The sequence below is a fragment of the Pyrus communis genome, chromosome 14, assembly GCF_041283825.1.
Source record: "Pyrus communis isolate YQ-2024b chromosome 14, ASM4128382v1, whole genome shotgun sequence".
Taxonomy (NCBI): domain Eukaryota; kingdom Viridiplantae; phylum Streptophyta; class Magnoliopsida; order Rosales; family Rosaceae; genus Pyrus; species Pyrus communis.
In genome coordinates this window covers 12,738,281-12,810,369 of record NC_142578.1, presented here as the reverse complement: position 1 = coordinate 12,810,369, position 72,089 = coordinate 12,738,281, and the positions used below count along the sequence as shown (strand labels likewise).

Here is a 72,089-nt window from a genome sequence, read left to right as displayed (position 1 = left end):
AGAGAGAGAGAGAGAGAGAGAGAGAGAGAGAAGGAGAGAGAGGAAAAGCCTAGACGACCTGCAACTTAGACTTCAACAACAAAACAGCGCCTAGACTGGGAGACAAGGCTGATAAACTAATGTGGAGAGCGCTTAAGGATTGGACGGCTGAGGATTGGGCGTGGTGGCTGAAGCAAAGGGGCAGCCGTCGGATGGATTTGAGAGAGATGGGTAGGTTTGGCGCTTACGCTAATTTGGATCTTCTTTGCGTCTCTACTCAAGCGAATTAGTTGTTCATCAAGTGTGATCTGGCCCTTATTTCACTCCACGTGGCATATTTTACACGTGGCTCAACATGGTCGGTCCAATAATTATAGGAATCATCAATTAATTGATGAAGCTTAAGAGGGTAAATAGCGAAGAAAATGATGGTTTTATAACATTATGAATTTGTTTTCAAGATAGTGCAACATAAATTTCTCGCTTCTAAAATATTTGTATTTGACAATTAGTATTATGGTCCAACAATATTTCTCTTCACTTGTAAGTAAGAGATCTTAGTTTCGATTCTCATCAAAACCAAAATTATTATGGCTAGTCCATTATGAGGCTTAACGACTCCCCACCCCCTATTATACTTCAAAAGATAGTCGCACATGTTATGTTGTTCAATTATCAATTTCTTTAGGCAATATTTAAGCAGGATGCAATGGATGTGATTAAGTTTATGCTTTCCAAATATGGTTTTGATAATTATGATAAGTGATCCAGTAAAAAAATGTGAATAGCAGCTCCTTAGAGAAAAAAATGAAAAGTTCTGGGTTTACTTTCACGTGTCGTCCAGGTTCTTAAAGAACACAACTCTCAAAAAATATATGATATTTTGGAACATGTTATATTGATTTATCTCAGAAGGAAAATGCATGGGTGGAACTAGACTATCATATTAAGATAAACAAAGCCATATTAGGAAATTGCATGGGCGTTGCCAAGTAAATGTAGCCATGGCTTGTTGACTATTTAATAAACAAGATTACATTTTTTTTTATTTTATTTTATCCAATAATAAACAAGATTACACTGCTTACGTTTTGGTTGGTCACGCAAGGCTCTTTAAATGCATAATTTTAGGTAGGATGACACTAGAGAAAGAATTTTTTTTTAAAATCGTCAACTGCTACACCATATATGATTTTCAAATATGATCTAAAAAAATAATTTTCTTAGCATTTTCCTTTTAGGCAAAATGTCATGTCGAAAGAATTTTTTATAATACGTTGATTACACCAAGAATGAGTTATTTCAAGCCTTGTTTATATATTTATTTTTCAAAATATAGTACGATTATAAAGCCGGCATTATTCGAATGGATTCCAGCACTTGAAAAGATAATAAGATGGTCGGTAGGAAATGATTTCTAGTTCCCTTTTTATTATTTTTAATATAAGAGAGGATTTATTTTTTTATTTTTTTATTTTAAAACAAACGATATTATCTACATTAAGGTGTGAGATGAGCCAAGTCTTACAATGAGCTAGTAATATAACGGTTCAAATTTTCCTTTCGCGAGAATCAAACCTAAGACCTCTCACTTACAAGTGAAGAGGAACCACTAAACCGTAGTACTAAGTGGCAAATAGAGGGTTTTTTAATGGGTGGCTTGACTAAGTTAAATTCACAGAGGTAATAAGTTTTATTTTATTTTATTTTTTATTTTTTGGGTTAAACGATAGATTTGTTAGATTAGATGTTATGTTAGAGAGTCAACAAGGTTTGAACCCACGCCATGGTGCAAGGATAATACTCCTCTTCACTACCATGATAGAGGACCATTTACTGGTGGTAACAAGTTCACCTAATCATTGTTTAGAAACTTGTAAAATTAACAAGTTAACCCAATTCAGTCCACAAATACACACTTATTGAAAACATTAGTAATTGTCTATTGAAAACTTTTAAAATGCTAGGAGTTGACCCAATTCATTCACTCGCATTTATCCATGACTATTTCTGTATTCGTTCAGTGGAAGAGCACCAAACGTTTGAATTAATTGTAACAGCAAGTTAAAACCTATCAAGCTCATTGGGACAACACCAATTAGTACAATACCAATTGCATGGGTTTCTTTCCACCCATCTTGAGAAGATTATAAAAACATAAGAAAAGTGATCACTTGAATAGTGTTTTGGGCGCGACTATTTGCTTGTGTTTTTCTTATTTTGCCCAAGAGTATACGGAAAGAGAAGTTGAGTGGGAATAAGAATAATCTGAGATAATCTTGTTTATCAAAACAAATCAGATAACATAATACTTGATTTCAATGATTAAGTAACTAAAACCCTCCAATTTTAGTGTTATTTTAAATTGGTCTTAACTTTTTAAAATATTTCTTCAAGTATCCAGCCTTTTGAAAAAGTTAAGATGCCAAGCATTTGAAAGGAAGAAAACGGTACGTATTCCGACTTACTCTGAAAGACATGGTCTTTGGGTAACTACCCATCCTCAGGGGGAACAAGTCATTTCCAATGCCTAATTAGGAGCAATTGTGGGACTATGGTGTTCCAGGGCTGGAGTAAGATGAATCGAAGTAGAACTACCTCAGAAGTCCGGTCATAGACTCAACAGCCTCCTTTGCAGAACTGACTAAACAGATCAATGATGCCACCATCATCCTATTCCAGAATAAGTGGGCGAACTTCGTCAACTTTGTTGAGATAGACCATTCTTGTTTCAAAAGATTCGGGAAACTAATCCAGCAAGGAATCAGCAGGTTTCCTATAAACTTGGGGTCCTTACGTTCTAAGGATTGACGTGCACTGCAAGTAATCACCTTCAGAAGAGGATGCAATATCTAATTTCTAGATATCCTCATGGATTCTCCCGGTTTAATACGAATTCTACTATCGTAAAAGGTCATCTTCTCGACTGGTATAAATGTGTCATTCTAAGGTTCATCTCTGGTAAAGAAATCTCTGCCTACTTATTCTCTTGCCTACTGCTTGAATCTTAATATTTCTTATTAACTTGACCATCGAAGAGCATTTGACCAGCACGCACACACACACACAACCCCCCTTCCCCCGATCCAAGGCTTACTCATGGTTGTGTGTTCTTTTACAAGTTAATGAGTTTGTGCATCTTTGTCACTCACGGTGGTGTGCGAATGTGATTAATCCAACATATAGCTTTCCATTAATGCTTCTTTTTTTTTTTTTTTTTTTTGGGTCCTTTTGTTTAAGGCTAAAATGAAAAATTTAAGTTTAATTAAAATATGAGTGAACTTAAATTAAAATTGGTTGCCAATAAAGACACCCTTTTTGAATTTCTATCCTAGCTAGTGATCAAACACATTATTAGATTGTTAAGATGTAACGTCTTGATTAGTACTTGCATCACCAGGTGTGTATTGATATATCAATGCCAGACACTACTACATGTAGTAAGTCCTACATATTTAATTTCCTAAGTGTTAGGCGCAGAACAACTAATACACACACACACACACACACACACACACACACACACACATACATACATACATATATATATATACATACATACATACATACATATATATATATATATATATATATATATATATAAAGCCATTAAAGAAGTGATGCCCATTTTTTAATGAAAATGGGGATTAATTGTTGGACCTACATCACATCGAACTTTAATGATCCGAACCGTCTATTTTTTTAAGTTTTACCTTATAGATCATTCTTGCAAAATACTAGCCAAATCGGATATATTTGATGCATCTAATGGAGTTCAAAGAAATTGACGAATATTTTGTTCTTTATGAAACAATGAAATTTCAATGTGATAATTAAATAGTCAAATTGTTTCGGATTAAATTGAATCTTTGCAATGATGATCTATAAATTAAGACTTGCAGAGCAGACAGTTCGGATTGTTTGAATTCGACGTAGAGTGTGCTCTAAAAGTCTACAACTAGTCCCTATTTTTACCCAAAAATGGGATTCATTTGGATAAAGGGCCTGATATACCTGTATATACATACATGCATACATACATACATACATACGAGTCTGTTGAAGTTTGATTTTGTTTAGTTAAATAAGCTCGGCAGTTTATTTCGACAATATATTGATGGGGCTCTACTTGGTTAACATTCTTACTAGGTTTGATTCTGGAAATGTCATTAGCCTTTCACGATGAGAGAAGCAGAGATGATATTTGTAATTCTTCATTAGCTCTCATTAGCTTTTAAGGTTATCGGAGCAGACATTTATGATCACATGTATTTTATATTCATGAAATAGTCCAATATAAAAAATAAAAAAAAGATCAATTACATTTTAACCCCTCAGGTTTGAGATCAATTTCAATTCTTTACAACATCTTTAAAACATTTCAATTTCATACATTTACTTACCATTTTATTTCAATTTCATACATCTGTTAGAAAATGTATTAAGTAAACCGTTAAGTGATGACGTGGCAAATATGTGATCCATATTTGTGTTGATGTGGTTGCCACATTTGTGCCATGTGGTAAAAAAAATAATTTTTATGCATTTAAAATATAATAATATTTACCCTAACGGATGTATGAAATTGAAATAAAATGATAAGTAAATGCATGAAATTGAAATGTTTTAAAGATATTGTTAAGAATTGAAATCGACTCCAAACCTAAGAGGGTAAAATGTAATTTACCCAAAAAAGAAGAATTTTTATTATATATTAAACTTCATCTTATCATTTCCTTTGACAAATTCTCTGTGATATCAAATATAATTAGCTACCGAACATAATATTTAAACATTTATTTAAAAGTGTTGGGAAATAATTATGCGATTAAAAATAACATTGTGGTACCTAAGACATGAGTACTTTATAAGCCACTCATTTGGTCCTAAGATTTATAAAGACTATTAATTCAATAGTTGTCAAATTATCAATAATTTAATACCACTTTCATGATTTTGAAATTGATCACCTTAGATGAAGCTCTTACAATATGGAAATCAGTTGCTTATTATCTCTCGTGATATAGAATTAATAATTTTTTGTACAACTTTCTACAAATCTACTTATATTGTAACTTTTTGTTTTGTTTACAATTTAATAGTGTGTTGTTCTGTATGAACTATAAAAATGATAAATCACAGCTAAATGTGTAATGCATAATGTGTATAAATTGTTGTATGGTAGAAAGAATCATCTCTACACGAGTATAATTTGAGAAAGACACGAGATATAAATCTTGTCAATTTTTGAGTTCCCTCTTGTGAGAATTACACGAGTAAGTACCAGAATATCATGGATATATGATCATCTATTAGATAACGTCCTTTTGTCTTTTTATTAACTTCTTAGCTCTTAAGAAACGTACTATTTCATGTAAAACAATATGAAACTTCTGAGAAAGATAGACAAAGCCCTTTAACCTTCATGAAAAAGCATTTATTTTTGCCCGTGAAAGAAGAAAGGCGATAGGAAAAAGGAAGCTAGCAAGGCATGGACAATGATGTGAAACCGATGCATATTCTGCGGAGAGATGAGACTCAAAAGCTCACTGGATGCCCAACCGAAAGACTAGTAAAGAGGAGAAATCATTCATTGTGTCCTGAACACGAGTGATATATTACGTGTTATTGTATAAGTAGAGAGAAGTTAGGTTTATTATTTAAGTTTTTGTTAATTTTTTAATATAAATATCTCACCACTTGTATAATAACATGTAATGTGTTATGTTGTGTTTCAAAGATACTGAAAAATCTCTCCAAAACTCGTTTTCAAATTTTGCCATCTGTATTAGTAATAATCTATGTATATCTTAGATTCTTTTTTTTTCTCCATCATTAAGTTGCTTTCATTTGTATTGCTTAGGCCGCACCACTTGGGTTCAAAACTTCAAAAAAAAAAAACTTTATAACTTCATGATTGATGAATCAAATTTAAAATTATATACAAAAGCTAGGGATCGGATTAGTTTAAGGAGGCTGCTAACATCCAAGGTAAAATTTGTACTTTGATGGCTGATGTGATAATTTCTCTGTATAGTTCTAAATACTTATTATCTCTCTAAAAGATAAGGCAATTGACTTTAATTCGTGTAGTATTTGTTTAAAGGTGTTCTTATTGACACTTTAAAATTTTTATTGGACACTCTTTCTAACTCTTTATCTTCTTTCCAGAATGCCAATGACAACATCCTTAATTATACTTTACTCATTTTTATAGTTATAAAGTTTAAGGTATGACGGAGGGAGTATGCAACACTTTCTTTTCACTAAAATATTGGTGGAGTTCAACTTGTTTAAGACTAATTTCTAAATCAAATTTTGTGAACCAAATATGTGGATGTTGATGATTAGATTATTACTTACGTGTTGATTAACGTGTTTATTTTTTATTGGTGATACATCATTTTATTTGCCAATATGGTTTAAAAATTTGGTCTCCCAAGCGTTGTCCATTTCAACCAGACAAAAAAACCTTGTCAACATGTAAGGGGTTTTGCATGCGTGGTATAACATGATGTGCCTATCTTTTAGGAGAATGCCTTACATGAAATGAGTTTATCGTCATGTGGCTTTCCTTGTTTAATAATGTATTATCATGTGCAAGTTTTTTCTCCATTTGACAATATATCATTGAATTGGAATGTCACAAGCAGTAAACCCGTGACATATAAGTTGTCATCATCTTTTAGAGATGCTAAACTTCAAAAAAAAAAAAAAAAAAAAAAAAAAGAACGTCATCCGCCACTCGTCCTTACAAAAAAATAAAATAAAAAGCCTCACAGGAGGATGAATAAATAGCTTCTATAACCATTATAATCTTTATTTCATAACAATACAATTATACAGTATGCAGTATATATGGTTCCTTTGTATCGGTCCTTTGTGACAGTTTGGCCCCCTCTTTATGGAACGAAAAAGGCATGCATGTGTCACTTTAACGTAATCTAAATTTCACGTGAAATTTGTTCGTAAAAATAGTTTCACATGAAATTCAAACAACTCGTTCGAAATCATGTGCCAATTACATAGTGTATTTAACACGAGATTTCTTTCCCCTCTTGTTATGTTGTTAACGAATTGGCGGATATGGCTATTCTGAAAAAGAATCATGCTCACCTGATCAATTTGTGGGATCATGGTTTTTTTAGGGTCGGAGTAAGACTGATCCGAATATTGATACCTCAAAAGTCCGGTAATAGACTCACCAGCTCCAAGCAGAGCTAGATTAGATGGGACAACGGTGCCACCATCACCCTGTTCCAGGGCAATAGGGCAAAGTCCGAGCGACTTCGCTGGATAACCATGCTTGTTCCACAAGACACGAGATCTAACCTAGTTATGGACACAATTAGATTTCTTATAAGTCTTGGAGTTCCTACAATCTAGGGATTGGTATGCGCTGCAAGTAATCACAACTCCTAAGAGGATGCAATATCTACTTGTAGATATTCTCTAGGATTCTCCCGGCTTGGAACGAGGATAATATCCTAAAACTCTCCCCATAGTATAAATACTTGCATATAGGGTTCGGCTATGCTAACACAATCTCAATACTCTAATTCTCGTGTCCACTGCTTGAGCCTAAAACTGCTTGCTAACTTGACCGTCAGAGTCTTTGGCCAACACCTTCCCCCCTCCCCCCGATCTTAGGCTTTCTCACAATTGTTTTCTATTTTGCAAGTTGCTCGAATTTGTGCCTCCACCATCTGACGTGGTGCGCTATTTGGTTCTAATAATGGGTGCTTTCAATTAAGAGTGAACTCATATTCCTTTCGACCATATCAGTGTACCAACATGGAAACCTTTCCTAGACGATCACCCAGCAATCGTGCCATCACACCAATTGATGAAGATGCCTACTTCATGGATCTAGTCTGGGATAGTGTCCTAAAGATATGCGCGTCAGTGAAAGACTTTCGGAAAAGTTTGCGAGCTAAAGATGAGTGAGACTCTCTAGATTCAAAACACAGATGAAAGATATCGAAGACACCGTCGTCCGTTTCAAAAAAAAAAAAAAACGACCTTCTAAGTCTCTTGTGCGACGACTTATATTTCTTTGTCGCTCTAACCCTATCTTCACGAGCTTTACGGGACAAGTGTAGGCTTTGTCACCCAATTTGTTATGCAACAAATTATTTCTTTGCACGACGTAGGTTTGTTTGTCGCAAAAGGTGTTAAATGTAGTTGTGATTATAAGAAAATTTACTGACTATGTTAGGGAATTCCTCATCTTCATCCTCATCTTCATATCAAGTAAGTAAATGTGCCATTAAACTTTAAAGAGGATTCCAGGGATCTTTTAATCATGTCTGTTTATCGTACATTGTGCAGTCTGTTTATCATACATTGTACTGTTTGTGTTTAATTTTAAATAAAAATTTAAAATGATTTATGGCCGCACGATGTATGATGAACGGACATGATTAAAGGATCCCCAGGATCCTCACAAAGAGGATTCAAAGAGGGATCCTTATTCCATACAACCAACATTCAATGAGATAAATCATTAATTGACGTGGCATGTACACATCATATTGTAAATCAATGTACTACAAAAATATATTCTCCCTAACATTTTCCTTAAATACTAATTGATATAAAGTTTCAATCTAATTTTATTCCTTTCCTTCCAAAAATTGATTCTTACATGCATGGGCAAATTAAAACGTCGTTTCTTAATCCAAAAAAGTAGTCAGGCATATTTTAACCCTATATGTGTGAGCCTCACATGCAACTTTTGATGAAAGTTGGAACAAAAATTGCAATTTAGACTAAATGATTGTGATTGATTAACACCGCTGCTTTCATTGCATAGGTCATCTTGAGACCACCTTTTTGGTCATCTTGAGGCAATCCGTGTCTACATGCCTGGATGATTTGTCCAATTTGTGATGTGGTAGAAACTAACACACAAATTAAATCCTATAAATTATGCAATCGTAGTACGAGTAAGTAGGAATTGTTCTATTCTGGGGATTAGAAGGGATGCTAATCAGCACAAATTAAACTTATAAAACTAAAAACTAAGTTAAACTAACAACAAAACATTAATGACTGAGGGGATTTTGGACAAATTTAATAAAAACAAGAGTAAATGGCAGAAATTAAATTAAGTTGTGAATGAAATATGGATGAAAGGATAGCTAAATGATTCTTCTCCACACATGAATCATATGCATACAAATCGATTTGCAGTTATTCTTCTTATAAACCATGAATGACGATGCTCCAAATTAACTGTGAACAACACTAATGAACTCTTAGATTTTCCTAAGTTCATTGAATTGGACTTAGCGACGCAACCAAATTATTCTTCTCAAGTTCCTTAACTATGAAAAGCATGATAGAGATGCATCACAAAGATCATTAAGTTCTGTGAAAATCATAAGCATTGAAAAAACATTTGTAACTTTGAAAAGCATGATACTCCTGCCAAGAATTTACTTAACTCAATCATGACTAGTGACTTTTACTACTTGCAAATATAAGTTCATAGCGATTAGGTGAAATTCCCTTATATTCTAGCATCAAATCTCCGCATGCAAACTAAGTGTGCACCCTTAATAAACATACAAGAATAAGTTCTCTATAAAGTAGATAAGTAAATCGCATTCATGTTTTATGAAATAATAGCTGGATGTAATCAATTTATATAAAATATATGATCATGGCTTCAAATTCACCTCTAGCTAAAAAGAAACTTAGCTACACATGTTCATCATAACTGAAAAACAATCTAAAATAAACATTGAAACGTAAAACAAAGAGAGAAAGAACTCTGAAAACTCCAGCAACTTCCATGGATGAATGGCAGGCATGGCACCCCCTAAATCGTTGCAGGAATATCATATATATAGGGGGAAACGGCTGAATCCAAGAAGGAAAGGTTTTTGCGTTTTAAATTATTTTAGAACTCTAAGAATTAGGTAGAAAGTGTTGGAATGTGATAGGATTCCTCTTTGCAGTTGGAGATAAGATAAGATAATGTTGGATAAGATAGGATAAGATAGGATAAGATAGTGTTTCTCTCCAACTAGAAATCTTTTTTCTTGTGTAATTCCTTGTTTTCCTCAGCTTTAATTTCTCCAAAGTTTAGCACATGTCTAACACCATTTAAACACCAAAAACATCTAGCCCATATGCTATCCAATCCTAATCCAAAACTACTCCAAATTGCTCTATTTAGCAACTTATTGTCATCTTTACCAACTGGACCTACAATAATACGAAAATAACTTAAATTACCAAAATAAATGAAAATTAACTAAGTAAATGCAAAGAAATAAGATAACAAAATCGCATAAATATGCTCCTATCAATTTGACAAGGGTTTAAAGTAACATTATGGTCTATTCAACTGCGGCTAGCTTAAGGTATTTCCTAAGAATATTGTACTTGTAGGCTTGTGGCTAGGGTTTAGTAAGATAATATGATGAATGATATACAGTAGCAACATAATAAAGTGGTCCTAGCTTTTCTTTGTTTTCTTCTTTTATTAGTTGTTTGTTGAGCTTAACTGTTTTCTTTAAACTGATAGAGATATATACTGATCAGTATAAGTGGTCGTCTTTGATTTATTTGCATTGATATGCACTTGGATTAGAAAACTTGGATCATATTGTGCAACTTTCCCAGCCCTAAATATTCTTGGATCATGTTCCTACTGCTATGGGGATAATGCATGTTCCAATATATATATCCTTTTAAAACGGGAAAAACAGAATGGTCTGTACTCTTACTTGGAAAGAGAAACAAATGCTAAGTGATTCGTACAATGCAATTTATGGTCCGAGTCTTTCTTTTTGCATCGGTGTCCGAATTTTATTATGTACTTGAATGATGGCTTTTCAAGTATTAAGATTTGGCTTAAATGTAAAAATGGTTAATGTGTTTTACTCTATCGGTCAATTTAGTTCATGTGTTTTCAATTTGACCAAATTGGTCCCTGTGTTTATATTTGCTAGCCAATTCAAGACAATCCGTTAAAAGACAATAAAAATTGACATGTCCTAAATCGCATATTGCTCAAATGAATTGAACAAAGTGTCAATTTCTAAAGATAGGCATTGTATCTGTTTAGTGGGCGTACATAAAATGATGTTTTTGTCCTCTCATTTGCCTGACACATGTCAATTTTGATGGGTTTTTAATGGAGCCTTGAATTGGCAAATGAATGTAAACGCAGGGACCAATTTGGCCAAATTGAAAACACAAAAACTAAATTGGTCGATAGTGTAAAACACAAGGACTATTTTGACATTTAAGCCTTAAGATTTAGAATAAATTAGTGACAAATGCACTATAAAAATATAATAGATATATAGATAGAGAGGTATTAAAAATGAACTACATGAGCATTACAAAACAAATAAATGAAAGGTTTTCAAATGAATAATTTCAAGTAGCTAGCCATTTATAATTTCCTTTAAGTTCTTTTTATTTTTTATTTTTAAAGGGCAACAACTGGTAGCAAGCCACTTTTATCTTCGGGGGCCGGGAAGATTCACGTAAGTATTTCAACTTCTCTCTGACCACAAATCTGACTTCTACACCAACGACAAGTTTTGAACCAAGACCGAATACTTTGATACTTGGTAATTAACTCGGTAATTCCTCATCCAAACACGACATTATGATTTAGAGTCACTGATCGGCAATGATTTTATATTAATGGAGTGAGCCTTTTGTACCTTTAATTTAGGAATCCTCATTCTCCATCTGAATGTATCAACACAACAAAGCAACTAAGACCATTTTGGTCTCTTATCATTCATTCTTGGATTATAATACTCTCTGTTCACCGGCGGAGCTAAGTACAAGGCTTCGGTGGGCTATAGCATAGGGAGAGTTTTAGTTTTTATGTTTAAAAACACTAATCATTTGGATTATTTTATGATTTTAAATTGTCATAGCCCACATAGCAAAGAAAATTTCTGAATCTTATGACAGTTTTTAGGAAAAATAAGAGTTAATAAATGTTAAATAAACTCATTATTTTAACCAATACTAAAATTTAATAGTAATAAATTAAAACTTCCATACCACACATGGTTCTTTTATTTTATTCATTTGAAACTTTTGAAGGCTAGAAGCCTAGAAAATAGACTATAAGTTTCTTGCTTCAAATTTTTACTTTCAAGTTTACTGTTATATTACTGTATGTAGGCAACAAAAAACATTGAACATTTAATTTCGTAGTAATATTTTTAGTTTAGCCCACCCACACAATAATTCCTGGCTCCGGCATTGTCTTTGTTGACATATGTTTCACACTCACATGGACTGTTTCATGTATCCAACCGCTCAATCCATTCAACCGAGATTTATATGGTTTTTTACCTAAAATATCGTCTTTAAATTTTAACTACCAACAAGATTAGCCAACCAAACTCTCCATTGTCGTTAGCCAGTCAAGCATTTTAGGTATAATAATGGAGTTTGCCTTTCAAATCTCATTAATAACTTGAGCCATATTGCATTATTGGTTCTTTACAACCAAAATGAGAATCTCCCTTTCTCAACTGTGTATTGTTTATTTAGCATGATCAAAGTACATACGAAGAAACTTCAAGGATGCATCGTTGTAGAGAGAAAAAAAAAAAAGGACTTCAAATTATTAGGTTCTTTTACATTTCTCTTTTTCTGACTGATGAAAACTTGAAAAGGAGAAACCAATTACGAAGTGTTGATGCTCAAAGATAAAAGATTAGAAGGAGTTCGAGTGCATTCAAGGTCCAATGCATTACATGGCCATGAGGAAAAATTGACCTAAATCATATGAAGGCTTATTAATAAGTAAAAACTCGCACTCGGGGTCAAAATGAAAAGAGAAATTGGCTAAAATAATCATAAATCAATTCTTAATTGTTGAAAGGATTAAAAGTAAGACGACGTAACAAGGAAAAATTGGTGATATAGCCAAAATGTAAACTATATATTGAAAACAGGTCATTTCAGCAATCGAAATTTGAATATTTATCATGCAGCTTGGTGTACAGTAGAAGGAGCATAAATAAAACTTAGCCCAAGTCTTAAAGATAGACAATAATGTAAAAGTTTTACTCCTAATTAATGTGAGTGAGACCAAACTATATTCAATGTATATGTGTTTTGATATTAAGTAATTGGACATAAATTAGTATTAGACTTTATATATTTAATTACTCATTTTGAATTAAAGGGTGGTTAAAACCTCATAGGAAACTGAAAGTGAATTAAAGTGGAGAGATTGCGTTACTAGAGACAAATCCTAGATAGGTGTACGTTCTAAATCGGGAGAATCTTAGAGGATATCTAGAAGTATGTTGTAACCAAACTCGCGTACATTTGCCGACGGAGGCAAAATCCACTCGGACTAGCCTGTGATCTTCGATGAGGAGAGAATGAGTTTGATTGGGGGGGGGGTGTGTGGTTGAATTCGGAAAAGGCTGTCTATATATCTTCGGGAAGGAGAATCAAACCACGGGTAGTCCTATGAAAGAATGGCATGAACCATCCTTGACGAATAGCCTATAACGGGGCATTAGGAGATGAGTTCTCCATGGATGTGTCTATGTGTAGATGATGGTGTAAGGGCCTCTGTTAGCTATCATGAGAGTGTTGTGTGGTAAAGAATATAAAACTTAGAGAGAAGGATGTGATGTCTATAGGTAGACTACTGTATTTATAGGGATCTTGAGAGTTCTTGTAGGGAAAGTAATATTCATCAATTTGGAAAACTATCTAGGAGGAAATCTAGGATAAGGTATCAAGTCTTTCTAGAATCATGATTATATTGCCTAATCCATAAGATATCAAAATTTGACTTTAACTAGGGTTTCTTTTACTTGGGAGTGGGCCCTAAAAAATCATGGTCCCACATGGTGTTGTAGAATGTACTTGGCTTAGTCCGAGATAGAAATAGTCGGAGTTCAAAGCTTTCGACTATTCCCTCCAATGGCATAGAACTAGGTTTGAATGTTATAATCCACAACCTTTTTGGTTGTGTATTCATTCCGGAGGCCGAATGATGTATTGGACTTCCGAGTTAGGACCCATGTGCCCGTGCCTATAGTTTGCCAATCATAATTGTAATTGTTATGGTTTGAGCCTCTCAAGCTGCTAAGCAGGATAGGCTTAACAGAGACTCATCTGACCACTTTGAATTTTTAGACTTGCATTTATGCGAAGTTTCAAAGTTTATTCATAATTTTGGAATTTATGTATTCCATTTATGGCAATGGATGGTGGAAGAAAGAACAAATAATGGTGTGCAAGGATCTGAAAAGATCATCCCCAGCTTTGGGTCTTCTATCATGGATATACATGTAATCATGTATATAATCAAAATAGTACTTGTCTCTTGTAGTGATGCCATGGTTTGGATCAAGGTTGTTCACTTGTCCGATGGGCCTTCAAGTTGTTTTCCTCATTTGTCTTTGATGATGCCTTCGAGAATTCCAGAGGATATCTAGGGATAGATATTGTGTCCTATTCGAAGTGTGATTACTTGCAGCACATGCCAATTCCTAGATTGTAGGAACTCCAATATTTATCTGATTGAGTCCATATTCATATTAAATTGCGTGTTTTGCAGTTAACCTTCGATTTTAGCTCATTGGAATGACTTGAATTGGTTGGAACCCTTGGATTAATTGTTGACTTAATTATAACTGTGTGCAACCTAAACTTGTAGGTCGTTACAACACGTTGTACGTTGTTTGATATGAATCCAGTAGAAAATTCTAGTGTGCTTTATGAGTGGTAAAATGGCAATAACGTTTTCCACGTAACTCGGAATTATGTTCCTCAAAATTGTACAGAAAGTTGACTTCCATATCTTCACAATGATATGTGGTACAAGACCCAGTTTTCTCCAAGTAGGTACAGGTTAATCTAAGAATTTGGTAGTGCTACTGCAGTGTGCTGCTTGAGTTGGCTTGCTGTTTAGTTGCTTTGCGTGCCAGATTTGAGACCGTTCTTTCTTCTGGAAAATTTTGGAAAAATAAGAATATTGTAGCTTGACTTTTTATGTTTCCAGGCATTTATGGCATGTTGTGTAGAAAAATCGGGAAAGCCTTGAGATATTCGTTCTTTCATAGATGCGGAGTTCTAATAGGAATGCAGCTTCGACTGACATCGTACGTAAAACTGAAAATATTGGCTCTGTTGAAAATGTTAAAACTTTGAAACAATGGTCTTGGCTGTTTTGGCTTTTGTCTCTAACCGGTCTTGTGTCGAAGGTCATCCCGGAAGTCAACATTTCGTTGAAAATCATTCGAGTGTGCATACTGGGCTTTAGTTATGATTATATTGCCCCTAGAGCTTTGCGCGAACACTTTTCCCCTATCAGAGTGTTGATGGACTTGAACTGAGTTGCATGTAGACTTCAGCTGAGAGGCCTACGAGTCGAACCTGCAATAAGGTGTTGGTTCGCACGGAGCCAAACCTTCCTTCGCTTCCTGGCTTGGAAGCTCTTTTCTCTAAGTCCTTTTTATAATTCTTTGTGTTGTAGCATAATCATTATGTTGTATTGTAGAACCATCATGATTCATATTTGAGTTCGAAACTTGAGACTTAGTTCCAAAGTTGAACTATTATGATTTTCTAGGGGTGACTTGCCCCAATGTACTTTTCGTCGTCTTGAGACTCTATCATGCTCGTCAAAGAGGTTGGGTCGTTGTCAGAGTTACTAGCTCTACTGAAATAGTGTAAGATTGAGTTAGTCCTACACCACATGATCTAAAAGGGAGAAGGGATGTTGAAACAACACATATCCCCTTCGGAAAAACGATAACAAATAGTTAGGTCAAGCTCTTTGTTTCAAGGTAAAGTGATTTAAACTTTTCGAAGTAATAAGATATTAGAACAAAATAAATTAAGGTATTAAAAACCCTCCCTTTTTGCATTCATTGGGGAAAATTTGGGCCTTGCGATAAAATTCTTCTTCACATCATATGGAGTTGAGGTTTGTGATTATTCAATCCAACATGAAGTGATTGTGACTATCGTCATTGTTTTTATTGCCGCTCATGGATAGAATTTTTACCAATAAATCAATCGTGATTTGGCCCAAATAGATCTATTTTTAAAGCTTAAGACGTCCTCAACAAATCCTTAGAAGGAATCTTCCTTGAAATATGCCATCTTGACCTTCATAATACCCAAAATGCCCAAAAATGTCAATCTAGAAAAGCTGCGCGTTATGCCTTCTTTTCTTCACCAAGGTCAAACAGCTTGGAATTACATTTTGGAATTTTGATACAATTATCTTGAAAGGCACAAAAATCCACTCAAATTGAAATTACTCTAAAGTTCCTCTGTTTGGTCACATTTTGCACAATGTAGATTCGCGTGTCGATAGAGTGGATGGGGAAATATGTGTTTACTTTCAATGAAAGCACTAGCTGTTGGAACCAAATTTGCGCACATCCCCAGACGGAGGCAAAATCTATCCGGACTAGTCCATGATCTACGATGAGGGGATAATGGGTTTGAGGTGTGAATCATCCTTGAAGAATGGCCTATGGTGGGGCGTTGAGAGATAAGTTCTCCATGGACGTGTCTACACATAGACGGCAGCGTAAGGGCTTCTATTATTCATCATGAGAGTATGTGTGCGTTAAAGAATATAAGACTTAGAAAGAGAATGATGTGATGTTTATAGGCCTGAGAAAGAGAGAAAGAGAGAGAGAAAGAGAAAAAAGAGAGATGTGAATGTAGGTGGATATCTATGGTAGTCTCGTAGAGAATAAAGTGGTCGTCCTAGAGAGAGATAGATCTAGAAAAGAGAGATCTTATAGAAATCTTGAGAGTTCTTGTAAGGAAAGTAATATTCATAGATTCGGGAAACTATCTAGGTGGAAATCTAGGATAAAATACCTAATCTTCCTAGAATCAAGATTATATCGCCTAATCACTAAGATTTCCTAATTGACTTTAACTAGGGTTCCCTTTACTTGGGAGACAAGTAATACATTTAATAGGCTTCAGCCTATCCTACCGGATTACGCTTGATTAGCTTTGGGCATTCCAATCATTCTCTTCACGTTTCATTGGCCCAGAAGATTGTAGGAACTCTAAGACTTATCAAGATATAGTTGATTCCATACTGGATCAAATCTCGTGTCTTGCAGGGCAACCATGGTCAATCCAGCAAAGTCTCTTAGACTTCGTCCATTGCTTTAGAACAAAATAATGGTGGCACTGCTACTCCATTTGATTCAGCTCTGCTCAGAGCTGTGAGTCCAATTAAATAACGACACAAAGGTGAAGTTATTGCTTAGTTTCTATCTAGTGAAGTGGTTTAATACTTCAACACTTAATCATTCAAAATCATTATTAGTCCATATGATTCAAAATCCTCATTACTTGATATCGATGGACTATTTTCCCTTAACAACTATCCTGTTCCATAGGCTATCTGACGGTCAAGTTAGTAAGCACCTATAAGATTTAAGTAGTGGGCAAGAGAATTAGAGTAGGATGATTGCTTTACTAGTGATGAACCCTAGAAAGATGTATTTATACCAGTTGGGAGAAAGACCTTTTCAGGGGAGAACCCTAGAGAATGTTTAGAAGTAGACATTTCATCTTCTTAGGAAATTGATTATGTGCGGCACATGCCAATTCCTAGATTGTACGAACTCCAAGATATATAGGGAAACTGGCTAATTCCATGTTGGATCAGGTTCCCATATCTTGTAGAATAAGCATGGTCAATCTCAGCGAAGTCGCTCGGACTTTGCACACTGCTTCACAGGATGATGTCGACATCACTACTCTATTAATCCAGCTTCGCTCAGAGTTGTTAAGTTCATAATTGGACTTTTGAGGTAACTATACTCCGATCTGCCTTACTTCGGCCTTAGAAAACCATGGTCCCACAATTTCCCCTAACTATGTATTTGAAAGGAGCTTGTTCCTCTTGAGGATGGATAGTTATCCAAAGACCATGCCTTTGGGAGTAAGTTTGGAATACGTATCGTTTATTCTTCTGTCTCCATATGGCGATCCAGTTTTGTAGAGTAGACGAGACGTTGCCAATTTAGGCATGCTGTCTTGAGCATCATGCCATAAAAGTCGTAATGATAAAGTTTGCCTTTGTTGTGTGTGCACATAAAACGAGAAACTTCTGCCAATATTATCAACTGATTCTAATTGTCGAATTTGCTAATCCTAAGAGAGGTTAGTCTGCATTCAATAGATGAATGACTTTGCGACATATCACCTACATAACCACAAACTTTTCCCTTCATTTTCTAAAAAAATCTCTAAATCGATCAAAGAAAAAAGGCTTTAACCTATTCACACGTACATTAAAAAACTTTCTAATCCCTTTAGTTTTCTCTCATGGCCGCATCTTCAAGAAGAAATTCAAAATCATCCAAGAATTCTTCATGCAGCCAAGAAAAAATGCCATACCTTTGTTCAAAGCCATCAAGACCTTTTAAACCAATTTAGGGTTTAGTAGGAAATTGGGCACAATGTACGAGCTGAACTTCCTACTTCGTCTGATCATTGACATCCCTGCACTAAAATGCACCCATGGTATTTAGATTAGGCCTGAGATTCCTTCTATCCGATCTTCCAAAAGGCATTTAGGTAAGCTATGACTTGGCCCTAGCCGTTTTCTGGCTCGTTACATTCTTTGAACTACTCAATCATTTGTACGGGGATGATATTGGACTTTAAGTATTCATGATGCTGTATAATGTGCGAAAAAGCTTCGATGGCCATTACTATGTCATGCCAATACCCAACTTTATATGAGCGTTGTATATCTTGGATATTCCTTGGCAAGATAATGATTGGTTCAAGGATATCTTGGTAGTCGATGGCGATTGGGAGGGTGATATCTCAAGGGTTAGAATCCTAAAGAAGATGAATAATTTCACTATCGAGAAGAAAAAGACGTTATGTCGTTCTGACAAACATAAACCTAGAAACACCTACATGATAACCTCTCATAAGATAGTCTCAACCTCCTTTCTTTCTATCTCAAGAATTGACGCAATAGTAACAACATGAATCCAAGCTCAAATCTTTATCTTTGCAACAGGAAGTAGCTTCGCCGCTGTGCCAAAATGAAGTTCAAGTCCCTGAATCTCATTTTATCCCAATTCCGATAACTTTGATAACAAGCCTACCCGAACCTGTTGAGGCACCTTCCTAAGCTAACACCTTTTTGCTGACAACTTCAACTTGAATTGAAAGAAGAATGCAGCTTTCACTTGTGATTAGGCCTTCAATAAATCATATTGAACTTCCAACGGATGTTAGTGGACTTAGAAACAAGAATTTTGCCTGAGCTCTACTTAGTGCCACAATTGCCCCAGTAGACTACAAGGAAATTCATACACCCTTTGAGGATACCATGATGCAATATCTTTGCCCTTACATTAAACTAGATTAGTTTAATATGTGAAATGTTCAGAAAGTATCATGTTACGATTTTCTGTAGGGCACGTTTTTCAAAATACACTCTTAAGCAAAATTGAGTTGCTGAGACAAAGAACAGGACTGTTGTGGCAATGAGAAAGGCAATTTTGCCTAAAGAAGGCATGCTATATCAGGTTTGGGCTAAAGCTACGAAAACAACAGTCTATCTACTAAATAGAAGTCCCATTAAAACATTGGATAAAATGATTCCATTTGAGGCTTACAGTGGCAGAAAACCATGGATAGCTCAACTTAAAATCTTTGGTTCTTTGTGTTATGTACACATTCCCTTAAACTTGAGACGCAAGCTGGAGAGTAACAGCTACAAGTGCATATTTATGGGATATGGCACAAGTGAGAAAGGGTACGTGCTATTCAATCTTGTTACTAAGAAGATTGTACTATCTAAAAATTTAGTATTTGATTAGAATGGCAGCTGGGATTGGAAAGCTAACACTGAGAGGTATTAGTGTGCCACTTTCGACTGAGAATGAAGAAAGTGGAAGAATACAAATTGAAGAAGAACATGAAGTGATAGACACTTTTGTCACAGCCCTACTCAATTCTAAGGTGAAATGACTTAAGATGTTAGTGATTCTACCTCACTAGGAGAATTAAAATTATCATAAAGTTAAAGACTTTATACCACTGAAATGGGAAAATTTGAATGATGTACTGGCTCAATGCAATATACGCATTCTGGAGCTTGACAACTATGAAGATGCTGATCAATATGACTCATGGAAGATTGCTATGCAGGCTGAGATTGACATGATTGAAAAGAATCACACATGGAACTTAGTAAAGTGAACATCCAGCAAACATGTCATTGGTGTAAAAAGAATCTACAAAACGAAACTGAATGTAGATGGCACAATGCAAAGAATAAAGCTAGATTGGTGGCAAATGGCTATTTTCAAAAACTTACAGTTGACTTCAATGAAACATTTGCCCTAGTTGCAAGGCTTGACACAATAAGAACATTGATAGCTTTGGCAGTTTAGAAGAGTTGGAGCCTATATCAAATGGATGTGAAATCTTCTTTTATAAATGGAGTACCCAAAGAGGAAGTCTATGTAGATCAACCTCAAGGGTTTGTAGTTTAGAATGAAGAAGACAAAGTGTACAAGCTCAACAAGGCTTTCTAAGGCCTAAAGCAAGCCCCTAAAGCTTGGTATGATCAAATAAACTCATATTTCACCATGCCTAGATGCAGTGGCTAAGCTAGAAACCTAGCTTAGGAGGGGCCTTAAAGACATAAAACATTTCTAAGGCCTAAAGCAAGCCCCTAAAGCTTGGTATGATCAAATAGACTCATATTTCACCATGCCTGGATTCAGTGGTTGAGCTAGAAACCTAGCTTAGGAGGGGCCTTAAAGATATATAAAAGAAATAAGATAAAATATAGCAATATAATTACTTGGAGAAAATTTAAGGTTTTTTTTAGGGAATTATTAGTGGCACTCCAAAATTCTCATTTGGCACTCCAAACTTTTTATATTTGGAAAGAAAAAAAACACTTATGAGTGCAAATGAGATTTTTTGGAGTGCCAATAAAAGTTTTTTTTTTTTTTTTTTTTTATTTTTTATTGGCATGGAAAATTTAGCAAACAAGAGTAATAAGGCATTAAAATTTTTATGGAAAATTTAGTATTGAAATAATTATGTCATAACAAAACATTGTGAAATGACAGACCTTGGTTTATACTGAGAGTTGTCTATCAATGGTTGAAGAACTCAAGAGTGGCATGATGAAACACTGTGAAATTACAAACCTTGGGCTACCACATCATTTAGGAGTGGGAGTAGTTCAAACTGACAAATGCATTTTCATTCATTAAAATAAATATGCATTGAAGCTACTGGAGAAATTTGGTTTAAACTATTGTAAGTAAGTTGGGACTCGACACCACTCAGTGTGAATCATAGGTTATGCAAAGATGATGGTAGTAAGGCTATAAATGAAGCTGAGTATAGGAAAATTGTGGGAAGGTTGCTCTATTTGGATGCAACAAGGCCTGACATATAGGTACATCCAAGGAAATCTAGATCATGGAATTGAATATGTCAAGGGAAAATCAGCCTTACTCATAGGCTGTGGTGATAGATTGAGCTGGAAGTGAAGATGATATAAAGGGTACTTCTGGATATACATTTAACCTTAGCCCATGTGTGTTTTCTTGGGCATCAATCAAGCAAAACATATGCATTTTCCATCACTAAAGCAAAATATGTTATTATGGCAGATGTTACTTCTCAAACCAAATGGTTGAGATTTGTGCTAGAGGATTTGGGATGAGTAAATTAAGTCAATTCAATTACTCTATGACAATACTTTAGCAATAGCAAGGGCCAAGAACCCTGGTTTCCACTAGAAAAGAAGGCATATAAACAGGATGTTCAACATCATCCAATAAGCAATTCAACAAAATGAGACTGAGATTGTCTAACAGAAGAGCAAATGGTAGATATCCTTACTAAAGCTTTACCAAAGGACAAGCTTTCATATTTCAAGGAGATGCTCGGGGTGAAATCAACAACAAGCTTGTAAGGGAGTGTTGGATTGTAAGCATTGCAGCTGAGATTGATAAAGAACACTTTGAATTTTTACAAGTTTTTTTAGTTTGTTCTTGTTTGTAAATGAACTGCTGAGATTAAAAGTCTTCACACACTCTTCCTTAGCGATTCGTTTGACAGCGAGGCAATGCCAACTGATGATAACATGGTTGATTTTAACAGATTCCAAAATCTTCGTGTAATGGGTTTGGATGACTGCGGGCTAACTGGTCAGATGCCTAGTTGGTTATTAAACCAAAAGAATCTAGATATATTGCAGCTGAATGGTAATCAAATCACAGGGTCAATTCCAAGTTGGTTAGGGACTCTTCCGAAGCTCTTTTATGTGGAATTGTTAGCCAACCAAATTTCAAGTGAATTTTCAGAACAACATTGTAGATTCCATGTTAATGGTGAATGCATCTCCAGTAGACAGTTATGAATTTGAATTTCCTATATTGGGCGGCACAATCGAAAATCCAACATATATGGCACGCATACCATCTAACTTTCCATTCAATAACATTCATGGTAGTATACGTGCTGAGACCGACCAATTGCAACTTCTTCGTGTGTTGTATCTTAACTGCAAAACTTCTCAGAAGAAATTCCAGTTCAAATATCTAAAAGTATTTAGATATTTTGAACCTCTCCATGAATCGTTTGTTCGGAAAAATTCCCTCATCAATGTCGAGCCTTAATTTCTTGAGCGTTTTTAATGTCTTGTACAATAATCTTGAAGGGAAAAATACCAACAAGCATGTAGCTCCAAAGCTTCAACGCTTTTGCATTTGATGGGAACCCTAAACTTCGTGGCTCTCCACTTCTACGTGAGTGCAAAGAAATTGATGCGGATAATGAGAACAACGTTGACCAAGATGCGGCCAATGAACGGTATGAGTTTCCCTGGTTTTATGTTTGTGCAGCCCTAGGTTTCCTTGTCGGATTTTGGGGAGTTTGTGGTTCTTTAATTCTTAAGAAGACATGGAGGTACACGTAATTTTGGTTCTTGGATAATGTACAAGGTTCACTCTATGTGAAGATGGTAGTGTGCATGGCCAGAATGAAGAGAAAGATTAAGGACTAGATTGTACTTTTCATTGTATATTTTTAATTTCAATAAACAATGTGATGCAGTTTTTGTATGAAAACATTAAATGGTTCAATAACACAATATTTGTTTACTGATTCTAAAATAAACGAGGTTGAAAATAAGAACGTGCTCCAACAGATTGAAAAAAAAAAAAAAAAAAAAAATGAAAATGAACTATGGACTTCTTTCAATAAGCAGCACATTACAAAGAGGTTCCTCTTCAATCCAAGCCAGAAAAATAAACACACTGATGTCCATAGTTCTAATAGAAGAAATGTGGCCTCAAATAATATCAAAGAAGTTGGTGTTCCTTTCATGTCAAACTTCTAAACGTTTACTTAGTCAGTGAAACGTTCTGAAATCTCTCTTTGACGTATCGAAGGGTTTTGAAATCTCTCTTTGATGTATTGGAGGGTTCTGAAATTTCCCGTGGTTTATTGAAGGGTTTAGAAATTTCTCTTTGACGTGTTCAAGGGTTTGGAAAAATGTGCATTAATGGGCGGTCGTGGAACTTGTTGAAGGGTTTGGCCCCATCTTGACCAACTGAGGTCTTTGCTTTTTACTATGAGCAATATTGTTTTTTTTTTTTTTTTTTGCATTCTATCTTTTTTGTATTATTCTCTTGCATTATATCTTTTTAGTTTAATAACCATTCATCATGGTTTTTATACGATTGTGTGGAATTTTATGCCTTTGCCTCGGGAGGAGCTCCACCTACTTTCCACGGCTTGTTAGGTAGTTGGCAATGGAAGAAAACAATCTTAAGAGGAAATCTCACTTTGACATATTAAAGTGTTCGGAAAATGTACATTAACGTGTGGTCATGGCATTTCTTAATGATTTTGCAATACAATAATATTTTTTTTTTTTAGAAAACTTCATTTTCTTCCTAAAAAATGATGAGTTTTAGACTATAACCTTGTGTAAAATTAAAATCTAATTTTAGTCCCTGATAGATTTAATCATCTCATTTATGAATTATGTTTTGATGTTTTATTTCTTTCTTTTTTTTCCTATTTTTATTTTATTAATTACATTTAACTTTCATTTTCTTTTCATTCATCATAATATATTTTGATGTCTACATTTAGGTAAACTAATTTTTTTATATATATATAATATAGGAATATACAATTTGTATAATCTTCATTTAGGTACATTAATTCATTTGATATATTTCGGTATATCCATTGACACAAATATATAGGTACATTAATTCAATACGATACATTTCAGTACCTACATTTTGGTACATATATTTCAGTATTGATATTTAGGTACATTAATCAATATAATATGATTCGATATATACATTTAGGTTCATTATAATATATATCAGTACAAACATTTCAGTAGAGTCATTTATGTACACTTATGTATTTACATATTTATGTGTCACTAATTTCTTTTAATATTTTCTCATTTATGTTCATTTATAATTGAAAGAAATAATATGTGCATATTAATAAAATTAAAATTTTAATGTAGAGACATTAAATAAAAAAAATAGAATATAAATTTTAATAAAAGTACATTTTAGTCTTTAAAGGATTAAATTGAATATGTAATCTAACACCAGTTTTTTTTTTTTTTCCTAATAATGTTCAAAACCCCCCCCCCCCCTCTTTTTTTTAATGCTCATTTGGTGCTCAAGATTGAAAATGATGATTTTTCTTAATGAGTAACTTATCTTCTATTTTCATTTTGAACTAGTTACTGCAATTTTCATGCATTTATGTAGAGTCGTATATTTTATTTTCTTGCATGTTGTACACGCCACTAAATATTATTAAAATAAAATCAACATAAAAAATTGGTACAATTTACACGAGTCAAAAGGGAATTGGATTCTAATCAAATGATTATGGAAGAAGTTGGAGCGGTAGTGGTATGGTAGTGGGATTGGAATTGGAGTTGGAAGTGGGAATGGTTGTGGGTGTAGTTGTGGTAGTGGTCCAATTCCAAGTGTGCCGAAAGGTTGGGCGTTTCTTCTACACTAGTGCATTCATTTCAATGAAGAAACTTGCACTCCTCTGTTTGGAAACCCCAATGGGAAATCTGTTTTGTTTAGTAACCATCTTTCATTGCTTTTATACAATTTGCATGCATTCATGTAGGGAAATCTTTTGTTTTATTGCACGTGGTATGTGCCACTAAATAGTGTAAAAATGGGCCAACATAAAAGATTCATTTTGAACTCGCAATTTACACGAGTTGAATTTAAAGCGTTACACTTACAAGTAAAAAGAAATATCACTAGAATGTAGTACTAGTGGTAAAACAACATTTTAATCTTTAGTTGAGTTTAGTCGTTTTCATGTGCATGAATAATTGAGGTCTTCGCTTTTTGGTTGCTCTTATATATATGCAGACCCATTATTGTAAGCAATGTCTAAGTTTAAAAAATGGCTCATGGCTTCCTCTTCGTCTTCTTATTCGCTTACATTATCTCTGCAACTAATATTCATGCAAGCAACCAAATTGAATGCATCTCTCTCCTGGCCTTGCCCCACATTCTATCTTTTCCTCCTGTAAATTGGAGTAGTTATGTTGATATTTGTCCTTGGAAGGACATCAATTGTAATCAGGAGGGTTGAGCCACTCATTTGATCTTACCCTCCAAAAGACTCAAAGGACGTATGTTTGTCTCAACACTTGGAAATCTCACTATCTCACCCACTTGAATCTTTCTCACAATTCCCTTTATGGCACCTTTGAAACTAAATTCTTCTCATCCTTGAATCACCTCGAGATCCTTGATTTGAGCTACAAACTTCTTTTGAAGAGCTACCATTTTCTCTACCCCCAAAAAAATATCCAAACAATAGATTTGTTAAGCAATCACTTCCATGGTGGAATTCCATCTTCTTTCTTCCAACAAGCTTGGAACCTTACTCGTTTCAATGTCAACAACACCACCTTTTTTGGATATATCCCTTCATTTATTTTTCACCGATCATGTCCTTCGAGAAGATTTTTGGATTTTTTTTCCTCTAATGAATCTAGTGCCGACATTTTTTGTGTGCTCGCAGGAGGGGTGTTCCAAATTGCAAATATTTCATGCCGGTCACAATAATTTGTCAGGATCCCATCCAGAAGATATCTATAATGCTACCAAACTTGAGGAACTTATATTACCTCTCAATTCACTAAATGGAGCCATTAGTGAAAGAATTTCCAACCTCACCCACCTTGTAATCCTTGACCTCTATTATAATCATTTGAGTGGTGTGATCCCATCCAATTTCGGAAAGCTCTCCAAGTTAAAATTCATGTATTTTGATTTCAATAGTTTAGAAGCTAATTTGCCCCCTTCTTTGATAAATTGCACAAACCTCCTAGGAATACATTTGGGATTCAACTACTTGGAAGGAGATCTTACCACACCTAATTTCTCCAAACTCAGTCACCTTAGTAAGCTTGACCTATTAGGAATAACTTCACGGGTATCTTGCTGATAAGCCTTTACTCATGCAATTCACTAAAAGTAGTTTGGTTGAGTAATAATCCTTATCTAGAAGGATAAATACAACTTGAGATTCTTTCATTGAAATCCATGTCCTTTCTCTCGCTTGCTCATATACGATTGACCAATTTCACATGGGCAATGAAGATATTAATGGGTTGTAAAAGTCTTCACACACTCATCCTTACAAGTTCGTTTGACCACGAGACAATGCTAATTGATGATTACATGGTTGATTTTCACAAATTCCAAAATCTTCATGTATTGGGTTTGGCTAACTGTGGGGTAACTAGTCAGATACATGGTTAGTTATCAAACCTAAAGAGTCTAGTGATATTGCAGCTGATTGGTAATCAAATCACAAGGTCAATTCCAAGTTGGTTGGGAACTCTTCCAAAACTCTTTTATATGGAAATGCCAGCAAACCAAATTTCAGGTGAATTTCCAAAACAACTTTGTAGATTGCCAATGCTAATGGTGAATGCATCTCCAGTAAACGGTTATGAATTTGAACTTCCCCTCTTCAACAGTGTAATAAAAATCTAATGTTTTTGCTGCATAGACTGTTTTACTTTCCTGGAATAATAGACCTATACCTACTGAGATCGACCAATTGCAGCTTCTTCATGGGTTGAATCTTGGAGGCTACAACTTCTCTGGCAACATTCCAGACCAAATATCGAACCTAGAATATTTAGAGGGTTTGAATCTCTCCACAAATCATTTGTCAGGAAAATCCCCTCGTCAATGAAGAGCCTTAATTTCTTGAAAGTATTTAAAGTCTCCTACAATAATCTCGAAGGAAAAATACCAACGAGCATGTAGCTCCAGAGCTTCAATGCTTCTGCATTTGAGGGGAACCTTTAACTTTGTGGCACTCCACTTCCAAATGAGTACAGAGAAATTGATGCAGATAATAAGAACAATGTCGTCCAAGATGTGGACAACAAACGTGATGAGATTCCTTGGTTTTATATTTATGCAGCCCTAGGTTTCATTGTCTGATTTTGGGGAGTTTGCAGTTTTTTAGTTCTTGACAAGACATGAAGGTACATGTATTTTCGGTTCTTGGATCATGTCCAAGATTTGTTCTATGTGAAGATGGCAGTGTCCATGGCCAGGATGAAAATGACTGAGAACTAGATTGTTCTTTTCATTATATATTTTTTAGTTTAAATTAAAAAATTTGGATACACAAAAGTTTACCCACTTACTAACACACTCTCTAATAGAGGTCAATCCTACCAATATATGTAGGCCTGGCAATTCCTAACACGACCCGATAACCTGACACGACACGACACGAAATTAACAGGTGTTCGGGTCGACACGATAACGAATCGGGTCGTTATCGGGTATACACGTGGGTAACACGATACACGGTAAGCAGAATATTATTTTTATAATTTTATAACCCTAAAAAAAATAATGTAATAATTATATATATATATATATTAATTTAACAATTTTATACCCCTAAAAACTATAATAAATATATATATATATATTAAATTAACTATAATAATTATACCCCTAAAATATTAACTATCTATAATAATTATATATATATATATATTAAATTTTGAATTAAATTTTATAAAAACTATAATAATTATTAATTAATATGCATCCATTGATTTGATTCCATAATTGATAATTCCATTCCATTCCCTGCAGTGCCACCTTTTTGAAGAGAAAGGGAGGGAAAATGAAAATAATAAGAAAAGTTGAATAGGAAACAAAAAAGAGAGGGAATTAGGGAAAGATGGGTAGGCACCGTAGGTTGCCAGAGGGAAAAGTGAAAATTATAAGAAAAGTTGAAAATGAAACAAAAAAAAGTGGGAAAAATGAAAATTAATAGAAGTGGTGAGAAATTTTTTATTTTTTTTTAAGTTATTAACTTTTTATCACAAATATGACCTATCTCACTATTTTTATAATGACTCACGTGATGTACTAGTCCGTGTACCAATCAATTATACGTACAAAATAAATAGATTTAAATCTACTTAATAAATATATATATATATACACACACACCCCATTGAACTTGATGGCATACGAATTCTTCGAAACTAATTTCAACAATCCTAACGTCAAACTTGTTTGTATATGCTTCGAGATCATATCAGCAAAAAATCGCAAAAAACAAACATTCAAAGATCAAGTAATGGGACAAAACTTTTCGACGGTTATAAACGAAAAATCACGATTTAACAGTTATTTTAACTTCGATTTTGATGATTTTTTACAGCTACACTCCGTGACCCTATATGAATACAATGAATGAATTTGATCTTCAATTTAAAATATTTACGCCAGTGGATACTACAAAATCTTATGTTATACTTGATGAAAGTATAAAAAAAACTCCAAGTGTTAGTCAATCTATTGTTTTTATAGGATACGAATTCTCTGAAACAAATTTCAACGATCCCAACCATCAAACTTGTTTGTATATGCTTTGAGATCACATCAGAAAAAACTCACAAAAAAAAAAAAAAACATTCAGAGATTAAGTAACGGGACAAAGCTTTTCGACGGTTATAAACGAAAAATCACGATTTAACGGTTATTTTAACTCCGATTTTGATGATTTTTTACAGCTACACTCCTTGACCCTATATGAATACAATGAATGAATTTGATCTTCAATTTAAAATATTTACACAAGTGAATACCACAAAATCTTATGTTATCCTTAATGAAAGTATAAATAAACTCTAAGTGTTAGTCAATCTATCGTTTTGATGGGATACGAATTATCCGAAACTAATTTCAACTATCCCAACCGTCAAACTTGTTTGTATTTGCTTCGAGATCACATCAGCAAAAAATCACCAAAAACAAACATTCAGAGATCAAGAAACGGGACAATGCTTTTCGATGGTTATAAACGAAAAATCACAATTTAACGGTTATTTTAACTCCGATTTTGATGATTTTTTACAGCTACACTCCTTGACCCTATATGAATACAATGAATGAATTTGATCTTCAATTTAAAATATTTACACAAGTGGATACCACAAAATCTTATGTTATACTTAATGAAAGTATAAATAAACTCTAAGTGTTAGTCAATCTATCGTTTTGATAGGATACGAATTATCCGAAACTAATTTCAACGATCCCAACCGTCAAACTTGTTTGTATTTGCTTCGAGATCACATCAGCAAAAAATCACAAAAAACAAACATTCAGAGATCAAGAAACGGGACAATGCTTTTCGACGGTTATAAACGAAAAATCACGATTTAACGGTTATTTTAACTCCGATTTTGATGACTTTTTACAACTACACTCATTGACCCTATATGAATACAATGAATGAATTCGATCTTTAATTTAAAATATTTACACAAGTGGATACCATAAAATCTTATATTATACTTAATGAAAGTATAAATAAACTCCAAGTATTAGTCAATCTATCATTTTGATGGCATACAAATTCTCCGAAACTAATTTCAACGATCCTAACCGTTAAACTTGTTTGTTTATGCTTTTAGATTACATCAGCAAAAAATTGCAAAAAACAAACATTCAAAGATCAAGTAACAGGACAAAACTTTTCCACGGTTATAAACGAAAAATCACGATTTAAAGGTTATTTTAACTCCGATTTTGATGATTTTTTACAGCTACACTCCTTGACCCTATATGAATATCATGAATGAACTTGATCTTCAACTTAAAATATTTACACCAGTGGATACCACAAAAGCTTATGTTATACATAATGAAAGTATAAATAAACTCTAAGTGTTAGTCAATCTATTGTTTTGATAGGATACACATTCTATGAAATTAGTTTCAACGATCCAACCGTCAAACATGTTTTTATATGCTTCAAGATTGCATACGTTAAAAATTTCGAAAAACAAACATTCAAAGATCAAGTAACGGGACAAAACGTTTCGACGGTTATCAACGAAAAATCACGATTTAACGGTTATTTTAACTCCGATTTTGATGATTTTTTACAACTACACTCCTTGACCTTATATGAATACAATGAAAGAATTCGATCTTCAATTTAAAATATTTACACAAGTGGATACTACAAAATCTTATGTTATATTTAATGAAAGTATAAATAAACTCTAAGTGTTTGTGAATCTATTGTTTTGATAGGATACGCATTTTAGGAAACTAGTTTCAACGATCCAACCGTCAAACATGTTTGCTTATGCTTCGAGATCGCATACGCCAAAAATTTCAAAAAACAAACATTCAGATATCAAGTAACGGGACAAAACCTTTCGACGGTTATCAACGAAAAATCACGATTTAACGGTTATTTTAACTCCGATTTTGATGATTTTTTACTGTCACACTCCTTGACCCTATGTGAATACAATGAATGAACTCGATCTTCAATTTAAAATATTTACACTAGTGGATACTACAAAATCTTATGTTAATGAAAGTATGAATAAACTGTTAAGTGTTAGTGAATCTATCATTTTGATGGGATACGCATTCTACGAAATTAATTTCAATGATCCAACCGTCAAACTTGTTTGTATATGCTTCAAGATCGTATACGCTAAAAATCACAAAAAAGAAACATTCAGAGATCAAGTAAAGGGACAAAACCTTTCGACGGTTATCAATGAAAAATCACGATTTAACGGTTATTTTAACTCCAATTTTGATGATTTTTTTACAGCTACACTCCTTGACCCTATACGAATAAAATGACTGAACTCGATCTTTAATTTAAAATATTTACACAAGTGGATACCACAAAATCTTATGTTATACTTAATAAAAGTATGAATAAACTCTTAAGTGTTAGTGAATATATTGTTTTGATGGGATACGCATTCTATGAAACTAGTTTCAACGATCCAACCGTCAAACATGTTTGTATATACTTCGAGATCGTATACGCCAAAAATTTCAAAAAAACAAAAATTTAGAGATCAAGTAATGGGACAAAACTTTTCGACGGTTATCAAGGAAAAATCACTATTTAACGGTTATTTTCACTCCAATTTTGATGATTTTTTAGAGCTACAGTCCTTAACCCTATATGAATACAATGAATGAATTCGATCTTCAATTTAAAATATTTACCCTAGTAGATACCACAAAATCTTATGTTATACTTAATGAAAGTATAAATAAACTCTAATGTTAGTGAATCTATCGTTTTGATGGGATACGCATTCTACGAAAATAATTTCAATGATCCAACCGTCAAACTTGTTTGTATATGCTTCAAGATCGCATACGCCAAAAATCGCAAAAAACAAACATTCAGAGATGAATTCGATCTTCAATTTAAAATATTTACACTAGTGGATACCACAAAATCATATGTCATGATGATCGATGAAAATTGTGGATTTTGTAAAAGGAATAACATGCAAGCTTTGAGTTCCATTGGCAAGGTTTAAACTTTTGAGAAAGGCTTCACAACCTTGAAAGCAAAAACTCTTTCATTTTGCATATCCTTGCACATTTAATATTTTGTAATAAATTAGTAGTGTATGGATGTTTGTTTATTAGGCTCTTATTTTCAAGTGTAGATGTAGTACTTAAACGACAAATGTGTTTTAATGTTTTGAAGTAATATTTATGTGGCAATGTGTGGTATGTGTAAATTTAAGGAAAAAAAAACATTTTTCTTAACGGGTCATAGTGGGTCATAACGGGTCGGGTCACTTTACCCGTTGGGTAAAGTGACCCGACCTGTTAAGGACCCGTTAAGATAATGGGTGTGACGACACGACCCGTTAATATAACAGGTGTTACACGAAAACGACACGAACACGACAGACATGACCCGTTTACCAGGCCTAAATATATGTGTGAAATATATTGCATAAATATACAAACTATTTATATGATCAAACATAATAAATTAAATGTATAATCACTATTAGACTTATGACAAATTAAATTAGGAAAAAGGAATAAGAATATCTGGCATGTAAATCGAAGAGAGGTTCGATATCATTGCCTTAAAGCTGTAGATGCCTCCCTACGTGCAGGTTATGGTGGTGCCTACAACTCCAAGATACAACCCAAAGCCTCACATGATGTCTAAACTGTTATGCACGCCAATGGTAGACGAGATTGCCAAGTAGTGATCAATTGCCCAAGAATTATAAAGTAGGAATGTAAATTGACTGACAGAGATGTGAAAAGTGAAGAAGACAGAATAATTTTTTTTTTTTTTTAAACGTATTCTATTTTATGTCTGAGGTTTCTTATTTAAAGAACTTCTCATACCTCTTTGGAAAAGGATCATGACTCTTCAAATAAAACACAACTCTTAAATATTAAAAATAAATAAAATAATAATAAGTTTTGAATCTTTAAAATAAAATATAATTAAAATAACCAACAATCCCCCACAAGATTCAAAACTCTATGAGGAATAAAATAGACACAATTGCAGAAATGGAAGTATAGGCAATTTGTATACCATGCAATGAGTGTAGGTGTCTTTTGGACTTGAACCAACACCTAGTGTTCATAGTTTTCACCTGAAGGAATCATAGTGAACTAAGTCTTGAACTAGATTCCTCTAATTCAAATTACAACATTTGACACACGTAGTACTAATCAAAAACTTGGCGCGGGTTAGCGCTATTTATGGCCATGCTCTTAATCTCGATTCTCATGAGTGTTTTTAGAGAACAACCCAATTCTCGCAGTCGCGGCCTCACGACTACTCTCATTTAGGTGAGTCCTCCAAGAGTACATGTGACATGTACTCTAGGGGAGATTGCCCGCCTTCGAACTCATTCAAGACAATGTCCTTCCTTAACATCACATATTATCAACACAAATGTCATAAGGATGAGCAGAGGATTTTATTTCAAATCTCCTATTTTAGAGTGCTGGAATATAAGTCACGCAATGTGGATTGTTTCTACCCATTGAACCTTCTTCATGGGATCTCCAATCACAAAGGTTGGGTTTCCTCCCTAGGTGACTTCCTTATAGGTTTCAGCCCATCCCCCTCAACAACTCTAGGACTCTATTCCTATATAAACCTTTGGTCAATTGATCAGCAAAGTTCTTTTCTGATTTCACATAGTCCAAAGAAACAACTTTTTTATTTAACAAGCTCCTCACTAATTTGTATCTAACATTGATATGTCTATTTAATTTCTTATTGGTATGTGTGTGCCTCACTAAACCTATCACGGCCTTATTATCACAATGTATGGAGATGGCAGGTATATGCTTGCTCACCAATGGAATATCAAGCAAAAAATTCTTAATCCATTTAGTAGTATCAAGAGCTATGAGTTTAGATTCCATTGTACTTCCGGAAATTATTGTTTGTTTCTTAGATCCCCAAGATATAGCTGCTCCTCCCAACAAAAATACATATCTTAAAGTAGATTTCACTTCGGAGCTATCTGTGATCAAATTTGCATCATTGTACCCTTCTACTACATAAGGAAATCCTTTATAGTTTATAGAATAATCCAAAGTTCCTCTTAGATACTTAAACACTCGCCTTAAAGCATTCTAGTGTTCTTTACTTGGATTATGAGTGTATCTACTTAGCCTTCCAATCGCATAAGCTATATCGGGTCTAATTTTATTTGCTACATACATCAAAGGCCCAATCATCTGAGAATACTGGAGTTGACACACGGGTTCACCACTATTTTAAGTAAGCACACACTTATGGTGTCAAGACAAGATTGCAATTGAAAAAATTCAACTTCTTAAGCATTTTCTCAATTGAAACTAGCTTGGTTTATAATAAAACCTGCTTGTGTTTTTTCTACTTTCATTCCAAAAATAATATTGGCTTCTCCTAGATCTTTCATATCAAACCCCCTTGATAGATAAGACTTAACATCTTTCACAATTTCCAGACTTGTTCCAAATAATAATATATCATCAACGTAAACACAACATAAAATAATACATTGTCCATTGCATTCCTTATAGTAGACACTTTTCATGATCATTAATTTCAAAATCACATTCTAAAATGACTTTATCAAACTTCTCATGCCATTGCTTTGGAGCTTGCGTAAGTCCATATAACAACTTAACCAACTTACACACTTTATGTTCTTGCCTTTTCACTATAAATCCTTCGGGTTGCTCCATGTAAATTTCTTCATCTAAGTCTCCATTCAAAATTGTTGTTTTGACATCCATTTGATGAACTACTAAATTGTGTATAGAAGCTAACGGTATAAGGATCCTAATTGTGGTAATCCTAGACACAGGAGTGTAAGTGTCAAAATAATCAATTCCTTTCTTTTGAGTGAATCCCTTGGCAACTAGCCTAGCTTTGTACTTGTATATACTTCCATCAGGCTTTAGTTTCTTCCTAAATACCCATTTACGACCAATTGGTGTAGTACCGGGTGGTAAATCCGTTAACTCCCAAGTGTTGTTTTGTAAAATAGACTCAACTTCACTATTTATAGCTTCTTTCCAAAATGGAGCATTGACGGAGATCATGGCTTCTTTATATGTTGTTGGATCATCTTTAGTTAAAAAGGTATAAAAATCATCACCAAAGCTTTTCTCCACTCTAGGTCTCTTGCTCCTTCTAAGTTCTGCTGGAGGCTCTTCTTCATTTATAACTTGATGGCTAATGCTTGTGGAGGCTTTATCAGTGCTAATGCATGATCTATATGCCACTTGCTTTTGCATTCTAGTCTTGAAAGGAAACATGTCTTCAAAATATGTTGCATCCTTAGACTCCAATATAGTGTTATTCGAAATTTCATTTATTTCAGAGTTGATGACTAGAAACCAATATCCATAGTTTTAGGTCATATCTTCTTTCTTTTAGGTTCCGAGATTGCAACGTTAGCCAAACACCCCCACGCTTTCAAGCCTTGAAGTTTTGGAGTTCTATTTTCATATTTCATATGGAGTAGTAATGCTGTCTTTAATGATTTCTCTATTTAATATAAAACATGCAATCAACATTGCTTCCCCCCACAAATTTTTAGGTAATCCAAAACTCAAAAGCATTGCGTTCACCATGTCCAATAAGGTCATATTCTTCCTTTCTGCAACTCCATTGGATTGAGGAGAATAAGGCTTCGTATATAATACCATTCTTTTCATAGAAAACACTAAGATCAGTAAGAGTGTACTCACCACCTCTATCAAACCTAAGTCTCTTTAACCTTTTATCTAATTGATTTTCCACTTCTGTCTTGTAAATCTTAAATTTACCGAATACTTCATCCTTAGACTTTATCAAATAAATATAACTATACTTCAAACAATCATCTATAAATGTGACAAAATACTTATTACCAGCTCTAGTAGGTGATTTATTTGAGGCAAAAACATCATTATGTATAAGCTCTAAAATTTGGGTATTCCTTTCAATGGACTTAAAAGGTTTCTTGGGTTGTTTTGCTTGCACACAAATTTCACACTTATGCTTGAGATTCATGTTTGACTTGGGGACCAGGTCCAAATCCATCATTTTCCTAATTTTGAACAAATTTACATGTCCCAACCGTCTATGCCAAACATTACTAGATTCAACATTGAGAACTTTTGGAAGAGTATTGCACTTGGAAGAGACACTTAACAAAACAATCCTTCACTAATAAAATGTTTTCCAATAAATACATTATTCTTGGTTATTACAACCTTACAACTTTATAGCCTTGCTTTACCAAACATGATCCACTAGTTAAATTTCTTCTAATATCAGGTAGATGTCGCACGTCCATCAAAATTAAGACCTTTCCAGATGCCATCAATGACTCAAATTCCAAGCACTTGAGACATTGAGTCATTCCCTAGAGTTACACGTCTGCCACGTGATTCCTAGTAGGTTTTGAAACATTCACGATCAAAATAGACATGTACATTAACTCCAGAATCTACCCACCAATTCTTATTTTCATAAATAAAATTGACAAGGGAATCATACTTCAAATGTGTTTGAGTCTTCTTGAAGTTCTTATTTTGGTTGGGTGATTTTAACTTAAAATTTGTTCTCTTTGGTTTGAAATTCTTCTTATTATTTTTGGTGAACTTGTTTTTGTTTTTGCCAATTTTGTTGGTGTCATTTTCAATTAAGTTCACAGTTGTTTGCTTTTTGGTTTCCTTCCTTTGGGTTGACCTATGTTTCTCTTCAACCCTTACTTAATTCATGACTTGAACCAAAGTAAGTTCTCCTTGTTTATGCCTTAGGGTTCTAGCAAAGTCATTCTGAGGCAGTTTATCAATAAGGTAGGAGACTTTAAAGTCCTCACTGAACTTTGTTCCTTTCTTTTCAACTCTTCTTAATTGGTCCTGATGCTCATGTATTTGTTCCCCCACAGACTTGTTATCAACCATCTTATAATCATCAAAGTTTGAGATCATGAACCTATCCATCCCAGTGTCTACAATTCCATATTCCGCTTCTAAAGTTTCCCAAAGTTCTTTGGCGGTGGATGTAATAGCATGATACACATCATAGAGGTGATAAAAAAGGGCACTTAAGATTCTGTTGTGACAATGGTATTCTATTAGTTCAAGGGTTAGTTTAGAAGATGACTCTCTAAAAGAGGATTCTTTGTTTGATTGAGTTTCTTCAAGTGCGGATACAAGTCCTAAGATAGTTAACCAATATTTCACTTGTTTTTGCCACTTACGGAAATTATAGCCACTAAAATTTTCAGGCTTAACACTATTGGCTTCTTCTAAACTTGTTATTTATTATGTAATATTGACTAATAAGAAGTGAGAGAGAGGAGAAAGAGAGAGAGAGAAATAAGATTGCTACAACACTGTAGAAATTACACAAGTTTGTCATTCAAAAGTTTCAACAAATATAGAATGAACTATACTATTGTATAATATCCTTAGATCAATTAATAGTGATAATTACAAACATTTGATTAAAGCACCAAAAAGCAATTAATATATGAATATGCAATCATGAAATAGTAAACAGTTAACTAGAAAGCTCAATTAATATAGGATCAATCCCAGAGAATAAATGACAGATAAGCAGTATTAAAGTGCTTTCGTACCGAATAAAAAAAATATGCAGAGAATCAAAGATGCAATGAAGGCAGTATTATAAACACACTTCTTTGCAACTATATTAGTAATTTAAGAATCAAATAATTAACGACAGGAGTAAAAGGGTTCAACTGCTATTTAGATGCAATCAACGAAGGGCACGGTTAGCCTTTCCCAGAAAATTCAACGACCAAGAAAACTACAGTTATTGGGCTTTTAAAGCACTGTGAAAACAGATTGTAAAAATTTGCAATTATATTATCACACTTCTACGACTTTAGATAAATATATTGCAGAAATACACCAACTATTTATATGATCAAATATAATAAATTAAATATATAATCACTATTAGACTTATGAAAAATTAAATTAGGAAAAAGGAATAAGAATATCTGGTTTATGAACCGAAGAGAGGCACGATGTCGTTGCCCTAAAGACGTAGACACCTCCCTACATGCAAGTTATGGCGGTGCCTACAACTCTAAGATACAACCCAAAACCTTACAGGATGTCTGATCCGTTATGCACACCAACGGTAGACGGGATTGCCAAGTAGTGATCGATTACCCAAGAATTATAAAGTAGGAATGTAAATTGACTGACAGAGATGTGTGAAATCCCACATCGTCCATGGGAGTGATCCTTATATGTATATTCTCATCCCTACCTAGCATGATGCCTTTTGGGAGCTCACTGGCTTCGGGTTCCATGGGAACTCCGAAGTTAAGCGAGTAGCGCGCGAGAGCATTCCCAGGATGGGTGACCCACTGGAAGTTCTCGTGTGAGTTCCCAGAAACAAAACCTTGAGGGCGTGGTCGGGGCCCAAAACAGACAATAGTGTGCTAAGGTGGAGTCGACCCTGGGATGTGGTGGGGGCTCGGGCCGGGATATGACAGATGTGAGAAGTGAAGAAGACATGATAGTTTTTTTGAACATATTCTATTTTCTGTCTAAGGTTTCTTATTTAAAGAACTTCTCATACCTCTTTAGAAAAGGATTATCACTCTTTAAATAAAACACAACTCTTAAATATTATAAATAAATAAAATAATAATAAGTTTTGAATCTTTAAAATAAAATATAATTAAAATATTTAAAATAACCAACAATATGTGGAACACACCTGTATTAGAGAGTGTTAATTTTGTGTATTTAGTTAGTATGACTCTTATAGTTTTTATTTATTTGTTTTCATCATGATGTAAGGTTTGTTCTAATATATATAATAGTACAATAAACTATTCGGACATACAAAATTAACAAACTTGTTTACACACTTTTTACTTCTAGTACATGTGAGCTCCATTATTGTATATGGGTCTCTCTTATATTAAAGTGTGTCAATAGAAGTGCCAATTTGTGTGTCCAAGTGGACATAGTGTGTTAATTTGTATGTTCAAGTAGCCACAACAATAGTAATATATTCTTTCTAGTTTCGCCATGGTATCAGCCCAATGTCAAATTTGAGTATTTTATTATATGAACAATTAACAATGTTCAATTGTTCATATAATGACGACAATTAACATCGTGAAGCAGTTTTTACATGAACTTTGGAAATATACAAAATGTTTCTTTTAATTTTGAAAATATTAGTAGTTCTTCATTTTTGAAACCAACTAACTTGAAACATACTGTTAAAACTTTATTGAAATTCATTCAAATATTCTAAAATCATTACAACGATTGTTGTTTAACATATCTACTAATATTTGTTCTCAAAAGAAATGTCGACTTAAATTCCAAACTAACAAAAAACAAATTGTATGCACGTACTCCTCAAACTTGCATTGCTTCTCGTCTATCCATGATCTTTTCCTCCAATTCTTGAAAACTTGACGAGCACGGTTATTCCCCACTGGGATCTGGGGTCCAAGAGGTTTGAATCACATCACGAAGCACTAGTGTTTTAAACAACTCACCTTGGGGCGTGCCTAGGCGACCTTGGAGGCGGGGTGCTAGGTTTTCGCCTCTGTTTGTGGGTGCCAGCGTGGGGCGGCATGGGGTGCGCCTAGGCTTGTATTTCCTTTAAATTCCCTATAATAATTGATCCACTAAACTTGTATTTCATTTTAAATTCCCTATAATTGCTCCACTCGGCATTTATTTTATTTTAAATTCCCTATAATTGCTCCACTTAACCTTTATTTCCTTTTGAATTGCCTATAATTGCAACATTCAACTTTTATTTTCCTTGAAATTCCTTATAATTGTGGCCACTTAGTCTTATTTCTCTTGAAGTTCTCTATAATTGCTTGCAATAAAATAAATAATTACTGTTGTAAATAGTGGGTATGTATGCCCACATGCATACAGTAAACATTTCATATGCTTAATAGTGTAATTTGTTTGTTTCCAAGATAGTTGCTCTATAAATAGAGCATTACGAGTGTTCAACAAACAAGAACAACAATATAATAACAACAACGAGATAAAGAAAGAAAAGTTAGAATATTTTTAGTATCCTCTTATTTCTCTCTAATTTGCAATCATTTTGTGTAATGTTTTGCAACAACCTCGCTCCTATCCCTACCAAAGGTTATTTCTCTAACTTTTGCCTTTTTATAACACGTTATCAGCATGACTCTCTAACCCTAAAACATTTTCTCATTTCTCTTCGCCGAAAGAAAAAAAAAAGTTTCCTCTAAGGTTTTTACTGTTCTTCTTTTTCCTCTGCCTCAATTGCTGGATATACCCTCGCGAAGAACTGTTTGCACCATGTTTACTTCTAGTTCTCAACCTAACAGTTACTTATATCTTTGATTTGTTGTTTGGTGTAACTCTTGACTACTAACCCAATGTTTATTTATGCAATCCAAAATGGTGCGATATCATCGCCTATCTTGGACTACAGATTTAATTTTACTGCAAATTTTAGGTGGAGCAGTATAATCGCCCACCTTATCCTGCATATTTAAATTTGCCTGCTATTTAATTTTATTGCAATTTTAGGTGATGTGGAATAATCACCCACCCTGCTCTGCATATTTAATGTTATTGCAATTTTAGGTGGTGCGATATAATCGTCCACCCTACTCTGCATATTTAAATTTTATTGCAATTTTAGGAGGTGCGGTATAATCATTCACCCTGCTCTGCATATTTAAATTTTCCTGCTATTTAAAGTGGTGCGGAATAATCGCCCATCCTATATTTGATTAGATGAGAATGGTGCGGTACAATCGCCCTTCTCATTAATCATGTAAATCTCGAACCTGAAGTTTCGAGTACTTATCATTTTGGCCTAAAGATCAAAATTTGTAAGAACCAGAAATTCTAACAATATATTCCTCCAGAATACGTATTATTGCAAGTTTTTACACACCTCATTTTCTTTCAGAAAAGAAAATAACGAACTTGGCAAAGCTTAATTTTGTTGCCCTGGATATTATTGGAAAGAATTACCTTACCTAGGTAATGGATGCCAAGATCCATCTGGAGGGAGGAAATCTTGGGGATACCATCAAGGAGGATACCAATGCATCCTCTCAAGATCGAGTGAAGGCCATGATCTTTATCCGTCGCCACCTTGATGAGAGACCGAAGAACGAGTACCTCACAGTTGAAGATCCATTAATCCTCTAAAAGGCACTAAAAAATGGATATAATCACCAGAAAACGGTGATTCTTCCAAGGGCTCGTTATGAGTGGACTCACCTAAGGATCCAGGATTTCAAGACAGTGGCTGAATACAATTCTGCAATGTTCAGAATTAGTTCCTAGTTGAAGCTCTGTGGAAAAACAATAACCAAGGAAGATATACTGGAAAAGACTTTCAGCACCTTTCATGCCTCCAACGTGCTCCTACATCAGCAGTATAGAGAAAGAGGTTTTACTGAGTACAACCAGCTGATATCTGTACTCCTTGTAGCTGAGCAAAACAATGAGCTTCTGATGAAGAATCATCAGTCCCGGCTTATTGGATCTACACCATTCCCAGAAGTGAATGCTGCTTCCCTTGAAGGGAATACCACATCCTTTTGTAGCAATAATTACAAACGAGGACATGGCCACAAGCGAGGCCAGTGGAATGGGAAAGGCAAGAACCATGGTGTCCAGTTTCACAACCAGGTTCCAAGGCATAATACAGGCCCGAGCTTTAAGAATGCAAATCACCAGAAAGGCAAAGCTCATATGAACACTCCTAGAAATCATGAAGGAGTTTTCCATAGGTGTGGTGGTAATGGGCATTGGGCGAGTACTTGTCGTACCCCAAAACATCTGATGGATATGTATCAAGCCTCCCTCAAGGAAAAGGGTGTCGAGACTAATTTCCTCGACTAGGCTCAACCAATGGAAATACCTGATCCAGTGTCCAATTTATCAGGACAGTTGAACACAACCCACCTGGATGTTTCAGACTTTATTACTGAAAGAGGAAATGAAGTTTATGGGTCCGATTGAATCATTTATATTTAATGTACTCTTGTTATTTGTATTTGTGGTTTAATGAATAAACTCCTTTTTAATTGTAATTTCTTTACTCAGAGAACATGGATAAAAATTATGGTTATTCTCGAAACAAGAGCAATGGCGCAGATTTTTGCCTTGCAAAGTGCGCAACCATGCATTCAATACTGCGCAACCACACATTCAATACTTCGAGATCGAAAGTATTTCTCGAACTTGGTACTTGCAAAAGTAAAGGTAACAATAATATCAGGGCAATCAGATGTAATTGAAGGCTCAGGAAAAGCCCAGATTATGTTACCAAATGGAACAATATTGTTCATACAGAATGCGTTGTACGCTACTCAATCCACTCAAAATTTGTTGAGTTTTAAAGACATACGTCTAAATGGATACCATATTGAAACGAAAAGTGCAGAAAATGTGGAATATTTACACATTACCTCTAATGATACGCAGAAGCGTATATTAGAGAAGTTGCATGGTTTATCAAGTGGATTGTATTATACATACATAAAGACAATTAAGGTACATGAATGATATCCCTTGCAAGGCTTGTTCTCAAGGGAAGTTGGTAACTAGACCATCACAACTAAAGGTTGATGCTGAATCCCCATCATTTTTGCAAAGAATTCAAGGGGATATTTGTGGGCCTATTCAACCTCCTTGTGGACCATTTCGATATTTTATGGTTCTGGTTGATGCATTTACCTGATGGTCACATGTTTGCCTATTATCTACTCGAAATGTAGCTTTTGCGAGACTTCTTGCTCAAATAATTAAGTTACCAGTACAGTTCCAAGATCATCCTATTAAGCCAATCCGACTTGATAACGCTGGTGAATTTACGTCTTAAACCTTTGATGATTACTGTATGGTACTGGGCATTGATCAAACCTTTGATGATCACCATGTTCCTCATGTCCATACTCAAAATGGTTTAGCAGAGGCATTTATCAAGCGGCTTTAATTAATAGCCCACACTCTGCTCATGAAAACGAAATTGCCAGTCTCTGCATGAGGACATACCATCTTACATGCTGCATCATTGGTTAGATTGAGACCCATAGCCAGCCACCAATATTCATTAATACAACTCGTGTTTGGAGATTGACCAAACATTTCACTTCTACGAGTTTTTGGTTGTTCTGTTTATGTGCTTGTTGCATCGCCACAACGTACTAAAATTGGGACCTCAACGTAGACTGGGAATTTATGTGGGTTTTGATTCACCATTTATCATTAGATATTTGGAACCCTTGACAGGTGATATGTTTACAGCTCTTTTTGTTGATTGTTATTTTGATGAGACAGTCTTCCTGTCGTTAGGGGGAGAAAAGACTGTTCCAAAAGAACGGCAAGAGCTAACATGGGTTGTTCCCACCTTGTCCCATTTTGATCCACGAAGCATTCAATGTGAAAATGAAGTGAAAAGGATCGTTCATCTTCAAAGTATTGCGAATCAAATGCCAGATGCATTTAATGATGCTTCAAAAGTGACAAAGTCACATATACTAGTTGCAAATGCACCTGCAAGAATTGATGTCCCTGTTGGACAAAATAAAGTGGCAACGAATGATTCATCTAGTGCATGCCTAAAACGTGGTAGACCCCTAGGTTCAAAAGATTCAGCCCCTCAAAAGAGAGATAAGGGCACAGTTGAACCCAAATGAAATCATTCAGGAAAAGAAAATGAATGATAAATCCACAATTCATGATTTTGTACTTCCAAAAGAAAAAAAATGTCCTTGATGAGACATTTATCCCTGAAGAGACAGAAGTACATGAAAGCAAAGAAATATCCATAAATTATGCATGTACTAATGAATTGTGGGATCGAAATGAGATAATCATCGACGATATGTTTGCATTTGCAATAGCCACTGAAATTATATTAAGCAATGACATTGAGCCCCGCTCTGTTGAAGAATGCAAACAGAGACAAGATTGGCCTAAGTGGAAAAATGCAATCCAGGCAGAATTAAATTCCTTGGAAAGGCGAAGTGTTTTTGGACCGATAGTCCAAACCCCACCTAGTGTAAACCTCGTGGGTTATAAATGGATATTCACAGGGAAACGCAACGAGAAACACGAGATTGCAAGATATAAAGCATGACTTGTTGCACAAGGTTTTTCACAAAGACCTAGAATTGATTATGAAAATACATACTCTCCTGTAATGGACGCAATTATGTTCTGTTACTTAATAAGTTTGGTGGTTTCAGAAAAACTTGACATTCGACTTATGGATGCCATCCCCACGTATCTATATGGAGAATTAGATACTGACATATATATAAAAGTCCCAGAAGGACTTAAGTTGCCTGAAGCAACTAACAAACCACGAGGTATGTTCTCAATCAAATTAAGGCGATCATTATATGGGCTGAAACAATCTGGATGAATGTGGTACAATAATCTCAGTGAGTATTTGATTAAAGAAGGATATATCAACAATGTCATCTTCCCTTATGTGTTCATTAAGAAATCAAATACTGGATTTGCTATAGTAGCAGTATAAGTTGATGATATGAACCTTAATGGAACCTCTGAAGAGCTCAATAAAATTGCTGAATATTTGAAAAGCGAATTTGAAATGAAAGACCTTGGGAAAAAAAAAATATTGTCTGGGCCTGCAAATCGAGCATTGTGTTAATGAAATTTTGGTCCATCAATCAACTTACTTTGAAAAAATACTGAAGCGATTTGGCATGGACAAGGCTTATCCACTTAGCACCCCAATGGTCGTTCGTTCTTTAAACATTAAGAAAGATCCATTCCGTCCAAAGGAAGATGATGAACTGGTCCTTAGTCCAGAAGTACCATATTTAAGTGCAATAGGTGCTTTATTGTATTTAGCACAATGTACTAGACCAAATATAGCTTTTTCAGTCAACTTGTTAGTAAGGTATAGCTCTGCTCCAACAATTCGTCATTGGAAGGGAATCAAAGATGTATTGGGATACCTTCGTGAAACAACAGACATGGGTCTCTTATACTCAAAGAAATCCACAAATGACCAAATTCTTGTTGGATATGCAGATGCTGGTTTCCTCTTTGATCCGCACAAAGCCCGCTCACAAAATGGATATCTGTTCACTAATGGAGATACTGCAATTTCATGGCGATCAACAAAGCAAACATTAGTTGCTACATCTTCCAATCACTCAGAAATAATTGCTTTACATGAAGCAAGTCGTGAATGTTCTTGGTTAAGATCAATGATCCATCACATCCGAAATTCATGTGGTCTACTTTCAAAGACAGACAATTCAACTGTCATCCATGAAGATAATGCAGCCTGTGTTGCCCAAATAAAGGAAGAATTCATCAAGGACAATAAAACTAAACACATATCTCCAAGATTTTTCAATGCACATGAGCTTCAAAAGGCCAAAGTGATTGAGGTCAGACAAATCTGTTCCAATGAAAATTTGGCAGATTTGTTCACCAAATCTCTACCAAAGTGCACATTTCAGAAGTTAGTGCAGGGAATCGACTTACGTCAGCTTACAAATTTGAAGAATGCGGAATCAGGGGGAGTTACAATTCAGGAGGAGCATCCATAATACATGCATGTTGTACTCTTTTTCCTTCGATTAGGATTTTTCCCACTGGGTTTTTCCTATCAAGGTTTTAACGAGGCAACACAAGCATGCTTAACACCATATCAACAATCCAGGTAAAAGTTGTACTTTTTTCCTTCGCAATGGTTTTTTCCCACTGGGTTTTTCCAAGCAAGGTTTTAACGAGGCAACTGATATTGATATATGGGCATCTAAGGGGGAGTGTTGTAAACATTTCATATGCGTAATAGTGTAATTTGTTTGTTTCCAAGATAGTTGCTCTATAAATAGAGCATTACGAGTGTTCAACAAACAAGAACAACAATATAATAACAACAACGAGATAAAGAAAGAAAAGTTAGAATATTTTCAGTATCCTCTTATTTCTCTCTAATCTGCAATTATTTTGTGTAATATTTTGCAACAGTCTCGCTCCTATCCCTAGCAAAGGTTATTTCTCTAACTTTTGCCTTTTTATAACAATTACAACATTTTAAGATTATATGACATAGTTTCCAAGTACAACTAACTTAGTAATGAAGACTATGATATTATCATTGATATAGTTATAAATATATTTTTTTTCACAAAGTATTATATTTTATAAATATAATTTACCTATAATATATATTAAAATTTTAAGTACCCTGAAGTTTCACCTCATGCCTAAACAGGACTATCCATGGGATGACCTGCCTACCCTTTTACAAGCATAACAGAGATAAACAGACATAGATAAGAGGCATCACCATAAACCTACCTCTTCATGAATATTTGTAATTTCACGTGCTATTACGCATTTTCTGCAACACAATTACACATAAAGTCACCTTATTAGGCTTTTTTTTTTTTTTTTTCTTCTTTTTTAGTAAAACCATTAAATGAGTAAAATCACTTAAATGCATACGTGGAAGATCAATTTGTAAATCGCCATAACAAAAAATAAGGGTAAATTATATTAAACTACCTTAACAATTGGGTCAGCCACAGTTTCATACTCCATCTTTAAAAAATATCGATGATATACCTCATGTTATGAATTTGTTACAATTTCATACCTTCCGTCAGTTTGTCTGTCAATTATTCAATTAAATAGCGACGTGGCTTGAGACGAGGCCCAATCTCTATTAAAAAATTAATTAAATGTTAAAAACTAAAAAAGTAAAATTATTTATTTATTTATTTTGCATGGGGGACCCACCCCTTATCCCCTTCACCTTTCTTCCCCATTCCTGTCTTCTCCCAACTCAAAACCACAACCAGCCAACCTATATCCCACCCTTCTCTCTCTCTCTCTCATCCGCTCCGTACACTCCCTCGCCTCACCTGCTCCCTCGCCACTTCCTCCTCTTCTTAGGAGTTCAACATCACATTTACACCACCGAAGCCCAAGCCCAAACCCGACTCCGCCTAGCTTGCCCAGGATGCCCTCGCTGGGCAGCACATCATCCCCTGGATCGTCCGCGGCGAGGACTGGCAACCTTAAGCTCCAGTCTTAGCCTCGCGCATGTTTCCTCTAGGCCATCGAGACCAAGAGTAAGAGTGCCAAGAAGAAGAATGAGGGTGCCAAGAAGTGAGTGCCCACGACTGAGCCCAAGTACTCGAAAGCTGCCTGGAGGTTCTACAATGAGAATTTCAGAGACGCCGAGCAGCAGTTCGGCAAGGTTCTCGCTGCCGCCGGAGGTAATTGTATCGAATCCCTTGCCTCTGAAATGGAGAAGAAGAATGGCATTGTTGACATTCAAATTGGAACCCATTTCTGTAACCTGGACGTTTTGTATAGCATGTGGCTCCGAGTCAGCCCGTGAGCTTTAGACAAACTCAGTACCGAGTCAAGGTTGTGGGTGGCTGTGGGTTCGACCTGGAGCTTTATGGAAGCAGAAATTGTGGAATCTGGAGACAAACCACATGATTTTTTGAGATGGGTGTTGGAAATGGAGGTTGGCAAATGGAGTAGGAGTAGGAGAGCGAGGGTGAAAATGATGCATTTGAAGGTGGGTTTTGGGGGATTTTATAGAAGGAAGTGGGTTTTGGGAAATTGAATAGGAGTAGGAGGGTTCGGGGGAAGAGGGAGAGGAATGAAGAAGGTGGAGGAGCGAGAGGAGAAGCTAGAAGTGGAGGAGGCAAATGTGGAAGCATACGAGAAGCTGGAAGTGGATGAGGCGAAGGCGGGTGGAATTTGGGTGGTTTTGGTTTTGGGTTAGGGAAGACGGAAGCGAGGACGAAAGGTGAGGGGGATAAGGGTGGGTCCCTCATGTAAAAAAAAATAAAATTTAAATGATTTTATTTTTTAGTTTTTAATATTTAATTAATTTTTAATAGGAAGTGGGTCCCGTATCAAGTCACATCATTATTTAATGGAAGAATTGACAAACAAACTAATGAAATATATGAAATTGTAACAAAGTCGTAAGATGAGGTATAACATTGACATTTTTTAAAGATGGAGTATGACTGGCCCAATAGTTAAGGTAATTTTATGTAATTTACCAAAATAACAATCATATCAATGGATTGGTGGGGAATAAAAGTATTTACCTTGAAACACCAAAAATTGAAAAAAGTCTCTTCAAGGAACTGATGAAGTATGTGGGGAGGTACATAGAATATATGGGTCGTTGCCTCATTTGTTGAAACCGTCAGCCTCTCTTTTCTAGATCCAGCATGTTTAGAGAGAAATTAAACTGCATAAGTATAAAAAGTGGAGTCCTATATACCATAGTACTACTAAAACCCACATCCACCACGAAGATTGTCAGCAGCATCAATTCCATGGAAAACTTACCAAACGTATACTCATCAGTAGACAGGCCAGAAGCAGAAAGAGCAGCCGCAAATGCGAACGGCCAACAGTGGTGGATTCAGGATTTCAAGATCGGGGGGTCCCAAGATAAAAGTTTAAAAAAAAATATATTAGACTAGTTTGATTCCATAGCACTATTTTTTATTGAATTTGATTTATTGAATAATCAAAATTAATCAACCACATCAAGTGGCCAAGTGGCCAAGTGGTAAGGGCGCGGATTTCGGCTCTTAAAATACAAAAAATAGGGAGGTCCCGGGTTCGAGGCTCCAAGCTAGTGAGTCTGCTTGACTGTGGCCATGAGAAAGCTGAAATGCCTCTGTGATAAAATGGCAAATGGTGCTGAAGGATGGGATAACTTGATTTTAAAGTTGGGAGGTTACGACAATTTGGAGGATTAAAACAAAAATTAGAAACTTCTTCTTCTTCTTTGTAAGCACTGTTGCATGCACATCCATAAAGGCAACAAGCCTCTCCGCTGCACCTGCCCAAATTGTTGGAGGGTCTTAAAAGTCGATTACAAGTGTTTCTTCGGACTTCCAGAGGGTCCTAGGACCTCTCGGGTCCCTATATGGATCCGTCCATGACGGCCAAGGTATAGGAATAACAGGGATGTTTTCATCCACACATAGCTTTGCCTGCACCAAAGATTGAAATTAATAAGGTATACGAAAAGTGAAAGCCTCAACTGCACTACCTGTTATCAAACTTGATTATATACAATGTTCCAAACACAACAGCAACATCTATATCAACACATAGTTGAATATCAGAGTGCACGACGAATAAGGCAACAAAATAATAAGAATATTATTAAACAAATAAGAACGCTCAAACGGTTACAAAACTCTAAAAGGCTACATTGTGAATAACTTACTTTCCTATAAAGTTACAAAGTACCATACATATAGAAAGCTAACATAATAGGCAAGGAAACGGACTAGGCCCAAAATACCAAACATTAAAATAAATCTAAATACTAATATTTTCCAACAACCCCGGTCAAACTCATGACAATAGACAACATGAGTTTGCCAACAAGCAAATGCAAATGTAAGGTCTATTATGCTAATTTCCGATGCCAATTCCAATAAGAAATTCCATCGGTGCAAGTGCAATTTTCCAATGCTAGTGCCAGTACAAAATTCTAATGTCAATGCTTGTGCAAGATTTCAATGTCAATGCCAGTGCAAGATTCTATTGTCATTGCCAATGGAAGATTCTATTGCTAGTGGAAACTTTCCCATTGCCAATTACGAGCTTACAAACAAAAGAAAAATCTAATTCACCACGTTCTTGAGTGGTCTCCAGCTCAAGTACACGAATGACCGCTGCGGTCAGCAACAACAGGCTCCAAATACAAACCCAATATCAAACGTGGGCCCAAGGAAAAAAACAAAAAACCAACAATTTCTTCTCCTTCCCATGTGGGCCTTAAACACAGCAATTTTTTTTTCCCTTCCTTCTCTCTGCTTTTCTTCAATTCATGCCAAACTAATACAAAAAAAATTTCTAGTGCAAAGTCAAACTGTAGAAGGGGACTTCGTAGGGTTGCTACAGATCCGACTCGTAGTAGTCTGTATGGGTACGGCGAACGGGTGGATGTAGCAGCGGAGATGGTGATGCGGGTTAGACTGCAGGCGATCCAAGGAGGAGACGAACTCGATCCGAGTTTGTGGTTGTCGAGTCTGGGCTTCTTCAAACAAGTGATGGGTTCGTGGTTGACAAGCAGCAGCGGTGGTGGATGTAGAAAACGGTGAATGCAGGTGGTTCAAGAAGATTGTGGCTCGGTGGTTCAGGCAGGCGAGGTTCGAGACGGCATGATGCAGGTGGTTTGGTCGCGGTTTGGTGCGGCGGCGGGCAACAGCAAGGAATTTCTAGGTTTCCAGAAACAAATGTTCAACGATTATGGTGCGACTTGTGGTTCCGATTCATATTCAACATAGCCGGCGAGCGGCAAGACTCCAGTTTCTCTTATCGACCATTTTTTTTATTTATAATAAACAGTCTAAACCCTGATCAAGACAAAGATCCCAAAACGAAGCCAAAATAATTTTATCAAACCAAAACTAGACAGACAACAAAATGACATCAAACAAGAGCAGATTAACAGTTGGTTTGGTATAGCTGTGCTTTGAAAAAAAGCTATTTCTGCTGTGCTGTGAGAATAAGCAAACTGTGAAATAAAGCAGTTGAGTGTTTGGTAAACTTTTTTTTGTAAAAGTGCTTTTGAAAACAAAAAGCATTATTATAGTGTTTGGTAAACTTTTATGTAAAACAGATGTGAAAAAAAGCCGTTTTTTCAAAGCTGGGTTTTGCAGCTTCTTGTTTTTGGCTTTTTTTCACCTAAAACTCTGAAAAAAAAGCTGAAGTTAGATGTTTACCAAACACAAAAACAGCTCCCAGCTTTTTTTTATAGCAGCTTTTTTTTATACCAGCTCTGATATCAAGTTGAATATCAGAGGAGCCCAAACAAACTTACAAAATAATAAGAATATTATTAAATAAATAAGAAAGTCGAAACGGCTACAAAACACCAAAATGCTTCATTGTACATAACTTACTTTTCTATAGAGTTACAATATACATATACATATATATATATATATATATAAATACATATACATATATATATATATATATATATATATATATATCAGATGGCTAAAATTAAATGGCAGATGAAGAACATAAACAACATAGAGCTCGCAGGCATCCTTGATAATATAACTTATAAGTGTTTGATTTTCTATTGAGTTTTTTCTATATTTTTTCGAATACGCAGAGAATTTTCTTCGACAAAAGTCCCCGTCTTCTGAGAATGAGTTTTCCTTTTTTGTTGCTGAGAGGAATGATTGATGCTGAGTAAATTGAGCCGGGAATCCCGTTTGCATGTGCTGCTAGTTGTTAAAGGCTGGTAAATGATGAAGGTTTACTGTGGATTCACGTTGTGTCTTCAGAAAAGCTGGATGAATAGTAACTTGTCTGCTATTACTGTTGATGAATAGTATCTTGTCAGGAATCTGAAATGATGACTGCTACTACTGATGATGCTTTTCAGGATATGATCACATAGGTAATTATTACAATTTTGAATTTCAAATTTCATACGAATCTTGGGCATCTGGATAGTCCGACCATTTGACTGGATGTTGAGACGAGGCGTCCGATAAGGCTGAATCTGAGTCTGAGTCTTCTCTTTTGTGGAGCATTGCTACTTCGGCCATTAGCTATTGAGCTAAGTCAAGGAGCTGAGAAGATTTTGAGGATTTCGCTTTTTTCTTTGAACTGGAGGATTTAGAAGACTTAGATTTTCCCTTGAGAGAGGATGAAGGACTAATGTCTGATAGTGATTGGACTTATTCCTGAGTTTTTGGTAGTTCAGGAAATTGCTGGTTTTCTGGCAAAGCATGTGTTGAGGGTGCAGAGATAGGCGGGGTTGATATCTAGGGAAATTCTGATATTACTAAATCTATGATTTTTTTATGATTGAATTTGTCCCACCATTTCACCCATCGGGTTTTGTAAATACAACCACAATCTGCTTCAAAATTCCATTTCAAGATCCACTGGATTTTGTACTTGGCCATGAATAATGAAAAGAAGGAAACCCTGCTGTCAAAACGACTGCGATCAAATTTGTTCTGGAAGCCAGTGATAAGGGCTTGACGAAGGTCATTTGGAATGAGATTGACATTTGGGCCATGAGAAGCCCACCATTCTGGAAACCATGCTGGAAATTTTAACTTGAAACCTTTGTCAAAAGTTACGAACCATGAATGACTAAAATCAGCTGTTTGGTGAAGAAAAATATTGGTCCATGCTTGGATATAATCATAATAACTATAATGATTGTTCGGGATGAGAACATTGATGCGAGATTTACTTGACACTCAAATTAAACCCTCGTTTGACAATTGTAGTAGAATGGATAAGTGAGGGATCGTTCTAGACCGGGGATTTAGGAGGGCTTGCTAAAACCTTCTAAATTGACTTAAAAACATAAAAACTAAATTAAAATACTCTTAACAAGACTACTATGACTCAGAATGGCTTTGAAAAACTCAAATTGTCTAAAACAATCAAATTGACTCAAATAGAAGCTAGAACTTGATTTAGACGAATTTGCAAGTGTTTATGACTCCAAAGGCTTAAAGATACAAAAATAAAACAAATACGAATGATTAAGACTCAACGAAATATGGGGGAAATGTGTTTGGACGATATTAAATAAAAAAAGACAGAATATAATTAAAGGCAAAATGTAAATATGAATGTGATGAAAATATGGATGATGGAATAGCCAAGGGGTTCTTCTCCACACATGTTACACTTGCATACAAAATTGATTCTCAGTTGGTCTTTCGATAAGTTGTGAAACTCAATGCTCCAAGTTAATTAGATCCGCTTAGATTAACTTTCAGATTTCCCTAAATTCGTTGGATTGAATGGAATACGCATTACAACCAAATTATTCTTAATCAAAGTCCCTAACTATGGAATACGCATGATAGAGACATTCAACAAAGATCATTAAGTTCAACGGAAATCATAAACATCGACGAGGCATTCGTTACTATGGAATACGCATGAAACTTATGCCAAGAATTCGTTTAACGCGATTGTTTATAAGCAACCTCCACTACTTGTGAATATAAGTTCATAACGATTAGGTGAAATTCACTTATATTCTAGCGTCATATTTATGCATGAAAATTAAGCTTGCAATCTCAATGAACATACATAAATAAGTTATCAATCAAACAGTTAAACGAATTGAATCCACAACTTATGAAATTCCAACCAAACGTAATCAATTCAAATTGCAAATATAAACATAGTTTCGAATCACCCCCTAGCTAAAGGGGGTTTAGTTCCTCATAACTTTGAAATCAAAGAAACACCTAAACATTCCAACAACTCAAACTGAATTGTATGAACGTTTAGGCACTCTTCTCTTCCATTACAAAACAAAGAAAATTGAATTTAAACATTGAAATCAAAGAAACACCTAAACATTCCAACAACTCAAACTTGAATTGTATGAACGTTTAGGCACTCTTCTCTTCTTCGTTGTTGTAGCACAAGGTCTAAGGTGAGTTTTTGGGGGATGAGGAGTGGTTGGAATGAAGAGAAAATATGCAGAAAATGAAGGGATATGCACGGCAAGAATGGAGGTATTTGTGGTGTGTTGTGTATGAAAATGAGATGTGAATTGAATGGGGAGTGAATGAATGCCAAATGAATGAGAATGCAAGGGTTTTTATAGGAGGAATGGAGATGTATATGGCTGTTTGTTTAAGATGCAAGTGGCTAATTAATGATGGAAAATAGTTAGGAAAGCATGTGAAAGCTGAAAATGCATATGGGGTACACGGCAATGATGCTTGTTGGTGCTGAAATTGCATGTGTGTGAGGTGTGTAGGTGCTGAAAATGCATGTGAATGCATGGCATTTGAAATGATTGTTGTTTGGAAATGAATGTGAAGACATGTGAAAGCTGGAAATGCATGTGAAGATGTTGGAAATGGGAATGAAGGCCACGGCAAAGGATTTCAGGATGCATGTGTTTGTAGGTCACGGCATGGTTGAATGATTATATGTGTTAAATGAATTAAAGGGTGGATGTGTTGATTTGAATGTGCATGTGGGTGAATGTGAAGGGAATGCATGTGAAGATGCTAATAAATAATGCATGTAGGGTTAGGAAATAAAAACATAACTTAAAGGGGAATGATTAAAAGGTGTTGAAAGGTTTTGCATGGCTTTGAAGTGATTGTGGATTGGGCTAGAGTTTAAGTACATGAAATGGACCCAAATTGCTCCTCCTTGCATGGCAAGGAATGGTGTTTGTGTTAAGCCCATGGCAAGGTGTTATGTGATTGGGTTAGGGCCATTGTTTTGTGTCTTCAAGTGCATACAAGGCCTTCAAATTCGTCCATCCTCTTGGCTCCATGGATAAGCTATCCAATCCATGCCCAAAAATGCTCCAAATGGCCTCAAAATGCACTTTCTTGCTCCCTAGGCCCTTAGATCCTGAAAACACACAAAAGAAGCATAAAGGACTAAAATAACGAGAGAAACATAACGTAAATGCACGAGAACAAGCCATTTAAGTCGCATGAATATGCTCTTATCAAATACCCCCACACTTAGCTTTTGCTAGTCCTCGAGCAAAACAGAATAAAAACAAATAAACAAAACGACACTAAACACGTAAAACACAACCTAAACCTTCCAACAACCGTCTTAGGGATTTCCAATGCACATGACAAGTTAAAAATCATCATTATCACAGATTTTAGTCATCTTCACACTTAAGTACATTCTTAATCATAGTCACCATATACTAGTTCACAATTAAGCATTTAAAACCATGTTTTGAATGTAGTAACATGCCTTAGAGAATTTGCTCAATTCCTTACAAGATATGCACTCGATTTTCACTCAGAATTTCTAACTACACACCCTAATCTAGTCATATGTGAGAAGATTGATGTAACATGAAAACGAACACTCACATATAAGTATCACAAAGAACGCAATTTCTGGAGTTAATAAGCATGTTTATATATGATCTCATGAATGGAATGCTACTTCTTAGACGCGAGAACCAGTGACACCATAAGCTCATACCAAGTTCAAACTCCACAAATTGAAATACACAACACTCAAGATAGAAGTCAAGGGTTGTAACGGGGCTTGGGGTATGTGGATAACAAAGAAGGGATATGGAAAACAAAGGTTCTTAAAGAAATAGTGAGCAAAGCATTTGAATCAACTTAGAATTCACTTTTGAATGAAAACTCAACTTTTGAACAAAAAGGGAGAATTTAGACAATTTACGCCCAGAATTGGTATTTTGGAACCTTTCTTCAATCACTTATTCTTTTCTCCTTTTTTTTTTTTTTTTTTTTTTCTTTTCTTTTTCTTTTCTTTTGAATCTCAAAACATAAACACTTAAACATTCTCTCCCCCACACTTATTTTCTTTCATAATGTAACTCAAAAGGAATTCAATTAAGTCATGCTCACTATCTTTTAAGAACAAGGGTGGGGATTGTCCTAAACTAGGCTAGGTGAGGAAAAAGTGGGTTAACAAAGAACATGGGCTAACACGGCTCAACGGGGGTACAACTTACAACATATACGAAATATGGGAAGTGAGGCTATTTGGCTATGGTGGCAACTACACAACTTCATCTTGAATATGTGTTATGCAAATCAATAACATGCTTTGAATGAAATGGGCATGAGTTCTAGCATTTGGAACTATATGATGAAACGCCTTCTAAGTAGTAACCAAGCAAAGAATAATGAGATCATGCAACGACTTTAGAAAACAAGAAATCACAGATTATACTCTCCAAAGAACGTTATAGGCTCAAGTCTCATAGGGTTGTAGCGTTTGTTTGAGTTCCTTCCTTCAAGCATGTTACAAAAACGAATTTTTATTTTATGATTGCATGTGAAGTCATACATTATAACCATAACTAAGCATAAACCAAGAGTAAATCAAACTTTTCTCTATGTTTATAACTCTTTTTAACAGTCATGCAATTACAAACCAAATCCTCGTCAAACGTTGGAAGGTACCCTAAGACACAAACACACAAAAACGACTCAAAACACTCTTTTTAGGCTTTTCAAAACATTTTCTTCAAATTTTTATGTGATTTTCGGAGTTATAAAACAACACACACTAAAACACTCTAAAACAATTTAAAAACACCTTAAAACAGCAAGGAACAACATTTGAAGTTATGGGTGATAAAATCCCACGAATTTGCATTAACAACATTAGTTACCCCCCCCCACACTTAAATCAAACATTGTCCTCAATGTTTTAAGCATAGATTCACACAAAACATAAGTAAACACACAAAAAGCACTTAAACATACTAAACATGGCAAAATGTAATTAACAAAGAGAAGAGTTTAGGGACGCAAATCTGGTTATGGAGTGTAAATTCCATCTTCTCTTTGTTGATTGCAATGAGGCTTGATCTTGATGATTCCACAGGCTTACTCTCGAACTGGTTTCCGCCCATCATTGATTTTCCTTTGTGCTACTGGGCTGGAGGATTCTTTTGGTCTTCCCCGAAGGTCTGAGCTTACCCTTTTGGTCTGTTTCTTTGTTCAATCTTTCCAATTCGTATTGAAAAGGGTTGGAGGATAACTCAGCCTATGTTTGTCTCCACATGCTTCAATGTATCATTTTCACTTGCCTTACTCGCTCCCCTTTGCAGAAGTGGTCCCTTCTCCGGAAGTGTATCAACCGTTGAAGATGACTACTCGAGAGCAACGCTAGGTAAGCAATCAGGAATAGATTCCAGGCAGTTGGCTCCAGAACGAAAGACTGACTCCAAGTGCCGGCTGATTGCTTGTTTTACTTTGCCATGCGAGTAAGAACAAGGACAAAGAAAAAGACAGGGAAAGAGCATGATATGAGATACTTTTGCTTTTGACCTTGATGATATGAGATACCTTTGCTTTTGAAGAAGCGGTTGGTTGAATCAGCACATGTATTTGTTGTGCTGTTTCCTCCTGGGTCATCTGTACTCCAGACATCTGGTATCATCTTTGGGGAAGAAGAAAGAATTTAGTATTTCGAAAGGCTTTGCTGGGAGTGCACCCTCAGAGGTGAGGGAGAGTTGGGCATTTTCTTCAGGTTTTTCCTGCCATAAAAGACGAAGGTCGACATATATAGAGATAATAGCAAGTGGTGGTACTTTTTACCTTTGTCGACAAACATTTTGATCCCGCAACTCTGGCTTTTTGAAATAGTGGCGCCTCTTCGATTTTTGAATACGCCTCTTCGATTTCTGAGCAGGCACCCCTTCGATTTCTGAGCGACATGTGGTAGTGCAGATGCGGCTCCTTTTGACAAAGCTGCACGCGTCTTCTGAAAAGCAGAGAAAGCGTCGCCGAACTTTGCGCTTGTCGGCTAAAGATGTGTAGTTGTGATGATGGCCTCCACGTGTTGTCTGAAAAGAAGAAATCTTTTGACAAAGTTGAACGCGCCTTCTGAAAAGCCGAGAAAGCGTCGCCTAAATTACGCCGGAAATTCCAGCTTTTTGAATTGGTGGACGCGTCGCCTTGGCTTTTTTATTGAGCTATCGATCACCACAACAAACACACTCTGAAGAAAATCGACTCCGGCCCTTTGAAATTTAACTCCATCCATTCTCTTTGAACACTTTTGAAAAATGGCAAACTCATCGAACCTTAGCTTGGAATTGAGCCTTAGCAGTGATACGGGCGCGCCGCGTCAAGGTAACGTATGGCGCCCTTCTTTCTTTTCTTCTAACGGTCCTCTCACAGGTGAAGACTCTGTGATGCAGGACGCCACAACAGCTACAATAGTAGCTAGGAACCTCCTCACTCCAAAAGATAGTAGGCTGCTGTCAGGACGGTCCGATGAGTTGGCCGTTCAAGAGTCCCTCGCACTTAGTGTTCAGTGTGCGAGTTCTGTGTCCAACATGGGCCAACGCCTGCTTGCCCGCTCCCGTCAGGTGGAATCATTGATGGCAGAGGTGGAAAGTCTCAAGCAGGAGATCCAGCAGCTGAAGTATGAGAATAGAAGTTTGCACGTGCTTGCAAACAACTATTCGACGGGCATGAAGAGGAAGCTTGATGAGCTGCAAGAGTCTGAAGGTCGGATTCACAGTGACCGTCAAAGGTTCTCGTCTTTCCTCCAGAGGCACCTTTTTCCTGGCTCATCCAGCGCTTGGCCAAGTATTGAGGCCTGGAATGCTCTATCTTCGATGCCTCCCGCTCCGATGCCTTCTGCTCCTACGCCTTCCGCTCCGATGCCTTCTGCTCCTACGCCTTCCGCTTCAAGAGTAAAGCCACGTAGTGGGGCCTCAAGCAAACACCCTTTGTGAAGCACCATCTTTCTTTGTTTAGCAGTGCCTATCAATAAATCAAACATTTTTCTCAATGTTACAATCATAGACTCACACAATTAATAAACAAACAAACAATAACAACTAAACAACCTAACAAGGCAGAAACGAAATAGCAACAAAGAGAAGAGTTTTTTTAGGAATCTGGATTTGGAGTGCTTTCTAAGTCTTCCTTTGTTGAATGCATGGGTTGCCTCCCAAGTAGCGCTTTCTTTTACGTCTTGCAGCCGGACGGTACCTCCGTTTAAGCTTGACTAGGTTCCACGGCATGAAGGGGTACCTCCTCCACGACATGCTCCTCAAACATCTCGTAATAGGGCTTCAATCGATGCCCATTCACTTTGAACTCTTGCTGCGTCCTTGAACTTTTGATTTGCACTGCACCATGAGGGAAAACATTAGTAACAACAAACGGGCCAATCCATTTAGAACGCAACTTACCAGGAAACAAACGTAGGCGAGAGTTGAAAAGTAACACTTTCTACCCAACTGTGAAGGTCTTGGTTCGAATCATTTTATCATGGAATGCTTTGGTCTTGGCTTTGTACATCCGGGCATTCTCATAGGCTTCATTCCGAATCTCCTCAAGTTCATTCAATTGGAGCTTCCTATGAACTCCCGCTGCATCTATGTCCATGTTGAAAGTCTTCACGGCCCAATGTGCCTTGTGCTCTAACTCTACGGGCAAATGACATGGCTTACCATAGACGAGCCGAAAAGGTGACATCCCAATGGGTGTTTTGTATGCCGTACGATATGCCCACAGTGCATCATCTAAACGTAAGCTCCAATCCCTCCTTGTTGGTCCAACGGTCTTCTCCAAAATTTGTTTGATTTCTCAGTTAGACACCTCGGCTTGGCCATTTGTTTGAGGATGGTAAGGTGTGGAGACCTTATGGTTGACATGGTACTTTCTTAGCAACGCCTCAATGGTCCGATTGCAAAAGTGAGACCCTCCATCACTTATGATTACTCTCGGCATTCCAAACCTAGCGAAAATGTTAGTTTTCACGAAATCTGCAACCACCTTAGAATCGTTAGTACGGGTGGCTTTTGCTTCCACCCATTTAGAAACATAATCAACGGCTAGCAAGATATAAGTGAAACCATAAGATGGAGGGAAAGGGCCCATGAAATCAATGCCCCAAACATCAAAAATTTCAACATTAAAGACAGGGGTTTGCGGCATTTGGTCCTTGGTACCTATGTTACCCATTCGTTGGCAACGATCACAAGACATACAAAAGGTTCTAGCATCCCTAAATATAGTCGGCCAATAAAAACCACACTCTAGAACCTTGAGGGCAGTGCGTTGTGTGCCAAAATGACCACCACATGCATATGTGTGACAAAAGCTTAGAATTGAGTGAAATTCAGAATCATGCACACATCTACGTACAATTTGATCTGAGCAATACTTCCACAAATAAGGGTCATCCCAAACATAGAAACGTGCATCATTTTTAAGCTTATCACGTTGGTGCTTGTTTAGTTCATTTGGAATTTGTTTAGCCACCAAGTAATTCACTAAATCTGCATACCATGGTTCACTTACCTCAATGGATAGCAGCTGCTCATCAGGAAAAGTTTCAGGGATAGGCACGGCATGTTCATGCTCCTCATGGATCATTCGGCTTAAATGGTCAGCCACTACATTCTCGCTTCCTTTCTTATCCCGGATTTCAATATCAAATTCTTGAAGAAGAAGAATCCAATGGATAAGCCTCGGCTTTGCTTCCTTTTTCATGAGCAAGTACCTCAAAGCTGCATGATCAGAATAAACGATTACTTTAGTACCAATTAAATATGAACGGAATTTATCTAAAGCAAAAACCACAGCTAGAAGTTCTTTTTCCGTCGTGGAGTAGTTCAATTGGGCATCATTGAGAGTCCGAGAGGCATAGTATATGACATGCGGCCGCTTGTCTCTTCTTTGTCCTAGAACAGCTCCTAATGCATAGTCGGATGCATCGCACATGAGCTCGAACGGAAGGCTCCAATCTGGAGGTACAATAATGGGGGCCGAGACTAGCTTCTCCTTGAGTTGGTTAAATGCCGAATTACACTCTTCATCAAACTTGAATGGCACATCTTTTTGAAGCAATCGGCAAAGAGGGTTGGACATCTTGGAGAAGTCCTTGATAAAACGCCTATAGAACCCTGCATGGCCAAGAAACGAACGTACCTCTCTAACCGAAGTAGGAGAGGGTAAGTGACGTACAAGGTCTATTTTCGATTTATCTACTTCAATTCCTTTTTCTGAAACAATATGTCCTAAAACTATACCTTGTTTCACCATAAAGTGACATTTCTCCCAATTCAAGACAAGGTTAGTTTCAACACATCGTTTCAAAATTAAGGTCAGATTATCCAAGCAATTATCAAATGAACTCCCAAATACACTGAAATCATCCATGAAAACCTCAATGATCTTTTCAACAAAATCGGAAAATATACTTACCATACACCTTTGGAAAGTGGCCGGTGCGTTGCATAAGCCAAATGGCATGCGACGATAAGCAAATGTTCCAAAGGGACATGTGAATGTGGTCTTCTCTTGATCATCCGGGGCTATCACAATTTGGTTATATCCAGAGTATCCATCAAGAAAACAGTAAAAAGCATGACCGGCTAACCTTTCGAGCATCTGGTCGATGAATGGCAAAGGAAAGTGATCTTTCCTAGTCATGGCATTTAGCTTCCGGTAATCGATACATACTCGCCATCCAGTCTGAATGCGTGTAGGCACGAGCTCATTCTCATTATTCTTGATAACAGTTACTCCGGACTTCTTGGGAACGACTTGAACTGGAGAGACCCAACGGCTATCGGAGATAGGGTAGATCACTCCGCAATCCAAAAGCTTGATTATTTCCTTCTTCACCACTTCCATCATCGGAGGGTTGAGACGGCGTTGAGCCTCTCGAGTTGGTTTAGCCCCCTCCTCAAGAAGTATACGGTGCATGCATGTGGTAGGGCTTATTCCTTTAATGTCGGCCAAAGTCCACCCTATGGCCGTTTTGTGCTCTCGCAGCACCCTCACAAGCTTCTCCTCCTCCATTGCCGTGAGACTTGATGAAATGATGACGGGCAATGTTTCGCCTTTTCCCAAAAACACATACTTCAAATGGTCCGGCAACGGCTTAAGTTCAAGCGATGGTGCCTGAACAACAGAAGGTAACATCTTAGTGGAAACTGAATTTGAAAGTGAGAGTGGAACCTTACCATATTGTTGTGGCAATGACTCAAGGGTTGCCACAACCTCAATTATTTCTTCACTAGAACCCATTGCAACGAATTCCTCCTCCTTGCCGTGGCCTTGCATTGGCCCAAATCCTTCATTTTTGCGCTCTATGGCCTTAGTGATGGTTGTTTCCAGGGCGTCCTCGTTCAATTCTTCAAGGTATACCTGCGCCAAAGAATCGATAACATCAATGGAAAAACAAGAATGGTCATCAACGGGATATCTCATAGTTTCAGAAATATTAAAATCAATCACTTCCCCATCGAATTCCATTGTCAATGTGCCTTTGTATACATCAATCTTCGTTCGGGCCGTCTTCATGAATGGCCTACCAAGGAGAATCGGCAAAGATGTAGAATGGGCTGAATCCTCCATGTCTAGGACGTAGAAATCAGCCGGAAAAATTAAATGGTTCACCTGCACAAGCACATCTTCCAAAACTCCTTTTGGATACGCGTTAGAACGATCGGCCAATTGTATAATTACACCATCTTGTTTTAATTCACCCAAATTCATAGATGCATAAATAGAATAAGGCATGACATTTATGGATGCACCTAAATCAAGCATGGCATGTTCAAAACGATTATGTCCAATCACACAAGGAATCGTGAAACTACCGGGGTCTTTGCACTTGGTAGGCAGTTTACGTTGCAAAACAGCGGACACATTCTCGCTTACCTTCACTACCTCTTTGTTTGCCCTTCTTCTCTTTGTATTGCATAGGTCCTTGAGGAATTTAGCATACTTTGGAACCTGTTTGATTACATCGAGAAGCGGGATGTTCACTTGCACCTTCCGGAACGTTTCAAGAATGTCCTTCTCGCTTTCTTCCTTTTTTTCTTGCATGAACCTGCGAGGAAAAGGTACATTGGGCAGATTAGGACGTGAAGTACATGAATTTGAACTTAAATTACCTGATTTGGCCGAGTTAGGGTGATCTGCCTCAGGTTGTGTCGTCTCTTCATCTACTTTCTGGGCAGATTTGGGATTGTTTGGCTCGGTCCCAACTTCTTTTCCACCCCTTAGGGTGATGGCCTTGGCGGATTCGAATCCTCCCTTTGGATTGACTGTGGTTGAGCTAGGAAGCTTTCCTTGCTCTCTAATCTGTCCAAGGAACTCAGAAATCTGCCCTATTTGTTTCTTCATATCCGTCATCTCCTTCTCGTTATTTGCTATCCGGTTGTTTTGATTTTGCAACCCCTGCGAAATAGAGGTTAGTAATTGCATAGCTTGATCACTTTCCAAGGACGTACCTGAATGAGATGATGCCGAAGGTTGTTGGGGTTGTTGGGGTGCATACGGCTTGGAATAAAAACCAGGGGGGTTTGGCCTAAATCCTCCTTGTTGGGCAGCTTGTTGTGGCTCCCTCCATTTGAAGTTTGGATGGTCCCTCCATCCGGCATTGTAAGTGTTCGAGTATGGGTTGTTTTGATTTTGTCCTTGGAAACCAATTGCATTGGCAGATTCCCACCCACCATTCTCGATTAGTTGAGGGCACTTGTCGGATGGATGCCCTTGAATTGAGCACACGCCACAAACTTGGTGTTCTTGTGCTTTTGGACCAATCACAACCTGAGAAACAAGAGAAGTAAGATTAGCAAGTTGTGATTGAATTTCAGAAATAGCACTCACCTCATTTACACTTTGTTGTCGTGGGGCTTCCCTTTGACCCAATCCTTCATATTGTTGAGCGTTGAGCGCTCGGTTGGCTATGAGAATCTTGGCATCCCTTGGTGTTTTGTCCACCAATGCTCCTCCCGCTGATGCATCAAGCATTTGACGTTCGATAGGAAGGAGGCCCTCATAGAAATATTGAAGGAGAAGTTCCTCCTTCATTTGATGTTGAGGACATGAAGCTACAAGGCCCTTGAAGCGCTCATAATAAGCCGGGAATGTCTCACCATGATTCTGTTGAATACCACTAATTTTCTTCCGTAGGAGAATCACTCTCGAAGTAGGGAAGAATTTCTCCAAGAAAGCACGCTTCATACTCTCCCACGAAGTCACAGTTCCCGGGGCTAGTTCGTAGAGCCAATCTTTGGCCTTGTCCATAAGTGAAAATGGAAAGGCCTTCATCTTCAATATACTCCCATCCACATTGACGGGGGTCATGCTCGAACAAACCACCTCGAACTCCTTCAAGTGTTTGTTGGGGTCTTCCATAGACAAGCCATGGAACTTCGGAATATGGTGTAACAAACTGGATTTGAGTTCAAATTCCTCAGTCTTCCCCTCTGCAGCCGTGGGGTATTGGATACAAAGAGGCAATGCATTATCCAAACCCGAGGCCGAAAGCTCCTTGATGGTTCTATTATCTGCTGCCATGGCTTGTTCTTCTTCAAAAATCTGATCCGTGGGCTTTTCTTCTACACCTACTTCGTCTTCTTCAAGCCCAGGTTGTGGTGGCTCTTGTTGACTCCTCGTTCTCCTCAAAGTGCGTTCAAAATCACCGTCAAAGTCGGAGATGTTCTCTATAATAGGCCGAGAGCTACGAGTCATACACAGTACCTAAAAAAACAAGGAAACAAACAAACTAAGAATCTGAAATAAGAATGCACGAAAACCAAAAAAAAAAATATATATATATATATATAAAAATAAAGACAAGGGATTAGCAAAGTTGCTAAATCCCCGGCAACGGCGCCAAAATTTGATGCGAGATTTACTTGACACTCAAATTAAACCCTCGTTTGACAATTGTAGTAGAATGGATAAGTGAGGGATCGTTCTTGACCGGGGATTTAGGAGGGCTTGCTAAAACCTTCTAAATTGACTTAAAAACATAAAAACTAAATTAAAATACTCTTAACAAGACTACTATGACTCAGAATGGCTTTGAAAAACTCAAATTGTCTAAAACAATCAAATTGACTCAAATAGAAGCTAGAACTTGATTTAGACGAATTTGCAAGTGTTTATGACTCCAAAAGCTTAAAGATACAAAAATAAAACAAATACGAATGATTAAGACTCAACGAAATATGGGGGAAATGTGTTTGGACGATATTAAATAAAAAAAGACAGAATATAATTAAAGGCAAAATGTAAATATGAATGTGATGAAAATATGGATGATGGAATAGCCAAGGGGTTCTTCTCCACACATGTTACACTTGCATACAAAATTGATTCTCAGTTGGTCTTTCGATAAGTTGTGAAACTCAATGCTCCAAGTTAATTAGATCCGCTTAGATTAACTTTCAGATTTCCCTAAATTCGTTGGATTGAATGGAATACGCATTACAACCAAATTATTCTTAATCAAAGTCCCTCACTATGGAATACGCATGATAGAGACATTCAACAAAGATCATTAAGTTCAACGGAAATCATAAACATCGACGAGGCATTCGTTACTATGGAATACGCATGAAACTTATGCCAAGAATTCGTTTAACGCGATTGTTTATAAGCAACCTCCACTACTTGTGAATATAAGTTCATAACGATTAGGTGAAATTCACTTATATTCTAGCGTCATATTTATGCATGAAAATTAAGCTTGCAATCTCAATGAACATACATAAATAAGTTATCAATCAAACAGTTAAACGAATTGAATCCACAACTTATGAAATTCCAACCAAACGTAATCAATTCAAATTGCAAATATAAACATAGTTTCGAATCACCCCCTAGCTAAAGGGGGTTTAGTTCCTCATAACTTTGAAATCAAAGAAACACCTAAACATTCCAACAACTCAAACTGAATTGGATGAACGTTTAGGCACTCTTCTCTTCCATTACAAAACAAAGAAAATTGAATTTAAACATTGAAATCAAAGAAACACCTAAACATTCCAACAACTCATACTTGAATTGTATGAACGTTTAGGCACTCTTCTCTTCTTCGTTGTTGTAGCACAAGGTCTAAGGTGAGTTTTTGGGGGATGAGGAGTGGTTGGAATGAAGAGAAAATATGCAGAAAATGAAGGGATATGCACGGCAAGAATGGAGGTATTTGTGGTGTGTTGTGTATGAAAATGAGATGTGAATTGAATGGGGAGTGAATGAATGCCAAATGAATGAGAATGCAAGGGTTTTTATAGGAGGAATGGAGATGTATATGGCTGTTTGTTTAAGATGCAAGTGGCTAATTAATGATGGAAAATAGTTAGGAAAGCATGTGAAAGCTGAAAATGCATATGGGGTACACGGCAATGATGCTTGTTGGTGCTGAAATTGCATGTGTGTGAGGTGTGTAGGTGCTGAAAATGCATGTGAATGCATGGCATTTGAAATGATTGTTGTTTGGAAATGAATGTGAAGACATGTGAAAGCTGGAAATGCATGTGAAGATGTTGGAAATGGGAATGAAGGCCACGGCAAAGGATTTCAGGATGCATGTGTTTGTAGGTCACGGCATGGTTGAATGATTATATGTGTTAAATGAATTAAAGGGTGGATGTGTTGATTTGAATGTGCATGTGGGTGAATGTGAAGGGAATGCATGTGAAGATGCTAATAAATAATGCATGTAGGGTTAGGAAATAAAAACATAACTTAAAGGGGAATGATTAAAAGGTGTTGAAAGGTTTTGCATGGCTTTGAAGTGATTGTGGATTGGGCTAGAGTTTAAGTACATGAAATGGACCCAAATTGCTCCTCCTTGCATGGCAAGGAATGGTGTTTGTGTTAAGCCCATGGCAAGGTGTTATGTGATTGGGTTAGGGCCATTGTTTTGTGTCTTCAAGTGCATACAAGGCCTTCAAATTCGTCCATCCTCTTGGCTCCATGCATAAGCTATCCAATCCATGCCCAAAAATGCTCCAAATGGCCTCAAAATGCACTTTCTTGCTCCCTAGGCCCTTAGAACCTGAAAACACACAAAAGAAGCATAAAGGACTAAAATAACGAGAGAAACATAACGTAAATGCACGAGAACAAGCCATTTAAGTCGCATGAATATGCTCCTATCAAACATGTTGGGTATGAAGGGGTTTGGTTTGGTAGAGGGGAATTCCCCATTCTTGTTCAGAAAGAAATTTTCCAATGTGAAAGGAATGATATAATATTTTATTTTCATGGGTGGTGCTAAAAATAGGTTTGATAGCAATGCTTTCTGTCTCAGAGAGAATGGCTTGGTAATATTTGAGGCTTTTGAAAGATTCAGTCGGAGATAATGATAATTTGGGGGAAGGAGAATTTTGGCAATGCGCTATGGTGATTGATTTTTATCAATATGATGTGGGATGCTAAAAAGCCTTTCTGAATTTGGATTTTTGAAGTATGGTGATGTTTTAGCAAAGCTAGTTGTTTTTGGTCTCGAAGGAGATGAGGTTTGTATTGAAGAATAAGGATCATATTGGGTAGTTAATGTTATTTGGCAATTTGGTCGGATATATCCTATGGTTGATCCTAGAGGAGTGAACCTGTTTGTGATGGCTAAGGCTGATGAGGAATCGGGAATAGAATCCTGTTTTACTGGTGCTGGGGTTAAAGTGGTTGGGAGCCTTCTTTGATTAGTACCCATTTTTCCCCTGCAAAAATTCTCTGGTTAGAAAATCAGGAATGCAATTTTGGTGCCTTTAATATATTCAATGTCAAAGTCAAAAATACTTAATATGGCTTGCCAGTGTGCAAAAATCTGTTTTGATGTAATGTTTTGAACATCTTTTTGTAAACATGTTTTGCAGATTTGCAGTCGACACGGATTAAAAAATTTTGATTTAATAAATCATCTTGAAATTTGCTAATGCACAATACAATAGATAATATTTCTTTCTTAATATTACTATAATTATGTTGAGCAGAATTCCAAACTCCTGAATGGAAACGAACAATTTGTTCAGGAGCTTCGGAAGAAGTTTTCTGTTTGAGGATACCTCCATAACCAATGTCAGATGCATAGGTTTCAACTATTTTGAATGAGTTGGGAGTTGGAATGCCAAGACAAGGCAAAGTCTTGACATGATTTTTTATTTGTTTGATAATAGAAGTATGCATGGGAGACCATGATGGAGGGTTATCTTTAAGATGATCAAATAAAGGTTTGCATTGTTGTCGAAGATGAGGATAGAATTCAGAAACATAATTGAGAGATCCAAGAAACCGCTGAAGTTGGGTTTTATCAGTAATCTGATCTGGAAATTTTTCAACAAATTGAATGACTCGATCTATTGGTTGGATGGTAGACCTATGGATATGATATCCTAAAAATCTAACTTTGGTTTGAAATAACTTAATCTTGGTAGCTGAAACAACTAATCCATTGGTTTTGATGATTCTAGCAAACATACGAAGATGTTTCCAATGTTCATCTATTGATTTTGAAAAAATTAGAACATCATCAATATAAACAATTGAAAAATGACTATACGAATTAAAAATTTCATTCATAATATTTTGAAATTCACATGGTGCATTTTTTAACCCAAAAGGCATTACATTCCATTCATAATGTCCGAAAGGAGTGACGAAAGCAGTTTTATACTTATCAGTTTCATGAATTTGGATTTGCCAAAAACCTGATTCCATATCAAATTTGGAAAAAATAGTTGCTTGAGAAAGTCTCTTGATTAAATCTCCTTTATTAGGAATTGGATATCGAATCCATTCCAAAACATCATTTAAAGGTTTGTAGTTAATAACTAATCGTGGAGTTCCTCTTTCTCATTCAGCATTTTTCTGAACATAAAATGTTGGGCATGACCATGGGGATTTGCTTTTTCGAATAATTCCTTTTGCTAAAAGCTGATTAATTTCTGTTTTGCAAAACTCTAAAACTTCTTGATTTATTTGAATAGGTCTTGCTTTTGTTGGAATTTTTGACTCATTGAAATCTTTAATATAAGGGAGTTTAACAATATGTTGTTTCCTATGACAAAAGGCATTGGGGATATCCGAACAGATTTCCTTCACAAGTTTATTAGAAAATTGGTTAATGGATTCTAACAAAGATTTATTTGTTAGTTGTTCTTCAATTCTCTTATGTTTAATTTCTTCTTGCAAGAAATTAATTTGTTGAGATTTCAGATTGATTTGGTTAATGGATTTGGAGACACTGTCTTTCCAGAATTGTTTTAATTTTTTGAGATCTGTTTTCATACAGAACTCAAAGGTAATCTTCTATCCTAATATACTAGTAGTGATGTCATTATGATGAACCTTAAAAGGATAAATTAAAGTTATGAAAGGGAGTCCTAATATAACTGGATCAGAAATATTTTTGATTAAAACAAATGGAGTTTTAAAACAAATATTGTCTTGACAGATATCGGCTTTAGGAATTTCATATTTTAATTTCATTGGGGATTGATTTGCAGCACTAAGTATTTCTGTGGACTTATGATAATACTTTGTAGGAATTAACCCTTGTTGAATACAATTCAAGTCTGCACCCAAATCAATTAATGTTATGGTTTCTAGATGAAAGTCTTCGATTATTATCTTGATTTTAGAATATCATTTCCTGATTCTTATTTTTTCTAGGAGACCTAAGACTAAATCTTTAGAAGAAGCCTTGCTCGAATGAGCACCAGAATCGTGGTCTGAAGAAGAACTACCTTGTTCTTCAACAAGAGTTTGAGTGCGGACTCTACTGAGATGTGAACGAATTTCTGTGTTTTCAGACTTTAGAAACCTAATTTCCGTTTTGATTTGATTGACTTCTTGTTGTAAGTCTTTAATGGTGATATCTTTTTTTGGTTTACTAAACCTTTCCAAAGTGGTACTAAGAGAGATCTTTTGAGGTGGTAGTCGATTAGTACCTGGTTCTTCTTGTGAAATCAATTTCTTAATTTTTTTTAAATAAAAAGATTTCAATTCTGGATCATGAACTTTACTTATTAATTCAACTAAAAATTCTTTCTGTTCTTCTTGCTTATTAAGCACTGATATTTTATTACAGCAAATATCAATACATCCTAACTTGATGTTTGGCAAAGAAACTTCACTGGAACTATTATGATCAAAAGAGGATAATTCCAAATCTCCTTCTAATTGACTATAGTCGATATCCTTAAGTTCTAGAACCTGGATAAGCTGTATTTTCTCTTCGTAAGAGATTTTCAGCTGGTTAATGGTTTTCTTGACCTTGCATTCATTGGCATAATGGCCAAATTTGCCACATTTGTAACATTTTCCTTTTTTACCCTGACGACGTTTATCAGTTTTTCGAAAGGATTTCTTTTTAGGTTTTTCATAAAGCTTATTGGATTGAAAGGGTTTAGTAGATGACTTCGATTTATATTTGCTATACCTGGGATGTGGTTTGGAATACTTGCTCATATGTTGAGCTTTCTTCTTTTTATGGGAAGGAGCTATGGGAGGTAAACCATATTATTCACAGAACGTTCCTAATTCATATTTAGCAATTGATTTGTCTTTATTGACTTGTTTGGAAATCTTCATATCTATACACATTTTCAATCCTTCCTTCTGGATAACATTAACTATGTTTCCATAAGTAAGGGTATGATATGGTATGATACATTCTTCATTTACTAAAACGTTTCTTATTTTATGTGCAAAAAGATTTGGTAATCCATTAATAAAATTTTCTTTCCAAAATGGTTGATTACTATCTTCTCGAAGTATAACTCTGGACATGAAGACATCTTTATACCATCTGAAATCACTTAAGGTAGGGCACGTTAAATTACTCAGCTGGTCGTGAACTCTAGTAGTGACATTACTAGGTGTCTCTATGAAGCGTTCTATGATAGTATAAAGTAGAGTATTTACTCCATCAGGTATTCTTTGTCCTATAGTTTCATCAAAGATGGGGAGTCCTTCTTCATCTTTTTTAACCGCATGGCGTATTTCATCTTTGGATTGAAAGGTTAAGTGTTTTTCCCATCAGGAATAAAGCATTCCTGTAAAACCAGTGACCAAGAGATCGACAATTTGTGTTTGTGTGAGATTATGATTGGTAATATAACTATTAGCAACCATAGACATGTGTTAAAGTTTGTTAAGAAGTTCTTGTTCTTACAATCCATCTATATTCCATTCATAGAGTTTGTCTGCAGAGACTGAAAATTAATTTTGGATATTTATTTCTTCATATTAAAGATCCAAAGGTGTTAGTCTAGGATACCAGTTTTTTGTGAAAGTAGTAGGGTTGACAGGAGTAGTGCGAATATGCTTAAGATCAAAAGTTGGTTGAGGATCAGTAGTTTGAAAAGCACGTTCAATTTTCTGAATGGAAGTGTCAGTATCAGTTTCTTGAGAAAAATCTGAAGTACTAAAATTTTCTTCCTTTAGAGAAGTATCACGATTTTGTAAAACATTAACAATTTTTTCCTTTTTGAGCTCATTGAGCATTTGATCAATTCTTTGCATAGTAGTCATTGTTTTCAAAGTAGTAGAACTTAAAGAAGTGTCAGTAAAATTCACTAATGGTTTTTCCTTTTGAAAAGATTTTGGTTGAGACAATTTGTCTATTTTGGTTTCAATCTTATCTAACTGTTTTCCAATAGTATGGAGACTTTGGTTTGTGAAATTGTTCTGTTCAATGACAGATTTAAAACCTGCATCTTCTTTTGGAATTTTAAAAGGAGTGGCTAAAATCTGGGTATTGCTAGTGGAAATCAAAATAGTTTCTTTGGGAGGATGACTGGAAGAAATTAAAGTTTTGTCTTCCTTAACCCAATTTTCTTTGGTAACAACCGTAAGTTTGTTTTTTTGGCTCAAAATGTTTTTCAATAAAATCAAAAAAAGATATTTCAAATTGATATTGCTCTACAAAAGCTTTCCATTCACTGTAAATGGTTAGTTTTTCTTCATCAGAATACTTTTTTCTGAAAACATTTCTTCTGGGTATATTTTCAACAGATTCGATGTCAGCTTTGAGCTTCTTCCACCTAATTTTGTATGATTTATTTAAAACAAGTAATTGGTGATTCACTGATGTTGTTTCAAAATCTGAGGTTGCGGGTGAGGTTTGTTCTTCCTGATTTTGAGATTGGTAAATAGGATGTGTTACTTGTAATGAGGTGTCTACTGACTTTAGTTTAATATTAATCAAATCATTGATTAATTCTTGCTGAGCAATTGCAGAATTAGTTTCCTGCTCTTTTAATTTTTTATTTACTAAAGATTTTATTAAGTCTTGATCTCGACCCAATCTATCGGCTGATGTGGATCCAGAAAAAGAATTTCAGCTAGAAGTAAATGATTTATGTGAATGCACAGATTCACAAGATCTTCTTACTGGTCGGTCAAAATTAATTTTTATCATACCATCAAAATATTGTTCAACATTGTCAAGATTGACAAGGCTATTTTGGATAGCTACTGGCTTGCTTTCATTGATTAAACACCAATCTGAGGGTAGACTGATGTCTGACCACCTAATGGTTTTGGGAACTTTTATATTTGCATTTTCTTAGGCTGTTTGGATTAAAAGTGTATGGTCACAAGGACTTTTTGTTAAAGCTTGAAAATTCATGTTTGTGCCAATGACTTTGTAATAAACTCTGTAAATAAGTGTCAAAGGATGTGTTCCTTCAAGAACTTGATATCCTGAAGTTTTGATATTAAGTGTGAGTGCTTTTAGCATATGTGGATTTGAAAGACTTATGGTAAGATCTGGGAAACAATCAAAATGAATAGGTCCATTATAAAGACTGGATTCAATCATTCTAAGTATACTGTCACTGAAATTAGTGAATCTAGCATCTTGGAGACATAAAAGAATAGAGGTATTAAGACA

The 72,089-nt window shown here is 35.9% G+C and overlaps 2 protein-coding genes and 1 pseudogene across 2 annotated transcripts in view; 2 read left to right on the top strand and 1 right to left on the bottom strand.

The window, feature by feature from the left end:
- Positions 1-225, bottom strand: part of LOC137713885 (protein RGF1 INDUCIBLE TRANSCRIPTION FACTOR 1) — a 2,309-nt gene extending 2,084 nt beyond the window's left edge. Inside the window, exon 1 of the mRNA XM_068453237.2 lies at positions 1-225. This exon is cut by the window's left edge and continues 131 nt beyond it. The gene's annotated coding sequence lies outside the window, so the exon portion shown is untranslated.
- A 26,094-nt stretch (positions 226-26,319) lies between these two features.
- LOC148691255 (receptor-like protein 2) lies at positions 26,320-27,656 on the top strand (annotated as a pseudogene).
- Positions 27,657-40,916: 13,260 nt separating this feature from the next.
- LOC137712213 (uncharacterized) lies at positions 40,917-41,783 on the top strand. Its single transcript, XM_088683965.1, has 2 exons — positions 40,917-41,060; positions 41,223-41,783. The coding sequence occupies exons 1-2, from the start codon at positions 40,917-40,919 to the stop codon at positions 41,781-41,783; spliced, it is 705 nt and encodes a 234-aa protein (XP_088540091.1).
- Positions 41,784-72,089: the final 30,306 nt, after the last annotated feature.

Excerpts from the sequence above, each read along its gene's own strand:
- LOC137712213 (XM_088683965.1), top strand. The coding sequence starts at position 40,917 with ATGGATGCCAAGATCCATCTGGAGGGAGGAAATCTTGGGGATACCATC. Across the intron at positions 41,061-41,222 it reads CGAAGAACGAGTACCTCACA|TTGAAGCTCTGTGGAAAAAC; the intron begins GTTGAAGATCCA and ends ATTAGTTCCTAG.